The sequence below is a fragment of the Ictidomys tridecemlineatus genome, chromosome 6, assembly GCF_052094955.1.
Source record: "Ictidomys tridecemlineatus isolate mIctTri1 chromosome 6, mIctTri1.hap1, whole genome shotgun sequence".
Lineage (NCBI taxonomy): Eukaryota > Metazoa > Chordata > Mammalia > Rodentia > Sciuridae > Ictidomys > Ictidomys tridecemlineatus.
The window spans coordinates 115,472,228-115,544,316 of record NC_135482.1 but is presented as its reverse complement, the minus strand read 5'-3'; positions in this window follow the sequence as shown (position 1 = coordinate 115,544,316).

The following is a 72,089-nucleotide window of genomic DNA, read 5'->3' as shown; positions in this document are numbered from 1 at the left end:
ATTATTCTGGACATACACATTTACCACTTGATGAAACATACAAAGTTTTGTTGTGGTCATTGAATGTATTGGTAAAAGGTTGTCAATAACATGATGCCATTACTTACATGCTCATAAACATAATGTAACTCTATAAAGAATAAGGAAACTCTTCACCTACTGAAATAGAAATATCTACAGATATATTGTTAAGCGAAAAAAGTTAAAGTCCACAACATTTGTTGTCACCATTTCTGTAGAAGAGGTGAGTGAAAGAAGGTATATACTGATTTTCATATTTCATAGTTTCATTTATATAGAGGCACTCTGGAAGAACATCTAAGAACTAACAACAATTATATCTTTGGTTGAGCATGGAGGAAAAAGTAGGTGACCCAATAATTGGAGCTTAGTTTAGAGTTTGTTACTACAGTTTATTTATATTGGTAGATATTCATACATTGGAAATATCTTATCTATTAAAAGTCATCTATATAATTAACATCTGCAATGAATGGTGTCCTGATATGTGAGCAATGAATTGAAAAATAAATCCCATATTTTTATTTCCATAGAATTGTTTCTTCTTAGATAACCTGGAATGGCAACTTTGCTGTTGATCACCTTTGAGAAAATAAAAATGGTAGCATAGGAACTGGAAGATCGAATTCAAGAAGCTTTGTGTAAGTTAATTTAAATAAGTTATTTTACCTTCTAAGACCTCAGTTTCCTTACCTATATAAAGAAGGGCAATATAAAAGATATTTTCATGATCTTATTGAGCTCCTAGATTCCTTAAGTACTTCACAATTGAGTATTTTTTCTAAGCATCAAGTTTCACCATGTGGAACACGCTTATATATAAAAAGATGTCAGAGTTAATGAATGGTCTTCTAATAAGTTTAGTAAATTCAACCAAGGTTCCTTATGCAAGATTCCATGTGACTAAGTCACATTGATGTCATTTTTACTTTAAAAATGGGATAAAAAATATTTAACATTAATTTTTTTCTTTTAAATTTTTTTTTGTGTGTGCATGTGTGTGCTTGTTTTTGGTATCAGAGATAGAACCCAGGGGTGCGTAACCACTAAGCTACATCTCCAGCATATTTCAAAATTTATTTTGAAACAGTGTCTAGCTAAGTTGCTCACGGCCTCACTGAGTTGCTGAGGTTGACTTTGAACTTGCAATCTCTTGAGCTACTGTAATTACAGATGTGAAATTAAACTAGTTCATGTAGCCTGGCTTTTTTTCCTATTAATCAAAGTATAACATTCTACTTATAATATAAAAATTACTGATAAAGGGAAAGATGAAATTTTCTGTCAGAGATGCTGAATGGATGAATTCAGTATTTTTATTTATACATAGTTTGTGATATTCCACATTTCTCTCTCTTTTCAATTAATTATTTTTATTATATTTCTACTTTATTTCATTGGCTTAATAAATGACGTACTATGCTCTAGTAAAACTCAGTGATTACTGATCTTCCTTTGGGTGTACTCAACATGTAATAATTATCATTCTCTTCTATAATGATTCTTAAAGGCAGTGATTTTGTAATAATATCACTTATATCTTGAAAATGCCACTGAGAGTATATAGTGATATGAGTTTTAATAAGGTGAGTGGTTTAGTGTGCCTTTCATATTTGCCCCTTTGCTACTTAAATCCAGAATTCTTCAGACCAGTGAATCAGAACAAATAAACAGATACCTGTCAGAACTCTTGTGTTGTTTTCATGAATTTGAACTTGTTAGAAAGTTTAACCAAAAAAAAGAAAGAAATATGCTGAAGAAAACGATCAATCTGACAAATAATTCAGTTCAAAAAATGAGGAAAGTATATGGTGATTATAGATCCACATTTGCATGTTAGTGTATCTCAAGATTTTTAGGAACTTTTTGGTTATTAGGAAGCAAATGCTCAATGATTACACGTGCATTGCCTTTCATAACTTATATTTAGATCTGAGTGTTTTTTTGGGCCAGGGCAAGGTCATAGTTATGACCTGAGATTTGGACATCACTACCACCTGCATGTTTGCCACCACCATTTACAAACCAAATGTTTGATCTTAAAAATATTCCTCGTTCCTTACATGTAATATATAGACATTACAATAGGCTAAATAATGTTATAAAAATGACTAAATAATATAATGTAATTTAGGGTCTAGGGTTTTGGCTCAATGGTAGCGTGCTTGCCTAGCATGTGTGAGGCACTGGGTTCAAGTCTCAGTACTACATATAAAATAAATAAAATAAAAGTATTGTGTCTACTACTAAAAAATTAATATATGTATATATAGCAGAGTTTAAATAAGTTTTATAGTTTCTGACATGTGTTAAGTGCATATGAAAATTATTATTTATTTTATATATTGTTTTAAGTTGTAGCTGAATCAACCTTCATCCTGACAAGTTTCATATAGAGCTGAAGCACTTGGAAATATTGCATCAACTCCATCATTTCCATTCTCCTAAGGAATGATAAAAAGTGACATCTGCTATTCAGGGATCATTCTATTTTTTTCTTTGCAGTTTTAAAGCTGTACTGATGAAACATGAGGCTAAGTTTTTTTCTCCTATGAAAGCTGAAATAAGACAGTATACACTAAATGGGAAACTACTGTGACACCATCATTGTGGTAGATTGCATTTGCTGTTGTGTCAGTCATAGGTAGCAGGCACCACCCACATGGTTCCCCAGTCATCTGACAGAATTAATGGATCCATTCATTTTCCTTACTTACTAACCAGTAGTACCTTAGATTCCATGGGAAGAATTCAATTGAGCAGTATCCTTCAGAGTTCCAATAAAGTCTCAAAGCCAGGGTTTTATAAGATAATTCATAAATCACTGGTCTCTAATAATCAGTCATTGTTTAGTGTTAAAAAACACTTATTGTAATTTTGTCTTCAAAATACCTTTTTATAGAGAGAAATTATTTTGAAACTATTAATAACTATGGAAGTAGTAATAAAATTTTCATAAATAAGTTAGACTATGCTTCCAGAATTAGACTGATCTATTTCAATAATTTAAGTTTTTTATATTGTACAAAACATCTCCCTTACTATAAAGTAGACATTGTCTTCACCTGTTAAATGGAGAAACTGAGCTTATAGTTATGTGAGATCTTCCAGCTCATGCAGAAAATTGGTTAACTGAGCTGAACTAGAAAAGTTAATTGCTTATGAAAGTATGGTTCTTGAGTTCCCATTGTGTGCTTTGTTCTCAAAATAGATGAATAAGAAAGTCTCCAACTTTCAAGATAAATTTCTCATAACTGCTTGGCAGAACAAGGTAATGACAGACGAGGTGATCAACTCAGCCCAGACCAACATTGAAACAGTCTGTTCTGGAGAAGGCAGATGAGCTGACACTACTCAATTTGTGTTATTTAGTGACTTGTATGTTGAATATTTGGACACTCGATGTTTGTAATAGCAAAGATGACTAGTTGTAACACCACACTAGAACCACACCTGCTTAAAGATACATGGGAAATTCAAGTTTTGCTTTTTGGAAAATTTCCCCGAAAATATCTTCAGTCTATTGTTGGTTGAATCTACAGATGTGGATCCCAGACTGGATATATGGCGAGTTTTGAAAAAATATTTGGTGTACATATCTGCTTTTTTTTTTTACTTAATTGCAAAACTTGAGATGGATTATAGGATTAAAATTAAGTTACTAAAGAGATTAATGAAAAGTAAAAAATGAATACTATTTTATAAGGCTGTTGCTCAAACTTTATAAAATAGTGAGTTCTTTTGGATTTGATTGATTAGTTCCCTTCCCTCTTATGACATATTTGCCCTAATTTTTAAATCTAAGATGCCACACTTAGAAGTAGCCATTTAATATTACATTTGTATTTAGTTTTATAAATAATGTTTCCTACCATATCTTATGCTTTTATTTTTAAAACCTCCATTGGCCAATCGTGTTGTTTAGTTAGTCAATATATTCTTGATTGTCAGACTTCACTTAATATATGACCACTAGATATTGAGTAGTTCTTAATTCTAAAAACAAAGATGGCTTTTGGATTAGAAAAGTTGATAAAATAAGACTCTTATTGGAGACTAAAATATGTATTTTTTAAAAAAAAATTTCCTGTGGCTTTCTCATTGACATTGCTTGCTTTTCTTTTACCTTGTAATACTGTGATTCTACTTTAGTGATTTGTGTATTGTAATCAAATGAATTAGCAAAGATTTCCTGACACTGATGCATAGAAGAAAAGTATGAAAGTAGATACTTTCTTGGCATGAGAATTTTCCACACAGTGTTGTGGTTTTCTTATTTGACCCAATGAAGTTCTGCCTTTGAGCAATAATGATGTAATAATGAACAATATTGTGTAGGTAACATAAGGCACAGAGAATGAATGTCGTTAGATAAAACTTATAGATTATAGTAAAACAGTGAATCCAGGAGTTTTAAGTTTACAGTAAACACTTGGAGTGAGAGGGATATATAAAGTATCCTAACAGTTTCAAATAATTTCCTCCAAATTCTTACTGTGCCAGGACAAAGGAGTAGAATATAGCAAGTCATTGTTGAGTTGATTCTGGATGCCAGGAGGCCTACTAGACATATTCCTTTGGTGATTCTTCTACATAGCCACCTTACTAGAGGATCAAATGCATGCCTTAGTAAAACTAATTGCTTCCCACCTACTTCCATAATTGCTTAGGAATAGATGAAACTACAGTTAGAATGGCAAGGAAATATTAATTGCCCTTTTACTTTTTTGTATCAAGTTTTTTATTTATTCTTGCCAAGTAACTAAGTACTGAAAAACTCATTTCTTTTGAAGAATTTCACTATTATAAATTCTCAGTACCCTTTTGGATCAACCAAATATTTCACTGTCTTAATTTCTTTTTTAAAAAAAATGTATTAGTGCATTATAGTTGTACATAAAAGTGGGTTTCATTTTGATATTCATAAATGCATATAATATAGTTTATTCCATCTCAATCCTCAGTATTTCCTGTTTTCCTTCCCTCCAACCTCCCCAATTGTGTTCTCTTTATTTATTTTTAATTGGTACATTATAGTTATATAAAATTGGAATGCATTGTAATATATTCATACCTGCAAAAAAAAGATACATGGGAAATAGAAAGCTGTTGAATGATAGAATAAATCATAATCTGTTCTTCACTCAAATGCACTGAGGAGACTCATGGAATCTTAGGGCTGAAGAATAACCTAATTCTAGTTCTTCTCTGGTTTAATCACTTTGGTTAATCCTTGGACCCTTCTCTTACTAGCCTGTCTTCCTTGTTACTAATTTAAATGCCTCTTTTGCAAGATTAAAGAATTTTCACAGCTGGTCTTTTTTTTAACCTATACTCTCTGCTTTGTGTGAAATATAAGCTATTCATCATTTCTAAAATTATTGAGCCTCTAGTTTGTTCAAGGATTCTGGCAGGCTCTGGTTAAAAAAAAACAGGCATAAATTCAATAATTTGCTGACTTCTCCTTCAAGTGAGAAAGAAAGAAGTATGTTGGGAAGGGAAATGCAGGCTTATTCCATGGGAAAATGTTATGAACCAAATTTAATTGATAAGAAAACTAGAGAAAGTATTCCTTAGGTGATTAAAAAACAAATTAGTTCAAATAAATTAGTTAAATTATATTTATATTTAATAGTATATCCTTGAGCTGTCTTTAAAAATATGATGCATTTTGTTGTGTTGATAAAATTTTGTCTATAGATACAGCAAGAGAAAGTTACCTGTGAAGAAATCTGCTGCTGTTCCTTTCTGCCCACTTTGATGCCAATGCTAAAACACCCATATTGTCTTTTTAAGTCAAATTTATTTTTTAACTAATGTATCAAAACATAAAAATTGTACATCCTACTAGATTATAATGGTAATGCTTTGATGTGTGTATACATTTTTCAACATCTATCATTTCTTTATATTGAAAACTTTAGTACTTCCTTCTTCTAGCCTATATAAATGTACAGTAAATTATTGTTTTCTATAGTCACCCCACTGTGCAATAACATCCCAGAACATCTTGCTCCTACCTAAATGTAGCTTTTGGACAGCTCTCCTCGTGTTCTCTCTGGTTTCTGGTTAACCACTATTCTGTTCTCAATTTCTATGAAGTCAGTTTTTCAAGATTTCAACATTTGAGTGATGTCATGGTTTCCTGAAAACTCTTGATGCTGCTCATTGGCATGTAACATCATATGAGCATTGAATGGCTGTATATTTATTCCACCCTTTCTAATTTGGACTTGTTTGTCTCTGTCTATCCAGAATTTCTAAGCTTGCTCTCTATTTTCTTTGAGCCTACAGATTCTCCCACTGTGTAAACACTGAATGGCACTCAAGTCTGTGTTCAATGTGTTGTCACTGTTTCTGCACTCAGGGCAATCTAATCCCAAATTTTCCCTAAACCATAGTTGGTGTATAATTTAGAAAGACATAGGGTATTGCTAAAAGGATAATCCATTCCCACAAGCCTCTTCCTGTGGTCTATGTAGGCCCAGAAACCTTTTCTACATTAGCCATCCTATGGTTAAGAGCTACAAGATTCTTCCCAGCTCTGAACACAATTATGGATCATCTAATGCCAAAACCCTATGCCATACCTATGGCTATCAACAACATCAAGAAGTGTCACAAAATTTGAGCCCAAAACCTGATAAGACCAGAATAGTCAAGGCCCATACTGCTATGGGCAGCCTACTGCTGAGGAAGATATATAGACCAAGCTTCATATGGTGTTGGCCTTAGAAGAGGTGTGATAGACTGAGGCTGTGTGTCTTCTGGTGTGAAAGCTATTCTAGAGGCTCAGTCTTTTGTCAGGCCTGCAATAGGGGCTTTTAGGAACTTCCTAGTATGAGGCTTTCACTGACTGGCCACTAAGTTTCAGGTAACAATCTTGTGATTTCTACCCTATCTTACCTAAACCAAATGAGATCTCACTCCAAGGTATGCTGCCCAAGATTTGAGTAATGTTGGTTAAGGCAGTTCCTTGACAACACAGGCCACTACTAAGCTCAGTTACATCTTAATCTCATAGCCAGAAAGACCTGTACAATTTCAGGGACATGCAAAGGCCCATGCTGCAGCAGGCCTTCATTCTAACAAAGTACAGGTCTCTGACTGGCAACGGGGCACATCTATAGTGCTGTCTGCAAGCATTTGCCCGGTGATAACTATGTTGCTTGAGGTTGGGGATGGAATGAGAAGAAAGTACTTTGGCCAACACGCTAACACTCAACTGGGTCACACATCTCACAGCTGTAGGAATGTGCACAGTATTGTGGTAAGGTAGTGTGCCAGAGGAGCTGGCAATGATGCCGGCCCAAACTTGAGTCTGTCCCATCAGTCACAGGTCTCCTGATGCTTGGGCAGATTAAAGCCTCCATCTGTGAGCTCCTGCCTGAGTAAGGGAATGTCAGTTTCTACTGTGTGCTGGGTCTCACTGCATCAGCCTTGGCATTGAGCTCCAAGACATAGTCCTCTGCTAGCTTTTTTCTCCTGCCCCTCAAAAAGTGAAGTCTTGCTCTCCAATCTGCTGTGAGGGGCTTGAGTGGCAGTGCTGGAGAGTATTCTTGCTGCCCATTCCAACAGCTTGGCCCACAGATGTTGGCCTGTCAGAAGGGATTCTGGAGCTCTGCCCTGCATGAAGCTTCACTGCTATGCACCTGGTACCGGCTGTAAAGTCTAAGGCCTACACTTAATTTTTTCTTCCTCCTTGAAATAGGAGGATTCCTTCTTTATGATGGCCTAGAGTGATATGGGAACTGTTTCTTCCCTGCCATTTTAAATGTATTTATTCTTATTTTTATGCTAAAAAAAGGCATCATTGTCCTTCACTTGACTTCCTTAATTCCTATGAATATAGTCTGGTGCATGAATATCTGTTCAACTTGGTGTGTCTGTGTGGAGACAATCATTGGAGGATCATATTTTTCTGCGTTTTTTATTGTATCTCACTCAAGGTCCATTCAAGTTTTTGTTTCTGTTTAACATGGGAATATTGAGACCTAAATAAAGTGTGAGACTGAAAAGTCTTTCACTTTCTCTGCTAATTTTTATTGAAGTTATGAGGATTCTTAAATGGCATCATTCTTACTAGCAGTGCCTTAAAAGATTACACTGAAATTCATTTGCAAAATATTCTATCTCAATTTTAATGCTTTTCTGGATTTTGAGAGTCTATGACTGTAACTTATAACAATTTTATTAAAATTTGAAAGGAAGTACTAATATTCTTATAGATACTAAACTTTGAAGATCAAAATATATGAAGTATTATTTAAATATCCAATTAAAAGCCCTCATTTCTTCTAGAATCCCTACATTCATTTAAATAATGTATATCTTTTCAAAATGCTTTTCTATAAAATAAATTTTACTGCAGTTGTATACTCATATTTTATCTCACAAGTAGCTTTATTAGACCATCAAGCTTTCAACTAAAACAGCGTTGAAAAAAAAATGCTGAACAGAATATAAAATGGAGACAAAAAACATCTTTTATGACAGCTAAAACACAAGGTTCTCACAAGAACATTTTTGGTATTGATTCTTGAAAGCAAAACTATTTCAACAATGGGGAGATCCTATTGGGTCCTATTTAGCATCTTCTTCTGCTTTTCTTTTTTTCCCATTGCCTGACTCTATCAGAAGAGTGTAATACAAAAGACAGGCTTTCAAGAGAAAAAAATAAATTGAAAAAAACTAAAATTGATTAAACTAGCAATTTTTTAAAATGGTGTTCAATACAGTTAGAAGGATTTTTTTCCTGATTTAATCTCAAATTACATTAGAAGGCATTTGACATTTGCACATTACCTTCATTCAAAGAGATGTTTTAAGTTGTTAAAGAAAAAGACAAGCATGCACAAGTGCTCTGAGACCAGAAATTGTTTTCAAAAATCACTGATACTGCTATTAAACTATAGTAAAGATTGATTATTCTTTATACAAAATGCTTGGAACCAGAAGTGTCTTAGATTTGGGGATTTTTTTAAATTTTAAAACATCTGCATGTACTTAATGAAAAATCTTGGGGATGAGAACTAAGTGTAAACTTGAAATTTATTTATGGTTCATATACTCCTTATAGACATAGACTGACAGTGATTTTACACAATATTTTTAGCTGCCCTGCGTTTTGACTACATTTGGTTATATGAGGCCAAATGGAGAATTTTACAGTTATGAAACGTGTGAGCACTTGGAGCATTTCAGTTTTGGATTTTCAGATTAGAGATGTTTATTTTTATAGTAATATGCACAGAGAATCAGGAGGAAAGCTGATGTGGAGGAAAAAGTCTTCGAAAACTAGCTGAGAAAAAGATGAGGAGAGAATACTGAAGAGAAGGAGAGATGACTATAAGTAGAAACAGAATATTTGAGAAATTGAAGAAGAAGATAGTGATATCAAAGAATTCAAGATTTCTTCCTCGATAAAAATCAGACAGGGTTTGTGCCTTTTATATTTGAAGTTTGAATACTCACTGAAAATATTTCAAAGCTGGTATCTATGCAAATCTATAGAATTTGGGAGGGCTGGGAGAAGTGCTGAGGACAGTGTGGCATTGATATTTATTCTATCTAATGGGAAAATGATGTATTTGTCACCAGATAACAAAAGCAAGAAGCAACAAGAAGAGATTGGAGACCTTCATCACGTTAAGAGGGGGAGAACATGATCATCTAAATGCTGTTACTGACTTCAAAGTTAACATGCAATTACTAGGATTTAATTATTACCAGTATTTGTGAGATATATGAATGACATATGGTTCCCATTTCAGTTAGACAGGAGGCTACAATTTATAATGAGAAACTTTGGGATTACCTTAGTGTGAAAGCTTCACTTTATATTTTGCTTCTCCTGTAAAATTCAGCAAGAGCCAAAGAAAATAACACTTTGGAATAAAATCAATCTAGATAAAAATCTCACTTTTGTGTTCCACTTGTATAAATCATAGACCTCTCAATCTACTCCTGTCTTATATTGAAAAATACATACTTATGAAAACTATTTAATGTAACAAACAATGGAAAAGGGCTAAGAAGATTATCACACAGATTACATGTAGCCATATTTTTCCTCTCCTTTCTATTCCACTCCATGCCCACTGCCTCATTTACATTCTCATATCTCCTTTTGTAGAATATAGAAAATTATCTCCATGCTTATTGGACATGTCAGGACAGTTTTGTAACTATATATACATCTCTAGTACAGGCAATCAATCACATGTATTTCTCAATTCATTAAGTCAATTCACAATCACTTCCTCAATGAGTTAATAACTTTGTAAAGTTTGAGAGGCCTTTTAAAAATGTATTTCTTACATTCCCATCAATTTTTATATTTCAAACTACCATCTCCTATGAATCTTTAGTCAACTCTTTCTCTGTAATTCAAATTGTCATTATCATTTTCCCTTTCATCTCCCTATCATCTCACATTTTCAAAATTCTTTGAGGCATGATTTGAGCTCTTCCTTGAAGCTCTACCAGAAGATACTAGTTCTAATAATTTTCTCTAAGTTGGATCCCATATTTATATGTAGCACCCTAATAATATTTTCTTCATTTAAAAAATTAAATTAATGTGTCACAGAAATTGATGCAAAATTCTCACAGGCTGGGCCCTTTCATACTACTTCTGTATTTATTATAGAGCTTAGCAGAGTTCTGGGTATGTGATAATTAATTAAATAAATATTTTCACATTGATTTCAGATAGATTTTGAAATGTTAAAACTGGACGGCCCTTGAAAGACTGTTCAGCAGAAGATACTGATTAAAATCATTTGCTCATTTACAACAAGGGAAGGTTTCCAGCTGACAGATTTTATTGCCTGTTATTTAGACAATGCAAACACTGTAACAGGGAGCATCTTATAAACAAAATTCGCCTTGACTATTGAGCATAACCAGCTTTAACTGCTACTTTCAATCTCCTTTAAAGGCTCAGGGGGGAACTGAAATGGGAACTGTTTAGCAGGGAGATGGACCAAAAATTAAGTTAGAGCAGAAAATAACCTGGGATAGAAACCGAAAAGTAAAGAAACCATGCCAACAAAAGGAATTCAAACAATACTGTGTCTTTTTGCTTTTTCCATTCATTCATATTTCTATGTCACTCATGTTATATCCTCATTCTTTTTAATACCCACAACTCTAACAGTAGTTGATTACAAATCTTGCATTGAAAGGGGTTTTTACATTTTAATATTCCATCAAAATATCCATACCCAGTTCTTATCATTTTAATTATCTGAGCCAGTCCAAATTCTTCTTTTATTTCATCAAATAGTTAAACCAGAATTTATATAGCTATTTACAGGATTTAAACTTAGCCAAGGAAAAAAATAGGCAGGAATCTATATTAAGTTACTGGCAAGAGTGAATAAGATTCACAAAATGGAAATGTCTCCAAAGATATGAGAGTGTCATCGGTGTTCCAATACATAAACTAAAGTTTTCTTTCTTTTCCAGGTTATAAGAAAAACTAACCAGGCATGGAGAGATGGAGCCATAATAAGGGAACTTGAAGATGCTGCTCAGTGCCTTGAAAACAAGAATATATGTAAAATCTACCATGTGGATCTCCTCAAACTTTAGAATAATAGAATTTCAGGTTCAGAGTAAATATTAAAAATAATCTTCTTGAATCTGGTGCCACCGCACATACCTATAATCTCAGCTATTCAGGAGGCTGAGGCAGGAGAATCATAAGTTTGAGGCCAGCCTCCTTGACTTAGCAAGACTGTGCCACACACACACAAAAAAAAAAAAAAGAAAGAAAATAAAGGGCTGGGGATGTAGCTCAGTAGTAGATTATCCCTGGGTTTAATCTCCAGTACAAAAAAGAAATTTTTATTAAAACTATGAAATAATACTGACAACTTGATTAATTTAATTAGGTAATAGCTTCTACCCCTGTAACATAATTACTCATATATATGAGAATATAATTACTCATGTTTTACTTCTATAAAACATGAATAATTATACTTATTCCTTGATGTTTTTGATGAGCAAATGAGGCAACACGTTTAAAGATAGCTTCTGAATCATAATGTGTTTTATAAATGAATTATTATTTAAAAATATATTTTCTAATATAAATAAGCATAGTTACTATATTATTCATCAATTCTACCCTTAGCAAAGTATGCAAAATGATTGAAAAGAGGTATTTAGATAAAATTTTTATACAAATATTTGTAATCACACTCTACACAATTACCTAAAGGTGGAAACATTCAAATATCTATTAATAGATGAGTGGGTAAACTAAACTTGATATCCAAACAATGGAATATTTCTCATCTACAGAAAAAGAATAAAGTACTACAATGTGTTACAATGTAGTTGTGGATGAACTTCAAAATATTTTCTAAGTATCTAGACTCAAAAGTGTTAAGGCTTGAAAATGAGATGTCCCCCAAAAGCTACTGTATTAATGCAGAAATATTCTGAGTTTAAATATTGAAATTATGAGATGTGTAATCTAAATAGTTCATCCTAGTTTGAATAGACTAACTGAAATGGTAACTGTAGGCAGATGGCATATGGCTGAAGGAGGTAGATCCTGGAAAATTCACTTGCCCTTGGGTCCCTTCCCTTTGCATTTTGTACTTCCTGGCTTCCATGATAGGAGTAGCTCTTCTCTGCCATGCCCTTCTACCTTGATATTCTTCTTCATCTTGGCCCCAGAGCAGTGGAGCTGACTGAACATGAACTGAACCTCTTAAACTGTGAAAACCAAAATCATTTTTTCCCCTAAGCTGTGCTTGTCAGGTATTTTGGTCACAGCAATGTAAAGCAGCTTAGCAGATGATATACTATATTATCTAATATCTTTATATATATATATGAAATGTCCTAAGTAGGTAAATCTGTAGAGAAATAAAGAACATCAGTAATTTCAAGGGTCTGGTGGGAGGTAAGCATGATAACATGTTTAAAGGGCATGCAGATCCATTTGTAGGTGATGGAATATTTTAAAGCTAATTCTTACAGAACAATTTAGTAAGGATTAAAGATAAATGAATGGTTTGCTTTAAAGGGGTTAATTTAATGTCATATACATTTCATCCTGATTTTTCAAAAGAGAAACATCAGAGGTCAAAATGTGTTTTCTGGGTTGCAGCTGACACCGTTACCTGGAACAAATGTTGTAGCACTACTTTTTTTTTTAATGGTCTAACTACTTTAATATTATAACCAATAATTTGTAACAATTTCTATAACATAAATACTGCTCTTATTTTTAATCACTGTCTTGTTAAAATAGTTTACCTAAAATGATAAAAAGTATACATAAATTTAATATAAAGATTATAACTCTCAGGTAGTGGACATTTGAATGTACTAAATGTTGAATTTGAATGTGCTTTGAGGAAAAGCTTACATGCTTCACTTTGTACTCAGCAATATCTACCACTTTAAATTGTTGGAAAGGAATAGCTATTTAGCATTACTCATTCTGAACAATTTATACCATAATGATTGTAATCCAGCCGAAAGGAGAGAGTATTTATATTGCCAAGAATGGGATTAGACTCACATTTATCTTTAATAAAGTAGTATATTCTATTTTTAAAAAGCAGAGACAAATTAAACAGTCAGAGAGAGTCAAATTTGGCAGAATCTGTTATAGTCTAGCATAGGCATCACTTTTCAACCGTTTGAGCAACTAGTGAATCACCTATGACAACTCTAATTAAAATAAGCTCACCTCTGAACAGGGATACTAAGCAGATGGTAGAAATAAAGATGTCCTGAACTAGCCATAAATAATTGAGACAGGAAAAGGTACAGGGGAAGTTTAAGCTAGTCCCAGCAGTTTGTGTGAGTATTCATAGTATTTTGATATGTTAGCATATGCCTTTAGCATTGTATCTTCACAAATACACATTGTGAGATATATGGCATTATTATTGGAAGCCAAGCTTTTTAGATGCCATAAAGATAATCCATAAAATGTAGCTAAGGTTTATGACATAACAATCTATTGATAATATAAGAAGGAAAGCATATGAATAGAATAGACAATTGGAAGGCAACACAATGGTTCATAGTCTCTAAAAGAAGTAAATCAATAGTAATAATTTGATTATATCATTTCTCATCATAATGGCAATGTTCATTGTCATTGTGAAATTTGTTTCCTTTCTTTTTTCTGAGCTTCCCACCAGAATAGAATATGGCTATGATAGGGATTTAAAATATTAAAGCAAAAAATGAGCCTTTATAGTTCTCCTGTCCAAACACACAACAGTCAGAAACACTACACAACATAAGCACATTATATTGTGCTCACATATTATATGTTTCCAAAGTGCCTCTGCCTACACTATTATCCATGACACCCAACCAAGAACAGCATGTTGAGGTTTCCATCAAGAGAATGTGTGAAATAGACCTAGGATCTGATGTGAAAGAAAAAGTTTTCGGGTGCTGGCATGTAAACAAACAAAGCAATAATCCTGATTATCAACTATATTCTTTACTTTCTCAACACATATCTCAAATAATGAAGTTTACATATGAAACTGAAAGAGATTTCATCTGCTCATGGACCTCTGGGCAATGGCTGGTCTCGAGATGATGTTATCTTGGGTGAAAGTATGTGAAAACAGCTATTAGAAAACATGGAATTCCAGAGAAATATTATTTGGTGTTTTCTTCTTTCTTATAATGCTTCCTGAATGAACACATAATGTGATAGGAATAGTTGCAATATGAAGCAATGAAAAAACAAGCTTTAATTGAGTTCCAGGAAAGCAAATCATCTTCAGTATGAAATCCTTACCAACACTACTATTGGGGTCACCTTGACCAAGTTTTCACTTTAAGCCTTTAGTATTATTTCTCATTATCAGCATGCACAACCATAACTAAAAAATCTTGAATAGCTTAAGTTATCAAAGAAATTAAAATTAAAATAAATTATATATTTGCATTCAATTCGCTCATGAACTGACTGCTCACAATGATATTTTTCTTTTAAACAATGTGCAGTTCTTTAATATCTACTGAGCATGAAGGGACTTTTGTAAAAAAAAAGAAGAAAGGGGAAGAGGAGGAGGATGAGGAGGAGGAGGAGGAGGAGGAGGAGGAGGAATAATTTAGGTATTATTTCCACTTTGCTGTACTGTGATATCTGCTATCTGCATTTTTTGCTCTTTCAACTTCTAAAATTTCTTCTTTGAAGCAATAATCACTTGGTCTACCATTTCTTAAAGAATGAATGGTAGTAGGTGTACATATTAATTTGATTACCTTAAAATTTATCAGTAAACACTTTTGTGGAAATATGTTTGATTCTTGGTCTAATTAAAAATAAGTAGAGAACATCTGAGGTTTACTTTGGGACACTGAGCTGATGTCAGGGTGTAATGAGTAGAAGAATGCTACTTAGCTAAAGCCATTTAAGAGTTATCATAGAAAATTGAAAATAAAAGAAACTTCAAAGTTTGAAATACCATGTGCTGCTGCATGAAAGTATAGTCATTAAGGAAATAAACAATGATCACGGAATAAAACAATACTTACAGTAAAATCAAATTCTTTGTAAAATTTTTGCTTTTAAATAACCTTCAAATTACCTACTTAGAACTTTTTAAAGCTGATTTTTGGCTATCTAATTTGACTTTTAAATCCTTTTGGGATTTTGATGCGGCCTTTTGAAAAAAGTGGCCTTAATTTTACTCAGCTGGATATGCTTCTAACATGTGTTTCACTGATTGTAGAATATTTATTTTTCTTTCTAGATAATATAGGTTAAAGAAAGCTGCGAGCCCCTATTTTTCTTTTTAATGAATTCAGCTCTGTTAAACTGGTTAATAGAGAATCTTAAATGGGGCGGAAGGAGGAAACATGGAATAATTGGAAGTCTAAGAAGTTGCTGAAAGTGAAAACAAAAAACAAGGCAATGGTGAGATGTAATTTTGCTTTTATGAAGGCTCATAGAACGCTAGACTTTATGAGGATGATAAAATTAAATTTTACAGGTCGGGAATATAAAGGTCTATAGAGGAAGACTTATCCTTTCTGTTAAGACTAAAAATGATAGCTCTACTTAAATTTCTTTTGGCACTAGAAAAATCTTGGGAAATTGAGTTTCATATTCCATTGACATGTCAAGATATCTTATTCACCCAAGAAACAGTTTCACCTAAATATATGACTTGTTCTGAACCATCACTGGGCTTAATTTAAGAATAGCACTTCTACTTTCAAGGAGCATCATGCTTGTATCAGCACCATCAGGGTTACAAGGCAAGTGGGGAATTGCAGCTATCAATTTTAAGGCCACAGAGTTGAAAAGTCTAGATTTTACAAAGTGATTTAAAACATCTTCTGTGGGCTGTATTTATTCATTTGGTATCACTGCATAATGAAATTTCAGAAACAGTTATTTTAAATCTGACTTTGTGACTAAATGGCTTAAGATTAATTTGCCATTAATTTACAGAAAGGTCTCACATGGGAGTTCGTTATTAGAAAAGACAGAAGTCATTTTAAAATGCAGCTGCAGGTCACTAGTTCCAAGCTTTCTTTTTCATATAATAGGGGATGGTCCATATTTTAAGTAAAAATAAATTTATAAATGAAATTTAAAAAACAAGTAAAAAGCAAGGCTGAAATGAAAAGTAATGCTTTTGTTGTTGTTGTTCAAAACTAAACTAGTTGTTTTAATTGAAATATCACGTCCAAATAAATAAAACTAAAATCCCAAATCACCAATATGTAACCTCTCTGACCCTAAATAAGTATGACACAAATTCACTTTCAGGGAGCATAATCAGTGATTCACTTGGATGATTTGTTTTTGTCTCAAATGTATAGGTGAGAAAATATAGGTAATTATACTTTGACAATTACAGTGGTCTCGGAAATGTTACTGCTTTCTTCAATTTTTAGTACTAATGAATATTCTGAAGGTCATATGAGCAATCAGTGAGATAGTATTCAGGAAAAACTGCTAGTGGATCTTTTGTTGTACAAAAAGTTTCATGGGGCTAATATCTTTTAGATAAAATGTAAAGCATCTATTTTCCTGTTGGTCACCCCTGATTACCAGGCTGGGTTATAGAGTAATATACTATCCTACATACCATAGTGTCCTTTCCATTACTAGTACCCACTCAGTGAAATAGATCTTCTTCTTGAGAAAGATATAACATTCTTTATTCACAGATATTAATTAATTATCTTCTTCTTGAGAAAGATATAACATTCTTTATTCACAGATATTAATTATCTTTATTGTTGGCATTTATTTTACCAACAAATAATAGGCTCAGAAAAGCAAGCTGATTCGGAAAATGTCTTTATGGAAAAGTGTTACTTATGGAATTTAATTTTTAAAAGATAAGAGTTATTTATTTTTATTGGTTAGAACTTTTGTAGTGCCATTTCAACTCATTTACACCCTGGAACATCATTATTAATTTAGTTTTTCTGAACCTGTTTACTTTCTTTCTAGATTTTCTTATAAAGACCAATGGGACACAAACTGACAATGTTGAAACAGAAAAAGTAATATATAGACATTCTCTATTTCACCCTTAAATCTGGATAATGTGTAATCCAGTATTTTAAATGATATTAAGCCATGGGTTAGTAAGCATAATCCACTCATGTTTTTGAACATGTAATAACATGTTTAGGAAAAAGAAATCTGAAAATCCTGTTTACAGACTTTTTCAACCATCTCCTTGTGAGAATCCTTAGTAGTCAGTACAATCCTCTCAGACCAGGCATTTGCTCAAGGTGATAAGGTATAACTGTGACAGTCTGATAAGTTTTGTGCACTCAAATTCGTTAAACACTACAAGAGCAAATGTAGACCCTTAGTCAAAACCAATAATTGTCAGCTACCCATGTGTTTCAAATAACTGCTACAGAACTGTGAGTTTAGAGTTTGATATGTTAGGTACAGTAAGAAGCACACACTATTACTTCAAGAGAAAATTTATTACAAGAAAGATATAATTTGTTTTGGATTGGTGCAACTCTATCAGTATTGAATATTCACAGAAATATTTGGTCAATTTTCATTAAAAATTTGGATATTTTGTTTGGTAATTGTACCATTCTTAAAAAATAATTAAAAAATGGCATTGAGTTTAAGCATGAGTTAGTTCTTTTACATGTTATATGTTAATTGAGAGGCTTTTTAATAACATATTAATCTGAGCTCCTTTAAAAAAAAAGAAAAGAAACAGTTCCCATCTGGAATAGTTCCCATCACTGGACATGGATACCTCAGAACAAAATGTGACTTATCAAAGTGATGTTTTTCTTAGATTAGACACACACCAAACTGAGTCTCATGGTCATAATTGACTTTGCAGGATGAGAATGTCAAATATTTTCAGAGACAAAATACCACAAAAAAAGGAAATTGGAATATGTAATGCATAAAGTTTATGTCTAACTCAGTTGTAAAGTGCTGGAAAGTTAAATATTATACTGTCATGAGATAGTTTACAGCCAATCTTTTATTTACCAGTCCTGAGTAAACATCATTAGGAAGAAATAAAAGTTTATATTTACTTAAAAATCATAATACTTTTACAGAAAACAAGAAAAAGAAAAAGCTAGATGTTATGGTTAGAGGTAAAACTTGGTAAACCTACTTAATACTGTTAAAATAGTGCATCATGAAGTAGTATAATAGTCAGTATATATTTGCAAAGGTGGAAAGCATACTTTCAATTAATTTAATAGTAATAGAAAGATCTGGAAATGATTTATTCATTATTAAAGGTAAATTATAGAACATGTGCTTTATATCTAGTGAATTAAATCTCAGAAGCATTGATGTGACAGCTGGAGTGATGACACTAGATAATATAATTTCAAATTTTTATTTCTTTTACTCCAAAGTTCATACATTTTGTGCATATCTATATGAAGTTAGTCTGATGTATGACCATCTACCTGTTGAGTGATCATGGATGAAATTTGTGCCATACTTGAAAGCTGAAAAAAGTGAAGATGAAGATGAACGAATTCTGGGATGTTTTCAAGGGAGGAAACCTTAATAAGTGATAATAATAATCCATTTCTAGCCTTCTTCTATGCTTCCAGTGAGAAGAAAATGACACTCTAAGTAAGTGTAGCACTATGGTAATAGGACGACAATTTTGCTTACTTTCCTTCTAATTAAATGTAACCCTGCATCATGGTATGTAGCTTGGAAAGATTTAAGTTTGCCCCACCCTCTCAAATAGACAATGTGAGTCATGAAAAGCCATTAAAACAATTATAGGAGACCTCACCACTGAGTATGTTTTCTGGTTTAATTAAAGATAAATCTTGATGAGCTTAGCAAGATCAATTTCCAGAATAGTGTTGAGTATAAGTAGTGCCCACATGTTAATTTCACATTGTATTTCTATTCTCAGTGATAATATAGTGACTAGCTGAGCTTCTAGCTATATCTTCTCAACCTGTGACTCAAGAAATATTCTAGTACTTATTATACTAAGTCATAACTTTCCTTAATATGTCAGTGCATTTGCAAGTATTAGTTATTTGCTTTAACAGCTACCATATCATATTATTTTGGTACAAAAATGCAGCATGAATTTTCATGCTTTCTATAGTAGAAAATAAAATATAGCATAGAGATATTCTGCTGCAGGAAGAGTGATTGACGAATGGCTATGCTTTGCTCTCTGACAATCCATCACAACGTTTATACCAAGACCATGCTTCTCATGGTACAGGTGCAAGATTATTTCTGGAAAATAGGTGTCCTCAGACAAATGACTTTGGTTCATTGACTTTCATTGTCATGGCTAAATTTTTCTTAGAAATGTACTCTAATCTAAATAGTGTTCCTACTACATACTGCCCCTTTTCTATTGTCCTTTCTAGAACTCAGTTTTGCACCACACCTTCTCTGGATCTTCTCCTTTTCCAGTAATATGTGTTTCTCAAAAATTCTCTTTCAGAAATAAGCTCTTCTTAGCACCTTTTGTTCAAGAATCTGAAGTTACATAAATGATACTGAGAGAGACTCTTAAAATGAGATGAAAACATGGGTGTTGAAAACAGGATCAGTTGCCCCCTCTTCAGGAAAAAAGGATGCCATTCTAAGTGATAGGTGAGGTGGAGTCTCAGAAAGGAGATTATAACACAATTACTGATTTATCATTTGCCATCTGGAAACAGGTTCCAATGGAATGACATGCCTCTTGAAGTACAAGGATTCATTCATTTGAAAAATAAGAGCATAAGAAGCAGCATAAAAGAAAAATCATCAGTGGCCTTCTACATTACAATGGTGGTATTCAGAGGAATAATGAGAAAGGGAGGGGTATAAACAATCAGTTAACAGCTAAATGTGAGCACCAGAGGACTCCCTTGGTAACTTGAAAGAGATCCTTAGGTCTTAAAGCAGAAGGAAATACTCAGCAACAAATTGAAGACAAGGTAATAATAGTTTCATAACTCCAGAGACATCTGAAGTCTTCTTCAAGACAGATCTTTTGTGTTGAAACTGACTGGCTGGGAAAACCTGAGGCCCTGAGACATGGGTTGTGGATATTTGTAAGGATGCTCAGGTAGTTGATGACTCTTACAGACGTCTCTCATTGATAAAGATTGAAGAGGTGGTCCACCTTTGCTCAGTAAGATTAGAGTTCTTCCATCCTGTTCTAAGATATTGTATAGACCTCTTCCTTGCAAGTCAACAATTGCTACTTTATGGTGCTGATCCAACTTCTCTTGGCTGCAAGCTGATAATTAGAGTTAAATCTTATTATAGCCTAAGTAATAAGACCTTATAAGAGATGAATGGGATGATACACTTAAGGAATTTCAAGAATTACATAGCATGCAATGACAGGAGCATGCATTGCCATAATGACTGGAATGTGAGAGTAATTTATCAAAAGAATGGCATGTAAGACCAAAAGAACAATAATTCATTCAAATGGTGTATATAACTGAAGTTGGAATATAATATCTTCTCAACTACCCTTAGATATGCAACAAACTCTCTGCTAGGGTTGCTTTCAGAAACCCAGAGAAATTGATAGTTAATATTAAGCAAAATGGAAATGGCTGAGTTGGCAAGAAAGTAGGGAAAATAATAACAAGCCTGAGGCAAGTGGAATGGAATTATTATGTGAGGCTAGAATACCTACTATATGGTTAGTTTCCACAGGAAGACTTAGAGATCACACTATTCATCATATACATCAGGGTGTGCCAGTGAGAGTAGCACATAATCACTGAGAAGTTTGAGGATGGCTGTTTTTGTGAATGCATGGATGACAATGAAAAAGGTTGTCTCAGAGCTAAATATTATAATATCTGTGCAGTTTTAGTGCTCCAAAATAAGAAGTCAAGTTGGTCAGCACTTACTTGAACATCAGAAATCATGACAAAGTCACATAAGGGGACAAAAAATTCATCCCTAAATTTTTCAGCCCATAGAGACAAAGTTAATGGGAAGATAACAAGGGTGATGCTTGACATGCACAGCCTCCCAATTTAATAAACAAATTCATGAAAAAGTCTACAAAATCTCTAGCAATTGGAGAAATGGAAATCAAAACTACTCTAAGATTTCATCTCACTCTAGTCAGAATAGCAATCATCAAGAATACAGGCAACAGTAAATGTTGGTGAGGATGTGGTGAAAAAGGTACACTCATACATTGCTGGTGGGATGGCAAATTTGTGCAACCACTACGGAAAGTGGTATGGAGGTTCCTCAGAAAATTGGGAACAAAACTACCATTCGACCCAGCTATCCCACTCCTTGGTTTATACCCAAAGAACTTAAAATCAGCATACTATGGTGACACATCCATCAATGTTTATAGAAGCTCAATTCACAATAGCTAGACTATGAAACAAACCTAGGTGTCCTTCAATAGATGAATGGATAAAGAAAATGTGGAATATATACTCAATGGAATATTACTCAGCTTTAAAAAAGAGTGAACTTATGGAACTTGCCAGTAAATGGTTGGAGTTGGAGACTATCATGCTAAGTGAAATAAACCAATCCCACAAAACCAAAAGCTGAATGCTTTCTCTAACATGTGAATGCTTATTCACAATAAGGCAGGGGGAACTAGGGAAGAATAGCATTACCTTAGATTAGGTAGACAGAAGTTATGGGAGGAAAAGGAATGGGAGTGGAGATAGGAAAGAAAGTAGAATGAGACAGATATTATTATTATATGTATATATGTGACTACATGACCAATATGATTCTGCAACTTGTACACTCAGAAAAATAAGACATTATATCTAATCTATGTATATTAAAGTGCATAAATGCATTCTATTGTCATGTATAACTAATTAAAACAAATTCTAAAAAATTAAAAATGTGAAGTGAGCACCCTAGTTATGGCTGCTTTGCTAAATGAGGCATCATTAGTAAATTGATAAGATCTCAGGAAATTGGGAAACAGAATTGACCTTGAGAATGTGTTCTATCTATTCAGATAATAGGATAAGAAAAAGTTCCCATTTGTGTTATAATATGATGAAGAATATTCACATAATGTTTTGCTTCAGTAATATGTCATTCTCTTGTCATAACCTCTGATACAAACTTCCAGGAGATTCCACAGAATATTGCACAGATTCATCACATCAACACTATCGTACTGATCAGACAATATGAGCAAAAGGACTGAACGTATTCCTTAGACATGTTTTACATATCATGGGGGGGAATAAAACCTCTCAAAGATTCAGTGATATGCTACTTCAGTGATGTTCTCAGGGCTTAGTGTTCTGGATGTCCAGAGACTCGAAATGAATTCATCCTGCATTGTCTCTGAAAAATAAGAAAGCAGATAACCTCATAAGTCAATTTGTGATCGAAAAGCAACGTGTTCTAGGCTCAGGATGCTGCCCTGGATGATATACTTGATGACATAGTTAGCAGCTAGTTTTGTGGCTGCTCAGAGAGGATACGCATACCTACCAAGCATTTAGTTGCAGGCCATGATTTCCACCATTAGCTAACGTCAGTTCAATTCACTTACATTCTGTTTTCCCCTTCAACAAGGAAGGCCAATGAGAACCAAAGGAGACAAAACTGAATTCAGAAATAGGTCTTTCTGGCACAAGGGGTAGACTGAAGCTGACATAAAAATATTCTTCTCAGGGTTGGAACTTTAGCTAAGTGGCAGAGTGCTTGCCTACTATGCACAAGGCCCTGAGTTTGGCACTCAGCCCTGAAAAAACAAATAAACAAACAAATAGATAAATGTTTTTCTCCAATCTCTTGTTCTGGGGAATGCAAGTGCTTTATTACTGTATTATTATTATTATTATTATTATTATTATTATTAATTTATTTTTCACATCTTCATACATGTATTTTCTTATTCCAGCACCACATTCAGGCAGAGGCCATACTTTCAACTAGTTCCACCAAGCCAATGACTGAGCATGAGGTTGATAGTAAGAAAAGCCAGTTTCTACAAAACGCAGGACACCTTTGAGAGCTAATGTTGACTCAAGGACTCTCTAGGACCTAGCCAAAACTTTATTACAACTGTGCTTTTGCAATCCAGGACTCTTCCTGCTTTTCCTTTCTGTGTCTCTGGTCAAACTTTCACCATGCTTCTATGGTTTCTCCTGACTCCTCCCATTTCCTACATCTTTTTCCTCAAAACCATGTTCTTTTAATTTCAAATTAATCTTTCTCATTTCTATAATTGTTTTGGCATGTGTTTCTTAGAGAATCTATACCAATATTTTTGTTAAATTTATTTTTAATTCAATGTTCTAATTATGCCTCTGAGGTTCAGTTTGATACTTCAAGAAATGTGTACAGTGTACAGTAATTAAATCTAACTTCCTTTACCCTTCCACCAACCCTTCCCACACTTTAATAATCACCATTCTACATTTAGGTTAGTTCTTTTTAACTTCCACATATGAGAGATAAACCATGTTAAAGAAAAAAAAAAGAATATATATATATATATATATATATATATATATATATATATATATAGAGAGAGAGAGAGAGAGAGAGAGAGAGAGAGTAACTTGCGGCTTATTTGGCTTAAATAGTGTCTTTCAATTACATCCATTTTGTTTCAAATGATTAGCAGCAAGATTTTATCCTTCTTTATGTCCAGATAACATTTTATATATATATAATGTATATGTAATACATGGGCACCTAGGTTGAGTCTTTCTATCTTAGCTAATGTGAATACTGCCAAAATAAACCTGAGCATGTAGATATCTACTTAATACGCTGATTTCATTTTCAATGGATATATATTCCGAAATGAAGTACCTGAAACAGTTTTCTGAGAACTCTCCATACTGTTCTCAAAATGACTATACTAATTTACATTACCTTCAAGAGGATATTAGGCTTCCGTTTTCTCCACAAAATAATTTGCATTTGTTGCTGTTAATTTTTGATAATACTCATTCTAACAAAAATAAGAAGATATATCATTGTGGTTTTAATTTGCATTTCCATCATGGCTAAGAATATACAAAATTTTAAAATATATATTTGTTAGCCACTTGCATTTCTTTTGAGAAATATTAGTTCAGATTCATTTGCCCATTTAAAAGTGGATTATATGTTTTTTTGTAAATTTTTTGAGTTTCTACTACATTCTGAAAATCAACCCTTCATCAGGTGAAAAATTGACAACTATTTTCTTCCATTTGATATATTACATTTTCACTTTCTTAATGATATCCTTTGCTATGCAAAGTTTTTTTAGTTTTATGTAATACCATTTATCTACTCTTGCTTTTGTTGCTTGTTCTTTTGGAATCATATCATTGATTATTCTAATAACTTGAAGTGATTCCACAGTGCTTTCTCCTAGTGTTTTTATAGTTTCCGATCATTTAGTTAAGTCTTTGATGTTTTTAGTTGACTTTTACACAGGTTGAGAGATAAGTGCCACATTTCAGACTTCTGCATATGAATAGCCAGTGTTCCCAGTACAATTTAATGAAGAGCCTGGCCTTTCTTCAATGTGTGTTTTGGTGTCTTTGTTGAGTATCAGTTCACTATACATGTGTGTGTTCATTTCTGGGATCTATATTCTGTTCCATTGGTCTTCCTTTCTATATTTTTTTTCTCAGTACCATACTGTTTTGAATACTATGGTTCTGTAGTTTGAAATCAGGTATTGTTATGCGAAGGCATTAATCTTTTTATTCAAGATTTCTTGGGCTACCTGCAGTGTGTTATGCTTTCACATAAATTTTAATATTATATTTTCTATTCGTGTATTAGATATTTTCTCTTTCTATTTGTATATTATATATTTTCTCTTATGCATTCATTCCTACAAATACATAACTCTGACACTGTTCCTGAAACCCAATCTCTAGGTAGTCACAGTCTTCTTGGACTGGTATATTAAAAAATACATCTAAAAATTGTATCAAATAAAATTTATTCTTCATGTATTTACATAATTAAAATTGATGAACATTGATTATATATTCTTAAAAAATAATCAAGTTTCAGCCAGGCACAGTGGCAAATGCTTATAATCCCAGCAATCACTGGCAATTGAGGCAGGAGAATTGCAATTTCAAAGCCAGGCTTAGGAACTTAGCAAGGCCCTAAGCAACTTAGTGAGACCCTATCTCAAGATAGATGAATAAATAAAAAGGTCTGAGGATGTGGCTTGGCAATAAAGTCTCACTATTTAAATCCCCATTACTAATGAAAAATAATCAAATTTCAAAGTTCCTTTCAGATGGCAAATAAGTCTTTTTACATACCCATGCCCTCAACTATTATTATACTTTTGTGTCCATTCTCCTCATATACAAATAAATATGTACATTCATATTTTTCATATAGGGTTAAATATCCCTCAGTATTTCCAAGTGAAAAAGAGTGAATGTGTATACAACAAAAATTGGAGAATATATGTATAATTTTGTATTCCCTAGGATCTAACTACCCTTATGAATAAAACCATTTTAACAGTGCTATCTCACATCTCAATAAAATATAAACTTTAGAATCTTTTCTCCCAGGAATTGCTGTACTTCCAGCATCACAAATTTGGTATTATATTCAGTGTGGCGCAGGCACTTCAATAATTGGGAAATAGGAGTGAACCTTTTTTTTTTTTGTCAAAATAGATTTGTCTTTGTTGTTTATTTCTCTTCATTATTAGTCCATACAAAGAACAAAAGAGGCCTCTCAAAAAAGCTGAAGCTGAGCCAGGTCAAGCTAACTGCATCTATGTGTATGAAAACTGTAGTAACTCTTCACATAAAGTATAACAACATGTAGCATATGCACATTTCCTCACATACATGAGCATCATTTTTACCCAGAAGATTAGTTATTAATATTATTTTGTGCGTTGTGCATGTATAGATTGTTCACTCTCAAACTATATATACTTATTTTCTGCTACTACATATATCATGATCTTTTATTCTAAAAGATATCTAATAAGTTGATGCACCACAACTAGGCAGAAGCTTCTCCTAGAAATATCCATATCTTAATCTCTGAGTCTTGTGAATTTATTGCATTACATAGCAAAAGGAACTTTGTAGATGCAAGTAAAACTGTGAATTTTAAAAGGCAGAGAGAATTCAGGATTCTTTGAGTAAGTCTAATCTACTTGCATGTACCTTTTTAAAGTAGAAACTTTCTATATAAGGACCAGAAAGGCATCTGTTGTAGAAATGAGAACTTCAATTCTATAAACTCAAAGAACTGGACTTTGTCAACAGTCTGAATTAATATGAAAGAAAATCTTCCAAGAGGCTCCTGATAAGAGACCAACCACTCACTACATTAATTGTTTTGTTAAAGCAGGAGCAGAGAATCCAGCCAGGTCCACAGATTGCTGCCATATGCATTTGTATTATTTTAAAACACTTGAGTTTGTAATAATAGGTAGAGCAGGAATAAAAAAGTAACATATAGACCTATCATACTCATCTTCTTTTGCCTAACCTAGGTGAAAATAATCTTCTGCTGTTTTATGCAACCTATGTATGATATACACACACATTATTTTATTAGACTTTATAACTTTAGAAAAATGGCCTCCATCCTTCTTAACTTCTATCTGTGAGGTTCATGAGGGTCTCATAAATTTATATTTAAATTTTGTGTGTCTTGAATGGTAGTAAACTTTTGAAATAAATAAAGGCCATGGTATTTAGCATTTAAACAAGTGGTATATTTCACCTGTAAATAAAGTGTTTAGCTATATCATAAAAAATAAGGGTGTAAATAATTTTCTCAATTTACATATTGCAAAATATTTTGTCTTCACTTAAGTCAGTCAATGATGTTGTTTTAATCTAAATGGTATTGGCTTTCCTATATAAACCCCAAAGAGCTCAGAAAATCTTTTTTTAGAAATCTGTTTAGATATTTCTTAGAAAAAAATGTACTATGAATCCTTAGAATATTTTTTGCCTCTATACTTCTCTTTATACTGGTGAAAGTATGGTTCTCTATAGAGTAGTCATATTTCATAATTTAACAAAGGTTTGATAGTATCACTTGGATGGTTTTTAATAATTCATTATGGCCTCCACAGCTGATAACATAATATTATAATATAGACTGAATATTATGATTAATTATAAATGAAATCTCAAAACAAATAAATACTTCCATCTTTTATTGTCAAGGAGTCATATTTTTTTTTAAGTTTCTTGCTCTCAATTTTCTGCTTTTGATATGATACCTGGAGTTAGCTATCATATGCAATGTATATAATCAAGGTAATATGATTCTTATTAGTTACTCACAAAATATGTAGTCCCATGCCTGGAAAAACCAAATATTCAATAAAAAGAAGCAAATATTTTTGTGGCTTCAATAACTGATAATTAATAATGCTTTGGGAATTTTATGTAACACCTTTATAGGCAGTGTTTTCTCTGGATATTTGACTGAGGAGTGAAACACCTGAAATCATTTTGATATATGTTTTTATGTATTTATTACTGTAAAAAAACTCTTTCAAAAGATAGTGACTCAAAGGTACAATATGCTTAATATAGTCACTTACTTGTAGGACAGAGTTCTGGCAGTAGTTGGGTGGAATACTCTCCTGTTCCATGTGGTTTTATGTGGAATCACTTTGTGGTATTCAGCTGACAGAAGCTACTCTGCAACATTCAAGATGGCCTTACTGACATATCTGGTGCTTTGGCAGAACAGCTGGAAGTTTGGTCTTAGCTGACGTGTTTTCTTGAATACCAATAGAATACTTCTTCAATATGGCTGTCAGAAGAAGTCAGCTTTTTTAGGATTTAGCTCACAACTCTGGTACCAAAAATTCTAGTAAACAAGGAAGAAATTGCATGGCTTTTTGAAATAAAATTTGGAATTCTCTTGGCATACATCTATTGTACTTGACTGGTTGATATAGTCACAGGTTCACCAGATTCAAGAGAAGGGGGTATTGAATAGGAGGAGTATCAAAGAATTAAGATACTACTTAAGACTTACATGGTTATGTACTGGGGTAGGGAGGGGGTCACTACTATACTTGGTGAACTATCTATTGCTAAAATTAAACCAGGAACTGTGCAGTGTCTATAGTGAAAAATAAAAAGTGAAACTTCTTTTTATCATTTGAAGTATTTTATTTGTAATTCTAAAATATAATTGAAACACTTCATGTATTCACATGTCATTTTATGGCATTTTATATTTCTAATTTCTTTCAAAATATGCTATTAGAATACACAGTATAATTCTATCATTGTAAACAATGTTTTTCTCCCATCTGAGTTAAGATTATTTTTTATATATACATGAACTAAAAAAAATGATATTATACATGACAATATTTCTTTAATATAAGTTTACTTACTTTTCATCTTAATGGGAAGAGTAGCAATAAGTTCACATGATAAACAATTGTATGCTACAAAAGTCAGGCTCTAGTTTTTTTTTTCTGAGAAAAAAATGATTGAAAATATTTTTTCATATAAATTTTAAAAGGTAGAGTGAATGGCACCAATGTTTTTTAAAATAATTGTTTTGTAAATAGTATAAAACAAAGTTTGGAGTTAGAATTCACATTATGTATTTTCAAGCAATGTTAAATCCATGGATACAGAAGCTGTAGATATGGAGGGCTAACTGTGTATAGTGAAATGTTCATAATGACCTATTGTTCAATGACACACCACATATATGAAGATGGTCCCAGAAGAATATATTGCTTAGTGATGTTATAGACATCCTAGTTTGAGTAAATGTATGATGTTCACACAATGATGAAATTTTGTCTGGATACATTTCTCTGAAAAAACTCCTCTTAAGCAATAGATGACTGACTCTCTCTCTCTCTCTCTCTCTCTCTCTCTCTCTCTCTCTCTCTCTCTCTTCTCTCTCTATCTCTCTTTCTCTCCACTAACATTTCTCCAAAGTAGAGAGTAGAGATAATTATTTAAACTGCTGTGCTGTGGACTAATCAATATAATCAATAAGTCATAGACATAGGTTATAGGTTATAGATTATAGGAATAAGGTAAGATAACATAGATAAGCAATAGTAACATAGAAGTTCGTAGATAAGTTTATCAAGAGTAGGCCTAAGTAATAGCAATAAAATGATGTAACCATAAGACATAGGATTTAAGCCACAAAAAAAAGATATGGAACAGTGAAAGGTGATACGTCAGTATGCCACTATAGTTATGGATAAATATAGGCTGATAGGCTAATACAGATATAAACAAGGTTGAATTACTATAGTTGTGAACAATTGTATTAGCTTGATCATGTAAACATAAAGCTTATAGATATCAGTAGTAAAATGATGAGTAAATGAGATAACTGTAAGCATCAAATAAATCACTAGTACTGGAATAGAACAAATGGAGTCATTGTGGCTATATGAACAAAAAGTGTGGCCATAGGAACTCCATCTTAGCTCTTCTAGACTCCACATTAGTTTTCTGTAACTACTCCTATGAAAGAGGGAACTGTATGACCCATTTCTGAGAAACAGAAATGAAGGCTGACTTTTTTTAAAATATTTATTTCTTAGGTTTTTTTAGGTGTACACAATATCTCTATTTTACATTTATGTGGTCCTGAGGATCGAGCCCAGTGCCTCATGCATGCTAAATGAGTGTTCTACCTCTTGAGCCACAACCCCAGCCCCTGAAGGCTGTCTTTTTAAAATCTTTTTGTCCTGTACTTTGTAATGTACAGAATATACCCAACAGAATGTACCCAGCTCAGGATATATTTGTGGTCATGGTGAGCTACATCCTGGGCTTGAGTTCATTTATGGTCTACATGACTTTAAAAGAGATTATTGCCCCTACTCAGCTGAAACTCAGGATACAGTTGTCTAACACTTGTTTGGACCGAGGAGGGGTTAAACTAACAGCTTTTTTTAGCTTCTCTAACTTGCTTGCTTGCATGAAGTTGAGGAAAGCCCCTGAGTTGTGGTTTTCATCCTTAAATTCCCAAGATACAGACTGGGAAATTGCTGTTCTCCCACAGAGCTTCAGTGTCTATGGGTGGACGACAGTCCCTGGCCAGATTAATAAAGCTCTCTTTGATTTGAATTCAGACTTACAGTGTTTTCTGAAGTGGCTCCTCATAACAAAACTTTCACAGCTATGAAGCACCTGCACCCTACAATCTTGTATTCTTTCCAGAATGTAAAATGTGTGTATATAAATACAATTTAGTTAATTTATTATAAATTTGAAAACATACCCTAAAAATTGGAAAAGGGACATAAAATCCAAATAAATCAAACCAATAAGAAACATGACATATGTATAATTAATGTATAATTAATGAGAAATTAAATGAATACTCAAACATTTTCTTCTTAAAAAATAGAAGACATTACACTTCATGAATCTGGTTATATTTTTCTTATAAATAATCTAGTGAATTTAAAAAAAAACAAACACAAAGGCATACAGATTGGAATAAAATATTATCAAATAATTAACACAAAAGATAAAAATCAAAATTTGAAGCTTCTTTTCAGATAAAATGTTGAAACCTGGTCATCTCAAGTAGTTGTACATTAGTTGTATACATTTTGTTCTTCTTCAGTTTCAAAATTGAAACATTGATGATATATTATTATCCTATTTAGTAGCTTAGAAAATGAAATTTATAATTTTGATTTATCCTTTTTATAAATTCTTACCTATATTAAGCAAGATTATACCTTGCTTATGATCAATTTTATGTCATATTTTAGAATACAAATTAGTGTTTTCTATGATGTAAGGAAATGTGATATTAATTAACTCAAACTCTTTTCTATCTATCCTCTGCAGACAAACCCAAATTTGAATCTTCTCCTACAGATAATGGTTTTGGATAATCCATTTAGCTTTTATGACTCTTATTTTTCACTTTCCAAAGCAAATAATATAAAACATATGAAAATATTGTTTTAAGGTTTTATGAAGTGCATACAATTGTTAATGTACAATGCACTTAAGCTATCTGAGACAAAATAACTGAACTTTGAGATTCAGAAATGCTGGACTGTCTCCAGAGGAATCTACTACAAGAATTTACTTAACATTGTTATAATCTATCTGGTACCATGAGTATCCTTGAATTCTAATTCTTTTCTGTATCTAATCAGAATCTGGGGGAAAACAAAACTTCACTCTTCTTCGGAAGTGACTCTATGTAATTGAACTCAGACAGAGATACCAAAGCATATTTTGTTATAAAGATTGACTCAGCAAGATTCCAATGAGCAAAGTTTTATTGAAAAAGAGTTAGCAGGTTTTAGTCATAGATTTGCTATGTCCATCACCTCTTCTATCACAGTATAGTAAATTTCATAGAACTAATTTCTCAGGTTGAAGTTCATCCATACTTTGCTTTTAATAAGGCAATATTTCTTACAATTGTGGCTTCTGTGATCCATCAGACACATAATATTTGTGTAACATAGTATAGGACAAAATTGCTGAGCCTATGATAATCTGGGTTTATGTAAACCAAATATTAAGATTTTGTTTGAAATGTGTAGAAAACACTAATAATTTTTTGTTGTTGTTGTTGTTTTTATATCCCACTGGGCAGTGACCCAGGAAAGAGTGGAGATTGCGATATTGGTAATTCTTGCATATTCTTAATTTCCATATTTCTAGTTTTCTAGGAGAAATAGGGGAAACTTTTATAAGAATACCTAAGCTAACCTTGCTGAACCACCATATTGCAAGAGGAAAAACATCTAAACCAGTAGAATGATAAAAACAGGAAGTGTCCCAATGGGAAGAAATTAAGTTAGAAAAACTCTCTGAAACTTAGAAAAGGGCAGAAGATTTTATTCAATGCCCTTCCATTTTGGTTCTGACCTTGAACCTTTAATGTAGTTTCTATTGACTGGGCTATTTCAGATTTCCACTGTACAGTTTAACTTGTAGATTTTTGTTCAGAAGAGAGGGAAGTAACACTTTTAGATGGAGAAGATAACTCAAGGGCAAATATTAAGAAGTTTTGTATCTAATTCAACATTTTTATGTTAGCATTCCTTTATTAAATTGCCTATAAATACTAAGTTCCTCAAGTGTTTGTGTATGTGCATATGCATTTAATATATCTTTTTGGTTCTCTTATTATTTAATGAGTTGAATAAAATAAGGTGTTTAGTTTATAAGTCTATGAGCAACAATATTCCCATCTTAAAAAATTTATGCTTTAATTATGTCTGCATTGGCAACTTACAAAAAAAAAGAAGAAGAAAAAGAAGAACTACCACCACTGCCACCACCAACAACAAAAATCTAACCACACAACTACAGAAAACTAAAATTGTCAAATAAATATTCAACAAAGAGAGAGAGAAAAAAAGGGTATTTTATTTGTTAATCAGCCCCTGGGCTCTTCAGTATTATGATGGGTCTGGATAGAAGCAAGAGGGGATAAATTGGTACACATTTCAAAGAGTTGAGGAGTTGAGCCAGAGTGCTGTCAGGCCAGTTGGGGAGACCTTCATAAGCTGCATTCTATATACTTTGTATAAGAGTTATTGAGGTGAATTGGGAGTCCTAATAAGAAGACGGAAATATAAACATTGACATTAATATCGAAGAGATTGTTAAAAAAATGATGAAAATATAGCTTTTTATAATTTTGTAAAAAGCTAACCAAAGAAAAATCTCATGTAAGATTTTTACTTTCTGTGATTTCTTTGAACATATTAAAGAAAATTCTCATAATATTTGGAAGCATATGTCTAAAGTTTTATTTTAAGTATACCATAGGAAATTAATGCATCTAAGAAAGCAATTTCAAATATTTATATTTGATATAACATTTTATAAGGAAAAAGTTACCAGTTAACATTGTTAATAGAGAAATAAAAAGGAAAGAATTTGCTAAAGATTATTAGAGTAGTAAGTAGACTTGTTAAAAGAGCTTTCTGTTGGGCTGTGGCTGTGGCTCAGTGGTAGAGTGCTCACCTAGCATGGAAGAGGCACTGGGTTCAATCCTCAGTACCACATAAATGTAAGATATAGTGTTCGCCTAAAACTTAAGAATAAATGTTAAAAAAAAGCTTACTGTTATAAGGTAAGGCTAGGGCTTTGCAGGAAACTGAGGCAGTATAAGAATCCCCTCCCCACTTCGAACCCTTATTCTTGCTAACACATCAAAAAGATTTCAGACACATCACTCAGGCTTTATTGAAGGAACAGGAAGAAGAAAAGGGGACACCTTCAAGGAAGAGAGAGTGGGTGTTCTCAGTGAGAATAGGGGCAGCATGCTTCTCCTGTAGTCCAGTTTTATTGGGCATTTCAGAGAATTTTCCAGAGAGTTTCATCCATTTCTACCTCTTGATTTTTGACTGACAGCAGAATGACATCAGACTTTCAAGTCCTCACTACCACGACAACTCTAGATCACTTTGACGCATGTTGACTAGTTGCAATTAGATTGTAAACCACAAATTCTCACAGATTTTATAGTTAAGAAGAATTATTCTTATCTCCCCGAGTTCTGGGATTTGTTCTGTGAAAAGTGTTATAAAAGTCTTCCCCTTCAGAGTAATTTCCTCTTATTGACAATATTGTCTGCCTGCATTTCTTTTGCAGATAACAAGTAGTTTGCTAAGGAATTTGACATATACTATCCACTTAAGCCAGGCAGGGCTACAGGTAAATTGCTTCTTGAAAAAGAAAGTATGTGTAGTTCAGCAGAGTGGGCCCATTATATAGAATTATTCCCTTAACCTCTTGTTCCCACCACTCACATCTCTCTGTCCCTCATCATCATCTTTAAATAAGTGGATTGATGTTGTGGGGCTGGGCACAAACATAATAGTGCCTCTCTTATTACCTGAAAAAAAATTTTCATCACTTCTAACAATAAAGTTGGCCCCTGATTATCTTTAGAAAATCCATGCAAACTTTTTTTTAAATGATTGATAGCATAATATTGTTTTGTTTACAGGTTTGAGAAAATACATTTTTCATGTGATAAGTTGTTGAACTTCATACATGTCAAATGTAGACAGAGTGATTAATAGCCTGCCTGACACTCAACATTTCAAAAGCAAACAAATAAACAAAATGGCCCAAATGTAGATCTTTGCCAACATAATTTGTGTGAATATGAACAAGAACAAAATTCTCCAAATATAAGCAACAGTAATAAACATTCAGACACAAACGCAAACAAAATGTATTTTATAATCAACCTTTCATCAGTAGCAATAAAGTCAAATGACCATCTGTAAGATGGAAGGTAAATCAATTAATTCCTCTTCTATGCATTTCAGAAGTACACTGGAGAGCAGACTGTATTTATTTCTTAACACAATATCTTCTGAGAAGTTGTTCTAAGCTGAATCCTACATTGTTAGGTATTATATGCCTCTACCCACAGACTTCTAGCTTACTGTTTCTCAATTCCCAATTTCTTTATGGTTTTCAACACCTATTTCACATAGCAGAGTCTCTGTTAAGTGCTCTATGACCCTCTAGCCTTAGGCAATTTCTCTTTCCTAGGTTTCCTGGCACCTTTTTTATACCTCTCTTAAGCAAGAATCACTTGCTATAATCTATTAAGTGTATTCACATCTTTTCTTCCCTGTTGGACCAGAGCCTTCTGTTATACGAGAGCATTTAATTCTCCCAACAAGTGTGCTTTAATTTTGCTTTGTTGTCAGAATCAATATGCCACATCCATGAGGTATGATTAAGATTTTGCAGAACACGAAAAGTCATCAGACTGCCTCTGTAGTTTGCTAAAGACGTTGTGTGGTGTTGCTCATTCTTCTCAGAAGTGGCAGTTATGTGTCTGTTCTTTCTGGGTTACCAGAGAATACAACCCTGAAAAGCTGAAGGTGACAGTGGAAGGATGGTAGCAGTTAGAAGTAACCTATAGTTCTAAAAACTCTTGATAGGATCTCATTCCCCCCAGGTCAGAGGGCTGAGAGTTAATTCCCTTTTACAATCACATGCCCCAGAAGCAACCACAACTTTTCAAGCAAGCAGCAGTATTTTTTCTTGCTGACAGACACCCTCTGCAAAGAGTTTCAAACACTCAGGCCAGAAGCACTATCTATGCCTCATTACCATTTAAATAGGCTGATCAATGAGAATTAGCATGTAATTTGAATTACAACACCTATCTCCTGCTTCTTAGAAACCTTGGTTTTCTAGCCTCTGTAAGTGATGCTACATTTTCCAGTGAGGATTCCCTTCTCTCCTCTTCAAATCTGAAAGCAGGTGTATTCCTTTTTTTAGTACAAGAATTTAAATGGAGCCATTTCTCCAAGTTCTTACTATACTTCATCTACATTCAGTATAATCTATTGTCCTGCTGAAACACCAAGTGAAATAGCATCCAACTCACTACAATTAATTTTTTTTTAAATTTAATGTCACCATTAGCTTTAAGTCCATAGCTTCATCATGTTGATTTAGCCATAAATAATAAATAATCATAAATAATGTTAGCAGTATAGGTCAGTGAGCATACTATGCTGACCAAGATATTAAAGAATATTATATGAAGGCTATTGAGCTATAAAAATCTTGAATAGTTTTTTTTTGGCGGGGGAGAGAAAATATAATACCTATTCACTAAAATTCATTTAATCTAAGTATAAATTATTTATTTTCATTTTTCCTATCTTTTAAGTCATAAATTTATGTCATAAATTTCGTGAAAATTAGATATGTGTGAAAAGACTACATACATGATACTGCATTGTAAAAATGTAGGTATATATTGCCTTTTTTAAAAAAATATTTTTTGGAGACAGTTTCTAGCTATGTTACCCTAGTTGGACTCAAATTCCTAGTTTAACAGTGGTTCACTTCACCTGTTAAAATATAGATAGCTTTTGTTGTTTATTTTAAAATGGACATGTTTTTCCTTTCCTCTTCTCCTTCTCTCCCTCCCTAACATGGGAGCAGAAAGCAAGATTATCTTGAGTTATCAGTCCTTGAGCACACACCTACCACTAGAAGGAGATGTCATGTGAAGATCTAGGAAATGACTGTCTCCCAAATTAACAAGTAAATTTCAACACACCATCCTGGCACACCTGGGACCCCCTCTCAAGGCACACCTGGAATGTAGCCTTTAAAGAACATCTTTTAAAGCCCTCTGTTCTTCTGATGGGCAGAACCACAGCCTCTGGGACAGAAGTGCCCTGTATTTCTTCTTGGCTAACAAAGCAACAAACCTTGTTTCTTTTTTTCAAAAATGTGTCCTCAATATTAAATTGACATGAATTGGCATCTGGGACAAGGACCACACTTTGGATAACACTGGGATCAAGTGATGCAGCATTCTCAGCTTCCTGAGTATCTAAAACTACAGGTGCACATGACAGCACCTTCTCTATAATGTCATTACTTCAAATACAGATATATTTATATAATTAATTAACACTTTTATTGGTTTATTTTACATTTGATAGATTTTGTCATCATTACTTATATAGACCCTAACTTCAACAAGTTATTCAGTTTATATAGTTAGGATATTAAAGAAGTAGTTTCTTGGATCCAGATGTGATTGCAAATCACTGGTATGTACTATGGAACTATAATTTCCAGCTGAGAGCTCACAGATTATTATTTAATGTTAAGATAATATAAAATTTTCTCTCCCTACTAAACAGTAATTTTTTTTGTCCTCAAGTAACTTTCCAACTCTAGGGATATATAATTTCAATGTGGTTGGAAATAGAATGATAATATTATGCAGTAATATAAAATTCTCTAGGATCTAGGGTTCATAAAATATTTCTATACCTGTATACCAATACTGTATTTTTGGTCTCATCACATTATTTTCATTTACAAGTGCAATTGGTTATTCAATTTTCTCTTTCCCTCAAATATTCTATGTATCTCTGAAGACATAGATCTCATCTTTTATATTTCTTATTTTATTTCAGTGTACTCACAGTTCCTTAATCTCAGATTCACTGTATGTATTGAATAAATGAAAAATGGTGGCCCTGAGGGTAATTTGAGTAGGCTTTAATTCACTACTGAAGTTCATTCGTTACCTAGGCTACTCAAAGTAAACATAGTATACACATAAATTTTGATGTTAATTTGAATATATACCCTCAGAAAAAGTTACATAGTCTACTTTTTCATCCAAATTGTTACTTGCAAACTTTTCCTAAATATAAGCAAATGAATAAAAGTAACAATGCATGAAAACTTTATGACCAGGAGATAAATCAGAGAAACTTCTAATGTCTAAATGTGGTATAATGCTGCTTACATCCAGTTTCAATGATAATAAGGCATTGGAATCTATTCTTTATGAACAGAAATCAAGGAATAAAAAATGGGTAAGCGAGAAATGAAAGAGGGAGATCAGGCAGAGATATACAGAAGAGTTTTTTTTTTTTTTTTTTTTTTTTTTTTTTTTTTGTCAGAGTTAACAAATAAAGGCCATCTCTGTATAGTGGAGAAAGGCAAAACAGGCTTAGGTTCCTTCCCCAGTCTGGCTGGGCACCAAATAACCAGGAGGTCATGAGCCACTTGTCGATTCAAACAGGAACTACTTTATTCCGCAACCCATGCGAACTCAACGGGAACTCCAGGAGAACTCAAAAGTAGCGGGCACCTGAGGTAGCAGGAGCCACCCTATTGCTGGACAGCAGAGGTCCATATACACAACTGAATACACAGCCTGCTTCAATTTAGTGTCATCCAATTACAGCAATCAGTCATTATCTTAATAATTATACACAGCTTAAATTAATTATCATCATCTTAATGGCTCCTTTGTGTTACTTCTCAACCACGCCTTCTGGCAAAATGCCAGGCACCATCCTGATTTGGTTGTGGCTCTCAACAGGTTCCGGGACTTTTAAAGGGCAGGCTCAGGAATCAGAGCTGGGACTCCTAATGCTGGGTGGGGGAATGGGGGTTAGGGGTTGGGCTAGTATGAGTGAGTGGTGAGCCTCTCTCAGAAATGCCTTTGAACAGGAAAGTGTAACTCTTTCCTTAAAATGGCGGTTGCCACTTAAGATGGCCGTCCAGATGCTAAGCAAGGACCTTATACATTATCTATTTAAAAATGTAGGTTGAAGACTTTGTCCTTAAGTAGATATCTACTGAGAATGCTTTTATTTTTTTAATTTTGAAATATACACACAGGAAAAAAAATAAAGGAATATCATATAAAAGTTTATTTGTCATTATTTTGCTTATTTTTTTTCTTATTAAGAAAATGGTGAACCATTTAGCCTTTGTTTTAATCTTGTGATTGCAAGAGATTGGAAGAGCAGTGCTTATAGAATCATTCAAGAAGGCAAATAAATGATAATATCCAAACAACAAGTATTAAGAACATCTCTTTGAATTTCTCTGCTAAACTCACTTTGTTGTGGTGATATAGCAATGTATTTAGTGAAATAAGAATACGAGCTACATTTTTTAGTTTTATTTACCCATTATTCTGTGTGTACATTCTTATGTAAAACTGAACTATTCATTATTTTGTACATATGACCTTAGGTTCATGACATGGTTTCTTGTTGAGACTGAAATCACTGTCAAAAACACTTTCTTTAGTGTTTCATTTAAATTTTAAATTCTTGCCTTAGAAAGCTGATTATTTAAGCATCCTATGCTCAACATGGTTTTTCCTAATCTCATTAGCTTAATAAACTTTCTTGCTCCTCTAAAACCCCCCTTTTGAACATGCATACTCTTTTGAGGGCAAAGATAACTCTGTAGAAGGCTTATTTATCAGCATCATCATCTCCCCTTTTGGACCATAATCTCCCTGAAGGCAGGATGCATCAGTTAGAAATCAGCATTTTTGAAATAGTTATTGAGAACTTAAATTATGTCCCAAAATATCTAACTTGGTTTTCTAACAGGCATGACTATGCCTCTGACTTTGCCCAATTTAAATATTTCATATTGTGTTGTCCTGGAAATAGAATCCATGCCAGCAAGTTCAAATTTTATATTATTTGAAATAATTGTTATATTAAGAAACTACTACATATAAGGTCAGAATGGTAAAATTATTTTTGTTAGAAATGACATTTAAATTAAAGTCATTTATTATGGGTGTCGCCTGTACTCTGGAAATGCTGAATATAGTACTTAGTCAGCTGGAGTTCTAACCAAATTTATTTCTTCACCAGTAATCACTCTGAAAGTAGCAGAATATCTGGGGACTCATTGTCTGAACAAATAATAAACTTTGTTGCTTTTTTTAAAAACACAATCCTAAAACACAATATTCATAGTTCTTATTATCTCTATATATTTCTACAGCACAAAGAAAATTTTACTATAAATCATTAACTAACAATATATAATAAATTATTAACCTAAAAAAGTGAAAAATTAACCAGCAATAGGTATTGAAAGAAAATTCATGGAGGACAAGTTGATATAGACAAAGGGTTTATGTCTTTTTCTCTTCTAAACCATTTTTATGATAGCTATTATTAAAGCTGAAAAAGAATGACATTTGCAATTTAATTATATTAAAACAAACTGTTATTAGAGGTCTTCATTTTTTTTTTTTTAGGTTAAGTAGACTTTCAATAATTTTGGAAGGTTTAATCAAAGTAAATATCTACTGTTCCCTTGTTAAAACATGATGTTTACAGAATGATTTAATTGATTTAACACTGAGAATTTTGATTAATTCATGTAAAATCTAGTATACTTAGAGACAGGTTGTGATTTATTTAAGGCCCATATAAAATTTAAAATCACTGGAGAGGTCAGAAAAATGGAAAGAAAATGTGTTAAAACAAGACTAAGAGAAATAAATTCATAAAAATATTACTCTCATTTACAAAATGTATGAGGTCAAAATGAAAAAAATTTAATAGGCTGTAGCTTCTTTTCCTCTTTAAGTATTTTAGGGTCTCTATTATTCAGGAAGTAATTTAACTAATTTAACCACACAATAGTATGTAGACAGTATTCTATGATTGATCACATGACTTTAATTTTTAGTCAATGTTTAAAAAAACAGTAAAAAAAATAACAGCAGAACAAAAAACTAAATGACTATATGTATATGTATTATACATTTTTTTCTCTACATTTAAAACACTTAGAAGAAAAAAAAATGACCAAAACTATCATATTACATTGCTTCTGGGAGTTAAATTTTTAAAACAGGTAAAAATGCCTTAGTAAACTTGCTGTTTCTCATATCTGCATGAAAGAGGAAGCTTTATCTTCTGATTTTATTAATTTTCAGTGTGCCCTGATTTTTGAAAGATAAGCAGCTCTTTATATTCTTCAGGACACGAACAGAATTATTTGAATCCTCTTAGTATTGACTAGCTCAAGTTCTCACACATGGAAAGCAGTCAGTAAATTAATTCAAATATGTAAAATTCTTCCTAAATAAATATTTTATTACAATAAATTTGAACACTTTTTTTTATTCAAACAATCTATATTTATTATAAAAATAAGAAAATTAAGAGACTTAATTAAAAATAATTCATTTTTCCTGGGATGATTTCTGTTAAAATTTTGTTAGTAATTTCTGTGAATTTTTCAAAGACATTTAGAAAAATGATACTGGATATACTCCTCTAATCTCAATTTTCACTCTTCCTCATTTACATTTGGCTATACATTATTATCTTAAAGACTTCATCATTTTTGTTTTGAGAAGTTTGATACTTTTAGTAACAAGGTTCGCCTATAGTTGTCGGTATTTATTCAATTATTTCTTTATGATATATTGAGTAATAATATATTATATATGTACTAAAAACAGATACATATATACTGATATACATATCTTGAAAGTCATCACTTATTTAGTCATCACAGAAAAAATAGAATAAATTAGAAATTAACATACTTAAATTATCAAAGAATTGAGTTCACAGAGCAAACTGCAGTGCTCACTGACATGGAGAGGCAGGTATGAAGAATCATTGCACAATTGAGCATGGTGGCACATGCCCAGCAGCTTGGGAGGCTGAGACAGGAAAATAGCTAGTTCAAAGCCAGCGTCAGCTAGGGCAAGACACTAAGCAACTCAGTGAGACCCTGTCTCTAAATAAAATACAAAATAGGGCTGGGGATGTGGTTCAGTTGTTGAGTGCCCCTGAGTTCAATCCCTGGTATCCCCCAACCCCAAAGAAAAAATAATCATTGCACATTTTCTCAGAAGAGAGGTCCAGGAAGAGAAATCACAGCTAGAGTAAAACCGGGGTATGAAAAAGTTAATAACTATTGGAGCCTCAGTATAGATAAAAAGAGGAAAAAAAGACTGTAGGAAGGCCTCATATTTAAAAAGGTTTATATTTTTGTGTATTTTGCCTGCAAGAGCTCTGTTAGGTTCTAACAACAAAGATAAAAAAATATTTACCATGTTGCTGGTAGGGGCAGGAGGAAAATGGACATATAAAAAATTTATTTATTTATTTATTTATTTATTCCTATTAGGTCTATATAACACAGATAACATTTTGATTCATTGTACACAATTGCACACAAGTTTTCATTTCTCTTGTTGTACCATAACGTCACACCCTATGTGTAGTCCTACATGCACCTAGGGTAATGATGTCCATCTCATTATACCTTCTTTCCTTTCCCCATACCCCCACTCCTCTTCTCTCCCTCTCCTTTGCCTAATCAAAGTTTCTCCATTTTTTCTCATGCCTCTGCCACCCCCATTATGGATCAGTATCCAGTTATCAGAGAAAAAAATTAGACCTTTGTTTGTGGGGATTGGCTTACTTCATTTAGCATTATATTCTTCAACTCCATCCATTTGTCTGCAAATGCCATGATTTTATTCTCTTTTAATGCTGAGTAATATTCCATTGTGTATATATAACACAGTTTCTTTATTCATTCATCTATTGAAAGGCAACTGGGTTTGTTCTACAGTTTATCTATTTTGAATTGTGCTGCTATCCATATTGATGTGGCTGCGAATATTTCAGGAGGAGAAATTAGAAAAATGAACATTTTGAAATGAACTCAGAGCTTTTGTTTTCCTTAACAATATCTGTATTTAAGAAAAATGATTTTAGCAGATACTTCGTGAGTGAGATCAGGAAAATACATAAACCCTACCCACTCTATACATTCATGTGGGAAAAGAATAAGCCTAATTTTGTCCATTGTAAATTTCTTGTTCCAAGTAATTTTGGGGGTTGCCTACAAATACAAAAAAAAAATATACAAAATGTAAAAAACTGAGAATCATGTACGAGGGTTCTGCCTTTAGGATCCAATCATCCTGAAGTACTGATAGGCATAAAGGATGATTCACTTTACCCCACCTCTTGCAACAATATCTATATGTCCTTTTTATAATAATAGGAGTTTAGAGTTGAAAAAACTACAAGTCTTAGAAGTCATTTAATAAGAAGTTTCTGTAGGGTTGCAAAGATAAAAGCAAGACAGTAACGGTGGCACTAGTAGAAATTTTATGCTTTGACACCTTTACCGGAAGCAGATACTAAATACACACTAACTTCTACCAGAAAATCATAAAGTACCTCATTAAGGGCAGTCTATCTCAGTTCCATTTTCCATGCACAATAGGTCCTATTTCAACAACAACCAACAAAATCCAAACACTTTCTAAAAGAAACAAAAGAAACACAGTTTGAAACAGAGAGAACATAAGAACCTGGTTCAAAAATGTGGGGGACATGTAATACTGGAAATTTAGTGCAATTATGACTAATCTGCTACAGGCTCTAATAAAAAAAGGGTAAAATGCATAGTAACAGACAGGTAGTATAAGCAAGAGAAGGCTGTCTTAACCCATTTTCTGTTGTTACAATTGAATGCCAAAATTTGGTGTTTTAGTCATTTTTTTTTTCCTGTGACTAAAGGATTTTACCAGCACACTGTAGGAGAGGAAACATTTATTTGAGGGCTCAGGGTTTCAGAGGTCTTAGTCCAGAGTAAGCTGCTCCATTCCTTGGGGCTCAAGTTGAGACTGAATATCATGGCAGGAGAGGGTGACAGAGGAAAGCAGCTCACATCATGGTGATCAAGAAGTAGAGAGACTCCAGCTCCAGATACAAAATCTATACCCCATAACCACGCCCCCAGTTAATCACTTCCTCCAGCCACACCCCACCTGCCTCTAGTTAGCACACAATTAATTCCATCAGGGATTAATTCACTGATTTGGTTGAGACTTTCACAAACCAGTCATTTCTCCTCTGAAACTTCTTGCATTGTCTCACACGTGAGCTTTTGAGGAGTACCTCATATCTAAACCATATGACTTGGTAATTTATAAAGACAAGAACTTTCTATAATTCACAGTTCTAGAAGCTGGAAAATTGAAGTGAATTGCTGTGATGAATGGTGAGGGCCTTTATGTTGCATGATGATATGGGAGAAAGTGAAAGAAAGGACAAAGAAATATATGCAAAAAAAAAAAAAAGCATGAGGGGCAGATTCAATTTTAAACCACTCTTACCATACCTAACTCACTGACACAATAACTGCATTAATAATTTCTTGAAGGTTTTGCCTTTGGGACCCAATCATCCTTCATTGAGGCCTCACCTCTCAATACTATTACATTAGAAAATAAGCTTCTAATACATGAATGTAATAAAAAAATGAAAAAAAGTAGCATGTGGAAACTAAAAAATTCAGAAGTGTTACAGTGGAAACCAATCTACAGGGATGAAGAGGGATCAAAAGCCACTAGCCTTGTGATCTCGGTCTCCCAAAGATTCCAGACTAGTTGCGTATATTAGCAGGCAGGAGTTCACTTGGGAAAGTAAGAATAAGAGGGATACACATGCAGTGCATATACTGCATGTGTATCTCTCTTATTTCACTTTCTGTACTCTCTCTGAAGGGAAGAGCATCTACCATTGAACCCTACAGAATTTTTTCCTCTTCCCCCAGGCTGGGACAGAACTTAATTTTAATTTTTCTTTAAAACTGCCTTGCTAGGCAGTAAATTTTTTGTCAATTTTTTTCCTTTTATATATATAAATGTTTCATTCCTTTCTCTTAAGTAAGAAGTTGCAACAAATATATAGAGGTTTTGTCCAGAGTTTTTGTATTAATCAGGGTACATTTACATATATGCTGTGTTTACAAAATAGATCCTGAAATCCCAGTGACATAACACAATTAAGGAATGTTTCTTACTTAAGGTCCAATGCTGATGGCTTGATTTCCTGTAACTAATGTCTCAAAAATCATCTTGTCGGATCAGGAGCTTCTCAGCAGAGGAAGATTGTTTATGAGTTTTTTGCAAAGACTTTTCTCATGTTATTTCTGCTCATATGGCTTTGTCAGAATTAGCCCAAATCTCACAATAAAGGATTGGAAAATATGGTGATCTTTGATAAGCAATAAAATACCTATGCTATATTCTCCCTTCTAGTTACAAAACTTCACTTTCTCCCACCCACAGGTTTGTCTCCATTATGCTCTGACAATATTCAACTCCTCTCTGAGGGAGGCATCTGTCCCCTAAATTAGAAGCATTAAAAGGAAAGCAGGTCCTACCTCTGACCATAATCAAATCAGTGCTACTGTACTTACTCTTTCAGGTAACAACTGAAAAATTACTAACAAAATCAAAACAAAACAAAACAACCACAACGAAAACCCTATGTAGACACCTCAGGGATACACTGGGGAATCAACAATAGAGGCTGAGTGCCCTTGCAAGAAGGGAAGCAAATTAAGTATGCCATTAGGGTGCACCCTGGATTTATCTTTGATAGCAATATCAAAATCACAGGGAAGGTATACAGAACTCAAAAGAAAAGTGTGAAAATAAACAACATCATACCTTTTTGCTGCCCTGCTGGCTTGGGTTTCAGGAACAAGATGATAAGAAGGAAAGCACTAAAGGAAGGTGCCACAAGAAAATATATAAAACTCTTTCTGCTCACCTCTCAATAAGCAGAGCTCAAGGATACCAAGCAGAGAACAGCAGAAGAGAACAACGGGAGAGTTGAGTAGAGATATAATAGTTCAAGGTCAGTCTAACATAAGGTACATAATGAAGATCAGGCTTTTGGTTAAGAAATCAGAAAGGTCATGGTGCAGATAGGACTAGATCCTAGAATAAAGATCTACGTGGTAGGAGTAGGCCCCTGAGAATTAGAAAGCAACATCAACCAAGGTCTCTAAAAAGTGCCATCATCAATATGTCACATAAAATGCCAAATTACTATCAAAATGAATAACCAAGAACAAGTCATCAATAATAAATATATAAATCTTTCTCATAAGAACAGGCCCAGAATGATACAATTATTGTATTGTTGACTTTTCCAAATTCTGAAAAAATGGTTGTTCATATTTTCTCATTATATACAAAGGTAAAGGTATGTATATCTCAACTCTTACAAGTGGGCTGGATTTTTCATATTGTAGTCCATGCCTTAAATTCAGAGTCATTTTTGTATCTCTGTTTTTATTGCCTGTCATTTGTCAAATTGTGTCACCTCAAAAAATAATGTCAAAATCTTAATCCATATTGCCTTAGAATATAATTTGTTTGGAAGCTAAGGCAATACAGATAAAATCAATTAAGTTAAGATGAGAACACAGGAGTAGTGCTCTTAGAAAAAGAGGAATAAATGTTTAGAAAGCTATAGAGACAGTGATTAGAGTGATGCAGCTATAAGCCAAGTGATACAGAGGGCTCACCACTGCCATCAGAAATGAGGCACAGAGACAAGGAAGTGTTTTACTCAAAGGGGCCATGGGCCTACTGACACCTAGATTTCACATTTTTGCATCTAGAACTGTTAAAATATAAATTGCACTTGTTTTAAGCAATTGGGTTTGTCCATTTAGGAAAAAAGTACCTCGTTTTCATTATTAACAGTTTCCTTTGTTTTTAATTTGTAATCCTTCATTGTATAGTACATATTTCAATGGGAATTCTTTAATCACTTTTTTTCTTACAAATTGAGAAAGAATACCTTCGTCTTTCCCTTCATCATCCATTCTACAGCATATAAATTTAAGATGTGGTTCAAGCTTCCAGGTGACTTACTATCGTATAGATATCCTAAGACTCATTGCATATTGTTAATGAGAAACATCAGACACTTAAATTTTAAATTACTTCAGCAAACCATACCTCTATAAGACGCTGTTAGGCAAGGTAAATAATAAACATATAAAGTTTAAATCATGATTTAAGCTGAAGCTCAAAGAACGCACAGGAAGGATTTCAGCAGATGAAGGAGAGATTTCTGGAACAATGTAAATTGAGCTGTATTATGAAGATAGGGAAATACTGGATGCATCAAAGTCATGAAAACAATTCTAAAGAAAGGTCTATATTTCTTGAACATTAGTAGAATGAAAGAATCTCAAGGAGAGTAATCTAGAGATTTTGTGCCAAATTAATTAGAGATAGAAAAAAAGAAATCACAGAAGATAGTAAAGGGAAGAGTGTTAAAGTTATTTTAGAAAACTGATTATACAAGGCTGGGGTTGTGGCTCAGTAGTAAAGCACTCACTTAGCACATGTGAGGCCCTGGGTTTGATCCTCAGCACCACACATAATTTTTTTTAAAGGGTATTGTGTCCAACTACAACTAAAAAAAATAAATATTAAAAAAAAGAAAGAAAACTGGTTATAGAATACAAATCTCTGTTTTTAGGGCTCTAAATAAATGCTACTGAACTAAGAGCATCTGCTAAGTTTTCTGCACTTCTTTTAAAATCCTGATTTCTCTATTGCAGTTTAATTTATCTCTTTCATCTCAGTTGGATTGGAGCCCTTGATGTCTCTTTCAGGTATCTTTTCACTGATAATGAAAGATTTCTAACCTTGGAAAACTTTGAGTAAACTTTGATTGCCAAAAGCACTTATCATTCATGCATATGAGTGTATTTATAATTGTCACTACTAAAACTTACATTAAGGGAATGCCAACCTTGAAATTTACAGATATTAATTTCCTGGATGTGATAATTTTTCAGACTGTAGTGGCATCCTCACCATTTTCTCTTTTCTTGAGAGTAGTCTAGCTAATAGTGATGAGATAGGTAAATTTTCCTCTTTCTTGATATTTTTGTCCATTGAATTTTACTTTTATTGTCCAAACTTTCCCTTTTAGGAAATGTACCTCTTTTTCTACAGATTTCAAGGGTACTTCTGATAGGGTAATTGATTTTGAGGATTCCATGTTTGGGGGTTTGTTGCTTGTTAATTAAAAAATCATTCAACTTTTAATCATAATTTAATCAGATTCTATAATTAATGTTATATTTGTGTGTTACAAATTTTAATGCTTTTGAGGGTTTTGGCAATTTAAAGAGATAGGTGAATCATCTCTTCCATTTTACTAACCTAAATATTGAGGCTCAGAAATTTGAGAAAGAACAATAGTTGTAATTTTGGGGGGAATGGTATCCTCAAATCATTGTTTCAACACCTATTTAACCTTAGTGTTTTTTCCTAAGGAGAGTTTGTTTGTTTGTTTGTTAATTTTGTCAATTTTCCTAGCATATGACAGTGTATTATTCATATTAGAGTTAATATATTGTTTAAAATAAGGTATTGTTGAAGTAGTTAAAATAATTGAGTTTTCCACAGGATTTATCTTTTAATTAATTTTCCTATTAACATTAGCAATTGGTGTTATTTATAACAGTGATTTTCTAGATATCTTAGAAAAACAATGTAATCTAATCAAAAGTGTTTAGAAGAGATATAAGTTACTGTAAAGTAGGATGAGGGTATGTGAAGGCCCACTGATGAGCATCTCCTATGCTGGGCGCACCTCTGGCACCAGATATCCAGTAGAAGACCAGATAGCCAAGGTCTTGGCCTTCAAAATAAAATCTAAACGGAGAATGTATAATATACTGGAAAGCAGGTAGTGAAAATACAATTTTATATTTGGAAAAATGCTAAGAAAATTATGTTTTGGATAGTAGCTATTTCAGATATGACACACAGAGAACAGTTCTCTATGGAGATGGAAAAGATGAACACAGAGAAGTAAGGAAAAAACAAATGATGGAAGGATTTGTTGATTCACTTGTTGTTTGAGCAGAGATAAATCCATTCATGTTTTTCTTTCTTTCTTTTTTTTTTTAAAGATGATTCTGCCTATTGTATGGTGAGTAGAGTGTGTATGAGTTTGGATTGTGCTAGGAATGTGCAAGTTCAAGAACCAGGCAAGAGGCTCTTGTGGTCTCTGCTGAAAAAAAGATACTAGCTGGAATGAAGGAAAAAGTGATGTATTAGTAATAATTTATTAGATTCTGATTTTGCTAAATGGTCCTGAATCAATTAGATCTGACACAAAGGTGGAGACAGGGATCAACCATAACTCCTATAGTTTCCTGATGTCAATTGGATAAATGGCGGTATATTTTATTAAGATGTAGAAACCTATTTAAAAGTAGGTATCACTGGAGTACACACAAATAAAATTGTGTTTTTGAATGATGAATTTAGAAAATTTGCTAGTTAAAGTGTTGAATGAGAATCTGGAGATTGAATGAAGTGTTAGGGCTTGAGATCCAACTTTCTGGGGTAGGTAGCCATTGTGGGTTGGTATTTAAATCCAGAGGATGAACTCACCCAGAGAATATCTGACATAGAGAGAAAATGTACTCCTATTCAAATTTAGAATTTACATACTCACATTCCATAAAAATATTATAACACACCATTGAGGTTGTTATGTTTTGTTTTGATAAGTAGATGAATTAGGTCAGGAATCTAAAAAAGTGTGCTGACTGTGCATTTTATAGTTATGAGAGTAGTAATGGGAAGTTCATTGATTTTCATCTGCCATAACTTGAAGTAGGTATTAGGTAGGAAACACTTAGGCACCTCAAGGAAATGGATTTAATCATTTTTTGATGACAACAACAAAAAATACTACATGTAATAGGTATTTTAAAAATGAGTTGAATTCTTCCCATCCATAATTTGCAGGGTATTGTGCAAGGAAGAAAAACTTAGGAGGGTAGACAGTCCTCTCACTCAATTCGATGTGGGAAAAAAAAACACACACACAAACTTTGTCGAGAAGTCAATAACTGAGCTAAAGCCTAAAGCCAGATCAGGGGTCAGGAACAAAAACAAAAAATGGTGAACAAAAACGCTAAGATGAGGAAGGAATTCCAGGCCCTCAAACTGTAAGGGCAAAGACGCAGGTAAAAGCATCACAGAGAATTCACTTACTTAAAACAGCTTTCTAATTAAAACAAAACACAAACAGAAGGTGTGGTGTACTGCCAGGGAAGGATAGAATGTAAGGTAATTGGCAGGTCATAAGAAAAACTTAATTAGAAGATAAAGGATTAAAAACATTACATTGCAGAAAAATAATTTCTTACTGTTTTTAACAGATAATGGTTAACTCTTTAAAAAAAACTCACTTTGGCTTCATTGTAAAAAATGTATTTGAAAGACTACAAGACTGAAGTCACAGAGTAATTAAAAATGTTGAACTGAATTTGGCAAAGTTTAGGATGGCACCATATGGTGGTTTGCGTAGATCTTTACAATAGGATTCAGTGAGTTTTGGCAAATACATGCTCAGGGCAAATCATGCCCTAATCAAGACAAAGACAGTTTCTATCACCAGAGATGTTTTTTGTAACTAGTACCAATTTCCTTTCCCAGTCATCTTGAAGTGACCTATGTTCAGATTTCTAATACCATAAATTTGTTTGACCTGTTGTTGATCTTCTTATAAATGGATTTACACAGTCTGTGCTCTTAAGAAACAGGCTTCTTTATTGGACATGATGGTTTTGCAGTCTCTCAGTGTTGCTTGAACCACTTTCTTCTTTTCTATTGTTGAGTAGTAGTTTAGCATATGGATATATCAGTTTGTTTTTTCTTTATTCTGTGATGGGAATTTGGAATTGTTCCCATTAGTAGCTATTATTTATATATACACACATAAATGTGTTGCATAATGATTTTGTGAAAATATGTTTTCATTTTTATAAGGTAAAACTATAGTCATATAATTACTGTGCCATATTGTAAATGTATAATTATAAGAAAGCAAAACAAATTTACAAAGTAGTTGTATTATTCCACATTTTCACAAGCAAATGATGAAAAATGCAATCACTGTAATCTTGCAATATTTTTTTTCAATCTTTTAAATTTTTGACATTCTAGTTAGCCTAAAATGGGACTGCTATTTATTTATTTATTTATTTATTTATTTATTTATTTATTTATTTATTTATTTATTGTAACTAAGGATGCTGAGTGTGTCTTCATGTGTTAAAGACTATTCCAATGTCCAACTGTTCCAGTGGTTACTCTACTCACCTTAAATTGCTGTGTTCTGTTGGGTTTTTCATTTTTGATTTTTGGCCTCTTGATTACTGTGCTGTAGGAGTTCTGTGTGCATATTCTCATATGCAAATATATTCCAAAAATATTCTCCTATATTAAAAAATTACTTTAAAAAATTTTAAGAGCTATACCAAAACACAAAAATTCTATGTAATAATGGTACCACACACTTTTTGATATGTTCAATCAGGTTAACCATACCTGTTTCCTTATTTATCACATAAGTATCTCTGTTTTGGCTGTTACCTTATAAATTATATTCTTTCTAATTTTATTTTTCATTCATACCAAAGTGACAATTTTTATTGTTTCATCTTCTACATATTATTTTTTTCTGGTTATGTTTCTTTGTTTTGGTTAGCAACTTGAGCTGGTTTCTTTTTAATTATTTATCTGAATAAAGTGAATTTTGGAGTGAAACTATACTTTGGATCATATCTGTATGGATAATTTTTTATCTTTGTTTCCAGGTAGCATATTTGGTTCTGTTTATTTTAGTTTTTAATGTTTAATTCTCCCCTTCAATATATGTAACTCAATGTTAATGACTTAAATGTTTCTTTGTTCCTGTTACGAGTTTAGCCACATGGTTGTTTTTATTAATGTTAATGCAATCTGTCTGAATGATTTCCTCATTCATCTCCTCCATTTCTATTATCTCTGTATTTTTGTGTTCCAGGAAATTAATCAATGCTACAAGTAAGAATTTAGAATGTCCCCCATCTTGGTTTAATTTCTTTTTATCAGATTTTATTCTGAAAACTGCAGCCAAAACTATTCTTTGTCTCTATTTAAACCATTACCCTTGGGAACTTTTCTATCAATGTGGTTATTGGTAACTTATTTCTTTGAAGGAAGACTTAGGTTTCTATATCTTCTACTCTTTCCTGTTATATAGTTATTCCCGATATAAACAGGAGAAAATGTTAACTGTAAGCTTTTAATTTAGTATCAGGTATTAAACTATGATCTCTGTGCTCTAAGCGCTTCTATATAGTTTTGTAATGCTATGTCATTGCTAGGACTCTAATTTTCTTCTGCCAGACAGCTTCCTATTAAGTTGTGCAATTTAGGAGTACTAGAGATTGTCTCATAAGAATGGAAAGAAAAGACTCATTCCTTTCTTGGTGTTCCCTTGTTTCCATTTGCCATTACTCTCAGGAACAGGTCTGCATTTTTAGCAAAAGGAGAACATTCCCATTTTTACCTCTCATGGCCATATTAACTGCATTCTCTCCTTACAAATCTAAATTCTCTAGAATTATTATTGGTCTCTTCTGAGTTCCTTGATTGCCCCATAGCTGCCCACTGACCTCTTTTTAGAGACTGGACAGTTGTTCCAAATGAGTCACTCTCTATATTTGTACCATCTGATTATGCTAAACTTTTCCATTGTTATAGTAACTACAGATCTTTTTGTCTTCTTCTAGAATTTTTTATTGTGGTATCATATCAATATTTTTGTTTGCTTCATTTTGTCTTGAGACTCTTCAGCAATGCTTTAAATTAGCTTTCCTGTTTAAATACCTAGCATGATTTCTAATTCCTGAGAAGAACTGATTGATGCATATGTCTGTACTTGGTTTAAAGAAGCAGAACAGATGTTTACCTTTGCCATTAAAGGAAAGGTAAACAATGGTGGAGGTAAGTACAAGAATTTCTTGGTCTCTAGATCATCCAGAAGCTTACATTTCCTGATAGTTATAAAAAGGACCTTCTCCTTTATAGATTAAAATACACAAAATTAAATAAAAGGCACAGAATCTTCACTTAGTGTTTCACACATGATAACGATCTAACATTTCATATGTGATCCTTCCCTTTGGTCAATATTGTATTAGAAAGAGGACAGTGCAGGCTGTAGAACTCTCTGAATCATATCAGTTCATTTTTATAAGAAGAAAAATGATAACACTAAACTGTTAATAATCCAATGATATAATTCACCTAATTTCCTGTTATCTAAGTACTGCCAACACAATTTCCTTGTTTCAGTTTTCTAATTTAAGCTTACACATGGTTCTCAGGCTATCTTTAATTCTATTTTATAATTTCAAGTATGGTATACAGTGGCTTCTCAGCCAGATATATTTTGCATGGTTTTTCATAAATTTACAAATAAATTATCAACCAGTATTTATCTAATAAATCTTAATTTTGAAAACTTAGATTACTGATTACCTATGTGCCTGGTGCTTTTATATGCACTGGAGGATATAACAGCAAACAGAAATAAATAAACCCAAAGCCTCATGAATTGCATAGCCATGATGGAATGAGATGCAGCAAAGTTAAGCCAATTACCATGCATGTGATATTCCATAGAATTGAAAATCACTGAACTAACTAATGAGATGACTACCTAATTTTTGATGTCTCCATCCAGGCAAGTGGATTCAACCCATCTATCTTGATAGTTCAGTATAATAATGTTCAAATATTGGATTACACTGACAAATTCTACATTTCCTGACCCAAATATAAACTGTTAGAGGAAGTTGGTTGTCTGATATGTTTAAAAAGTCTGAAAAGCATTGCACAATATTTGTTTTCAACAGTAAGATTAAATTATGCTATGATTATAAGTAGAGCCACTTTAATGCAAATTTTAACATCAGATATGGTCTTACTGTAATATCATATTTTATAAAAGAGTAAGTAGGGAAAAAAAGGTTCCTAATATTACAGAAATGATTACTAAAATAATCATTAAGAAATAGTAAAACAAAATAATAAATTTAATTTTTAAAGGCTATAAAAATGAATTTTTAAACGATTATGGCAAAACAAAAAGAAATGGTGATTTTAAAAAAATTTAATGGCTATTTAAAATTCTACTTTACATATAAATTGCTTTATGTTGGATTACCTTTAAATATTGGGTTGCAGATAAATAAAAACTTTAAATAATATTTACAGTACACCATCTTCCCATCTCATTTCTTGCCAGGAATACCATCAGAAAATTCACTATGACTTGGCAGTTAACCACTGACTGCAAGTTCAGATTTAAGAGGAAGTAACAATCCAGCTCTGTTTGTTTACCTTTCATTCAGTAGTGGGTTCCTGTGGTGATTTTCACATGGCATGCATTCAGGAAAGTCAAGATCATCTTTGTTCAGGGATTTGGAATCTAAGTTATATATTAGAAAAAACAAATCCAGGTCCTTAAAGAAATATGGCCCACACCATTATTTGGAAGATGTCGTCTCAAACTAACCAACTTACTCTGGGGGTGATGGGGAATGGGAAGATTCATTAATTATGGTGGGGAATACAGATAAGGAATAGAATCTTGCCTAGAAGGTTACCTAGAGGTGTCACAGTCATGGGTATTTAATAAAATCTGGAAAATCAGGAAGACACTGTACTTCCAAGAAGTATTTTAAAAGAAGTGTAATCATTGCATTATTATAAAAAAATAAAGAAATAAATATGTGAGTGTCTGTGGATTTGATGAATTTATTTTACATGGAAACTTGAATATGTGCTACATAGATTATGGGTCAAATATACTTGAGACAGAAAGCTTACCCATAGCATCTGAACCATCTGACAGGCTTTCAATATCTCTGGGTTGCCAGTTGTATTTGGGACTTGCCAAGGAGCCAGATGCTCTTGTGGTTTTCCATCATATTGTAATTGCTCTCCAAAGAACAAAAATCTATAAATATGAGAATAACATTATCTTTGCTGTGTATTTTAAGTATTTTTTATTTCTTCTATTCTGTTAAAAATAAATATAAATGCCAAATACAATATATTTTTCTGATTAAACTTACACAGTCTAGAAAATGAAATTTTTATGTAAATGGGAAAAGTAAATGTATTAAGGTCCACAAATGTTCTTTGTGTCTACATTCTTGATGGTTGTAAGTGTGTCTGAGAAGTGGCTAAATGTTATCATAGTTGATGGATCATGTATTTATTTTCTGAATGAATATAACTTAAGAGACACATAAATATAATTAGGAGAACAATGATTTCTACCATAGAAATAATCCTTAGGATTGGATTCTTTGTTTATCTATTTATTTTGTGGTGCTGGGGAATGAAACCAGGCCCTTGCACATACTAGGCAAGAGCTCTACCACTAGGCTGAATCACAAGCCCTGAAAGGAACATTAGAATGGGAACTGGGACTTTAATATTTTCACAATATTAAAGTATTTAAGTTAGATTTGGGTGTAGGAAAGTGGGTAAGGAAATTAGGGCCAGGTGGGGCATCCTGGAAGAATCTAAGTGCTGTATAAAAGAGGCATTTTGTTGCTATTGACCAGCTGACCAATCCATTTCCTGAAGATTTCATGCAACAGCTAGTTCTCCAAATACATTACATTTTAACTTTTGTTAATGCACAATAGTCTGCCTATCTCTTACACACACACACACACACACACACACACACACATACACACACACACACTTCTGTCAAACTACTCAGCTTAATCCATTCTCAGGTTTAGAACTGTACAGTCCAGTTTCAGACAGAAGTTACAGATGTAAGAAGTGTTATAAATTAGTGAACTAAGTTGACAATGTCTTCAGACCAAATCACTCATTGTCATCATTACCACTATCATCAGGAAAAATACAGCAACTTAAATAAAATATTTGGTGTAGTTTGTGGGCTAATTTAAAAGACAATAGAGATACCCCATATATTTTGAACCAGATAAGAATCATATATCTTTAGGGTAACAGAAAGGAGGGGAAGGTATTCTCAAAGCATAATCTAATTTGAATTTCTTGCCAATGTGTCAGATGGATGGCTCAGTGTAAATTAAAGAGAGTTGCAAAGGTAGGGGGTAAGGCAACCATGTAAGAATGAATGATCAGTATATATGCATCTATGTTAATATCAGAATATCCATTTCTTCTTGTTTCTTAGTGACACTTTTATACTTGCATTTTGATACTGTTGCCATTTTTCAATCAGATTTTAGCTGAGGCACAAGAAAAAATGTTGTTTATAGTTGAGCTTTTGAGTCACTTTGTGATGAGCTAGATTTTATGTATATTTTAAGAGCAATGCAAAATTATAAAGGTGAAAATATTTTCACTGAGAGCTACCAATTACTCAGGGTAAAGTGTCTGGATTACAGCAATTGCCCATAAATATTAGATGCTATATTTAATTTTTTTATTAGAGACATCATGTTATTTCAGAAAGGCCTATAACCTATACTGAAACAACCTAATTTCTGACTCTGGCCATGGAAGATTTAAAAATATCTCTGAGTCTCATTTTCATCTATAAGTAAAATATAAATAATAATACTTAACTATGATGAAATTTAAAAAATACATCTTAATATATTTTAGAAATAAAATGCAGTATAAAACACTATTTACAACTGAGAAAGAACAGCTTCTATTTTCTAATTTTATCCTTTTTTTTCCATTTTATTTATTTTTATGTGGTGCTGAGCTTCAAATCCAGAGCCTCACATGTGCTAGGTGAGCACTCTGCCACTAAGCCACAAATCCAACCTCAACTCTTCTTTATATAAAGCAGATTTTTAAAACTCCTAATCTCATTATATGACTTGCATTTTCATTCTTACAAAATAAATGTTTATATTTTTCTCAAGCATTAAAAAAACCACATATTTTTGAAAAATATTAGTAATGTGGCAACGCATAATAAAGAAATAAAAAAAACATATTTATACTGTCCAGAACTAACTGCTATGCTATTTGATAAATATATTTTAAATCTCTCTCTCTGACTGGTAGATTGAGTCATTTTTTCTTGGTAGTTCCTTCACTTCCTTGCTAAGTCAGTTTGCTGTGTCCCTTGTAGCTTCTGTCCCAAAGTATGCTTTGTTGTCTCATCAACATTTTGCCCATGTGCCTTGCTTTGGCCAGCGGTGCAAGAATTGACTTTATGCTTTGGTGAAAACTATTAAAACATGGTGTATTTTTTTTCCTGCTTTCTTGCTCTTTTCCCCTATTAAACTAGAATAGACTATATCGAATAGGAACTCTCTTCAGCCCAGCTCCCAGAGTCTTGGAATGAGAAGAAATGGAACAAAAGCCTTGCCATGTAAACATGGCCTTTTTAACATGGGGCTACTCCCACAATTATGAAAAGATTTTGAAGACCTAATGAAGGTATCTAATCAATTGGCTATCAGACAGGGTGATTATCGAGATGGGTCTGATTTAGCAGTGTGAGTCCTTTAAGAGCATAACACTTAATTTTTTTTCCCTAAATCAGTGTTAATCCAGTTTCAGGAAGAAGTTAGTAATTGATTTAAGAAGAGAAATGCAACTAAAGAAATGTTCTCCTCAATGGCAGTGGAGCAAGCCACAGCAAAATGACAATATAAGCATCATGAGGACCTTAGGTTGGTCCTCTACTGACAGCCATCCAGCCAGAGGAAGCTTCAGCCCTATACCTCTAAGGAACCAAATTCTAGCAAGAATCAGAATGAATATGGAAACAGATTCTTTTGCTGAGCCCCTAGCATACAACTTGGTCATGCCCCCTGGAAATTCCCACTTATGGAACTATGAGGTGTGTTTTAAGCCAATACATTGGTGGTATTTGGTATACAGTATGAGAAATGTAATACATAAATACAGCAACCAGCTCACAGTCACCAATACATAATAAATAAGACATGGATAGTACACTCAGCCACTGACATGTGAGGAGTATTTTTTAACCTCAAAGATCTAGGAAACACACAGCATCTTCTCACATACACATGCACCCATGAAAGATTTCTTTCCATTAAATAAATATCATCACATTAATATGACTTTTTGTATTTTACTTAATAGTTGCATTTTCACTTATAGGTATACTTGCTTTTCATTAATTCAGTGTAGAAAGCTTTAATGCCACTGAAAATAGACACACAATATCACTTTCAATGACTTTATAGTTTTTTTCTTTTTATTGTTTGGGTGCACAATGCAATGCTTTATGTAAACATAGAGTAATTTAAACACTATTTATTTATTTATTATTGTCTTTGGGGCTGGGGATTGAACCCAGGGCTTTACACCTGCACTGTACTCTTGAGCTATATGGCCAACCCCCCAAATCTTTTTTTTTTTAATTTATTCTATTTTTTTTATGTTGTAGATTGACATAATCACTTTATTTTATTTATTCATTTTTATGTGGTATTGTGGATCAAACCCAGTACCTCATACCTTTTAGGTGATTACTGTACCACTGAGCTAAAACCAAGCCCCTGAAAAATTTTATTTAGACACCTATAGAAATTTTATGTTACACAGCTCTTGATTTAAAAAAATCAATACTGTTTTTAGGAATAAATAATATTTTCACACTTGTGACTTTCAGACATAATTTAGAGCTATTTTATTTTTGTAGTTTAATAATTTATAATTCCATTACTTACAATTGTAACTATTTGCTTATTTTCATTTTTATTGCAGTTATATATACACAAAAGACACTGTTTTATGAAGTTTTAAATGTTATGAAGCTAAATGTCTCCAGACAATTTTTATTTTGTTTCCTGAATTTCATGTCCATTCCCTTAATTTATAATGAAAAAAATAAATTAATTTCAGTTAAAAATTATGATCTTTAAGTAATTATTTTTCCTGTACCTTCCACATTTTCTGCTGGTATTTCAAACAGCACTTGGAAAGTCCAAATTTTAAAGCCAGAGCAGCTGTCCAGCAAATGTTCGCACAAGCCAACCAGCTAGTATGCTCTCAACAGGTTTGCCTAACAAATAACTGCAAAGTTGTTTTTGCAGAAATGAGAAGTCCATGGCCAACTACAAAGTTTGCATATGTAATTTAGGTTTAACACCAGGAAATATCTTTCAGAATGGGCATACCTAGTGTACATAGGAGGTAAAGAGATGATACCTATGGACAGATTGGAGAGTTGAGAACATTTTTCATCTGGGTAACTTAAAGTATTGGATTGAGTTCAGCATCATTAATTGTCATTTTTCTCAGTAAATTCTTTACAATTCCTTGGAGGCAAATATTATTTTCTCTTTTCTAAACATTGGATCTTGCTTAGAGTGAATGCTTTAATGTCTTTTATTCTGTTCCATAATGTGTTATTGTGATGTTCTGTATATCATAATAGTTGTATAATGTGTTTTGAATTTTTTTCAGAATGAAAGATATTGTTAGTCTAAAGAATTAAAAGAGACATTATGTTAAATAACTAATTTCCTTTTTGTCTGACTGGTTTTATTTAAATTAATAATTTACTATTACTAGTAAGAATATTGAAGCATTTTTATTGGAAAAAACAAACAAAAACTACTTTAGAAAAACCTAATCTCTAAAAGATGTAACATACATGCAATATTTGTGTTTTTGGACAAACTAAGTAGCTCTAGTTTCATTTTCTGTTATTGGAAATAAATACCTTTGCCAAGAAAAGACTAATAATTTAGGTAATTATTGTAAACTAGGTGTTCTGCTTTGTCTGCTGAATGGTTTTTATCAGTACAGTTTGAAAAGAAAGACAATAAATGGAATTATGAAATTTGTACCTCATTAAAAGAACAAAATGATACATTAGAATTTAATTCAATTACATATTTTATTTTTGTTGTTGTGGCTAAGTTAAAATATTTCACAACTATAAAATTTATGATCCTTGCCTGTAAAACATTTTAATGCCCAAGTTCATGAATTTTTGGCTATGAAATCCAAACACACCAAGACCTCAACTTACAGTAATTCAATCTTATAGCAATCAAAATTCATCAATCATATTATTTCTTATGACACTATAGGCAACTAAAACATATCACTCAGCTAATTCTGAGGAAGTTGCAAAGGAGAAATAATATATGAGCAGTTGATTACCTCATTGTAAAAAGTCAGGTGGCCATAAGTCTCTACAAACCCCCCCTCAGAGCTGCTTATGGAAGCCTTGCCAAGGGGAGCTTCAGAATTCTGTGACTATGATGATAGTGCTCACCATTTTATCATCCTGTGATTTGCTCTAGAAAATAAAGATATAATTTTAAAATGATATTAACATGAAGTGTGGTGAGCTGGTGTTTTATTCAGCTCTTTCACTGCTGTGACTGAAATACCTGTCCAAAACAGTTGTAGAGGAGGGAGAGTTTATTTGAGGACTCATGGTTTCAGAGGTCTCCATCTACAGATAGCAAGCTCCATTCCTTGGGGCTCAAGGAATGGTGGAAGAATGTGGCAGAAGGAAACAGCTCACATGAGGATCAAGAAACAGACAGAGAGGGCTCTGCTTGCCAGATATAAATATGTACCCCAAAGTCACACTCACAATGAAATATTTCTTACAGCCACACCCAACCTGCCTCCAGTTACCACTCAATTAATCCCACAAGGGGTCAATTCATTGATATGATTAAGGCTATAAACTAATCAATTGTTATCAATACAAAATCCAATAACATAACTGTACTTATCTTCCAAACTTTTTTGTATTGTCTCACATGTGAGTTCACGTGTAAAAAATAATATGATATTAAGTATCATATGATCTGAAAGTTGACAGTAGTCTCTCTTATGAGGAAGAGAGAGTGAGAACTATGTCATGGATAGTGTAGAAATATAGACAATATTAACAATACCTAGTTTCTTATGTTTTGTTGTCTACCTTTGACACAACAGTGCCTGTGGGTCCTTAAAATTACATTTTATTTTCCTTTCCTTTTTTTTTTCCACCAGTGATTGAACCCTGCCACAGTCCAGCTGCAGCAAAATAACCAAGGGTGACGAACAACTTGTGTAGATTGATACAGCAGGAGTGGGAGCCGTTTATTGTAGGACAGGAGGGGTATATATACATTACACACAGCTTATCCTAATTAATATAAACTAGATACAGCAGTCAACCAATAAGGAATCTCCACACTTAATGGCTCCATGGTGTTACTTCACAAACCACTCCCTCTGGCAAAATGTCAGGTGTCATCTTGACTTGTTTACAGACCCTAACAGAACCCCAGGTTGCTTAACCACTGAGCCACATTCCCAGCTCTTTTTATTTTGAGACAAGATCTCACTAGGTTGCTTATGGCCTTGATAAGTTGCTAATACTGGCTTGAATCTGCAATCCTCCTGCCTCAGTCTCCAGAGCCAGTGGGATTACAGGTGTGCACTACCACACCCAGTGAAATTACATTTTTCAAAGATGATTAGCCGTCTAAATCTATCTTGGTAAAACTAGATAAATAATGTGTGGAAACTAATTATATAAATAATAAAAGCATCTGTTCATCTTGTAAAGTTTGGAAATAAGATACTTGTTATCAATACTGAATCCAATAACATAACTGTACTTAGGTATTAAATCTAGTTTTGACTTTGAATACTGTAGATTATCTTGCACTCTGTCTCATATATGAAGAAGGTTTCTTCCCCTTGTAAAATATTGCAAAGAAAACACCATCAACAAAATCTGCCAGTTATTATTTTTTGAGAGAGAGAGAGAGAGAGAGAGAGAGAGAGAGAGAGAGAGAGAGAGAATTTTTTAATATTTATTTTTTAGTTTTCGATGGACACAATATCTTTATTTTATTTTTATGCGGTGTTGAGGATTGAACCTAGATCCAGAGCATGCCAGGCGAGCGTTACTGCTTGAGACACATCCCCAGTCCCCAGTTACTTTTTAATAATAAACTCCATGCCAAGTAGTATAGGAAAAACTTGTAGCTTCAAAAAATATATTCAAATGGTGTTCATTGAGTGTCTATTATGTGTCAGGCATAGAGGTAATTCACAGAGAACAAATAATGAACAAAAAGTTGACTCTTTTAAGAACGTTTACTATCTAATTGCAAATTAAAAAATTGCAATGCAATTTCAAACTGTAGCAATAGTGTAGGTTGTGATAAGTATATAGTACTATGATTACCCAAACCAGGGCACTAAACCCTGATGGGAATAGCAGTCAGTGAAATAATTAGAAAGTAAGATAGATATACACTGTTTTGAATGATAAATTTAAAATAGATAGAAGAAAGGAACAGAGAATAGTACAGAGAAAAAATGGGGGTCAAGGATGTTTAAAAAAAAAAAAACAATGGCAAGTATGCTCAGGTCTGGAGAGTCTAGAGAATCGGGGGATTGAAATTTTCTTCCAACTGCCTTACTATTTTCTGATATTATGTCTTTTAAAAAAATTATTATTATTATTTTTTAATTTTTAGCCAGGGTCTCCATAAGTGGATGAGGCTGGGCTCCAAATTACACTTCTTTTTCTGTCTTAGCCCCCCAAGTTACTGTGCCTCCACACATGTTTTAAAACTAAGTTTTCATTGCTTTATGGATTACATTATATATATAATTTATTTTGTGTTATGATGTTCCCATTGTAACTATTTTCTGACCTACTTCAAACCCAGAAAATATATAAAGGATAGTGGAAAGATAGACATTATGTAATTATGAATTCTAAAAATCCTGATGCTTTTTTAAAATAAAAATAATGTAATGAGCAGATAATATTATTGAGAGTATTTATACTGAATTCTGTTAAAGAGATGCTGATTTATTGGAATATGTTTTTTCATAAGCAACAAAATTAAATAGAGAATTAAAAAATTTGCTAGAATTTGAGGTTTTTACAGTTGTAAGGAAGTTACCTTTGAGTCTCAGAAAAACTAAAAAAGTAACCTGAATTAATAGTGCTTATTTCCTAACTTATATTAAGGCACACAATGATTCTATATCTGTTAAACATAGGACCTTGAATATTAAAAAAATAAATTCTCAATAAATGTTGATGGCTTGACTAAATATTAATTCTAGAAATAATTTAGGAGCTTATTATAAATGTCTTCTATACTTACTCAGGAGGCAGAATTCATTTTATTTGATTGAGGATTTTTTTTTGGAGGGTACTGGGGATTGAACTCAAGGACACTTAATCACTGAGTCGTATCCCAGTCCTACTTTTCATTTTTTAATTTCAGGCATAATCTCTCTAAATTGTGTAGGGCCTCACTAAATTGCTGAGGATGATCTCAGACTTTCAAAACTTTTTCCTCAACTTTCTGAGTCACTGGGACTATAAGATGTGTGCCACCATGACTGGCTCTAGATGCAGAGTTAAAAATTTCAAAACCTATAGTAATTTTTGTGATACACATATATTTATTTGATATTAAAAAAAACAAGCTGATGTAACAACATTGTAAATTATTGAAAATGAATAATATTGTTCCACAATATTTCCATGCCTAGCATAGAAGAGCTTTATTAAATACAGGTGTAGAAGTAATTATGATCAATGTAAATTTCCAAGCACAGATTATGCAAGCTGCTGGTGCTGGCAGTGTTCTTTTCATATTTGGTTGTCTATGTGCCAAATGTTGTATCTATTAGCCCAGAGACATCAGCAGGATTGGACATCAGCTGAACAGGGTATACTGGAAAGTAAGAAAAACTCAGCACTTAACTCAAATGCAAAATCAATATGAAAACAAAATGTTTGAGAATGAAAAAGAAGGATTGATGACATGTGTGTAAATTTAAACTTTTAAAATTTAAACTGTCTTAAAATTTAAAATCATTATCTATAACTTATAAACTTGTTCAATTTTTATTCTTGCTTCATAAAAATGCCATAGCATTGGGGAAATCATATAATCTGGAATAATGTATGAAAGGATTACAAGGGCAAAACTAAAACAATAAACATGAAAATTTAGTACACAAAACATATAAAACATGGGAAACACACAGAGAAATATACACATATGTTTAATAATGAAACAAAAGCCTTTGAACCCATGCACCAACATATAATATCCAACATTACAAATACCATTCAAGCTATCTTTGCTCTGCCACAATCCAAGGTATGTTCTGAGTGTAAATTCCTTGGCTACAGTAGTTGGAAAACACCTATAAATTGTAGTTTGTTTTTTACATTTGTTTATTGTTGTTAGAGACGAACATAGTATTTTATTTAGTTAATAATTTTATTTATAGTTCATATTTATTTTTTCTGTCCAATAAAAGAATTTCTTGCCCAACATTAAGATATTATTTTCTCCTGTATTTCTAAAAATGTCTCTTTTTTTCACATAGATATATTTAGTCTGAATTGAATCAATTATATTTAATGGTTAATATTCAAATTATATTTCAAATTCTTGATCCATATGCATATCCAATTATGTCAGCATTGTTATTATAAATTTGCTTTTAAAATTCTACTGGCTTTGATATAAATGTATTAATTTAATGGATCAATAAATGATATTCAATATGTATGATATTAAATAAAACCTATCTTTGAGATATTTTCTCATTTATTTTAATCATTTATATTCTTCAGAATATTTCATATTTTTTTATCATTCAACTTTAATTGTGTTTATTTTCCCACTTGACATTCTTTTTTTTTTTATTGATTGTTCAAAACATTACAGAGCTCAAGATATATCATCTTTCATACATTTGACACAATTGGGTTTTGAACTCCCCAAATACATAATGCAGACTCACTTCTGTTACATACTCACATTTTTACATAATGGCATATTAGTGACTGTTGTATTCTGCTACCTTTCCTATCCCCTACTATCCCACCTCCCCCCCTCCCCTCCCATATTCCCTCTCTACCTCCTCTGCTGTTGTTCAATTCTCTCCCCTTTTTCCCCCCTCCCCCTTGCCCCTCATAACCTCTTATAATTTTGTGTATCACTGAAGGTCTCCTACCATTTCCATATGTTTTTCCTTCTCTCTTCCTTTCTCTCCCCCCATTCGTCTTAGTTTACTGTTAGTCTTTTACTCATGCTCTTCCTTCCTGTTCTATTCTTAGTGGCTCTCTTTATATCAAAAAAGACATTTGACATTTGTTTTTTAGGGCTTGGCTAGCTTCACTTAGCATAATCTGCTCTAATGCTATCCATTTCCCTGCAAATTCTATGATTTTGTCATTTCTTAGTGCTGCATAATACTCCATTATGTATAGCTGCCACAATTTTTTTATCCACTCATCTATTGAAGGGCATCTAGGTTGGTTTCACAGTCTAGCTATTGTGAATTGTGCTTCTATAATCATTGATGTGGCCGTATCCGTATAGTGCGCTCTTTTAAGGTCCTCAGGGAATAGTCCAAGAAGGGCAATAGCTGGGTCAAATGGTGGATCCATTCCCAGCTTTCCCAGAAATCTCCATACTGCTTTCTAAATTGGCCTCACCATTTTGCAGTCCCACCAGCAGTGTACAAGTGTGCCCTATTCCCCACATCCTCGCCAACACTTATTGTTGTTTGACTTTGTAATGGCTGCCAATCTTACAGGAGTGAAATGGTATCTTAGGGTGGTTTTGATTTGCATTTCTCTGATTGCTAGAGATGGTGAGCATTTTCTCATGTGCTTGTGGATTGATTGTATGTCCTCCTCTGAGAAGTGTCTGTTCAGGTCCTTGGCCCATTTGTTGATTGGATTATTTGTTATCTTATTGTTTAATTTTTTGAGTTCTTTGTACATTCTGGATATTAGGGCTCTATCTGAGGTGTGAGGGGTAAAAATTTGTTCCCAGGATGTAGGCTCTCTATTTACCTCTTTTACTGTTTCTCTTGCTGAGAAAAAACTTTTTAGTTTAAGTAGGTCCCATTTGTTTATTCTTGTTATTAACTCTTGGGCTACGGGCGTTCTATAAGGAATTTGGAGCCCGACCCCACAATATGTAGATAATAGCCAACTTTTCCTTCTATCAGACGCAGTGTCTCTGTTTTTATATCTAGCTCCTTGATCCATTTTGAGTTAACTTTTGTGGCTGGCGAGAGAAAGGGATTCAATTTCATTTTGTTGCATATGGATTTCCAATTTTCCCAACACCATTTGTTGAAGATGCTATGCTTCTTCCATTGCATGTTTTTAGCCACTTTATCAAATATAAGATAGTTGTAACTTTGTGGATTAGTCTCTGTGTCCTCTATTCTGTACCATTGGTCCACCTGCCTGTTTTGGTACCAGTACCATGCTGATTTTGTTACTATTGCTTTGTAGTACAGTTTGAGCTCTGGTATCGCTATACCTCCAGATTCACACTTCCTGCTTAGAATTGCTTTTGCTATTCTGGGTCTTTTGTTTTTCCATATGAATTTCATGATTGCTTTATCTATTTCTACAAGAAATGCTTTTGGGATTCTGATTGGCATCACATTAAACCTGTAGAGAACTTTGGGTAATATCGCCATTTTGATGATGTTAGTTCTGCCTATCCATGAACAGGGTACATTTTTCCATCTTCTGAGATCTTCTTCTATCTCTCTCTTTAGGGTTCTGTAGTTTTCATTGTATAAATCTTTCACCTCTTTTGTTAGGTTGATTCCCAAGTATCTTATTTTTTTTGAGGATATTGTGAATGGAGTGGTTTTCCTTATTTCCATTTCAGAGGTTTTGTTGCTGATATACAGGAATGCCTTTGATTTGTGCGTGTTAATTTTATATCCTGCCACTTTGCTGAATTCATTTATTAACTCTAGTAGCTTCTTTGTAGATCCTTTGGGGTCTGTTAAGTAAATTATCATGTCATCCGCAAATAGCGATAATTTAATTTCTTCTTTTCCTATTGTTATGCCTTTAATTTCTTTTGTCTGTCTAATTGCTCTGGCTAGTACTTCAAGAACAAAATTGAATAGAAGTGGTGATAGAGACATCCTTGTCTTGTTCCAGATTTTAGAAAGAATATCTTCAGTTTTTCTCCGTTTAGGATGATGCTAGCCTGAGGTTTAGCATATATAGCTTTTACAATGTTGAGGTAAGTTCCTGTTATCCCTAGTTTTTCTAATGTTTTGAACATAAAGGGATGCTGTATTTTGTCAAATGCTTTTTCTGCATCTATCGAGATGATCATATGGTTCTTGTCTTTAAGCCTATTGATGTGGTGAATAACATTTATTGATTTCCGTATATTGAACCAGCCTTGCATCTCAGGGATGAATCCTACTTGATCATGGTGCACAAGTTTTCTGATATGTTTTTGTATTTGATTCGCCAGAATTTTATTGAGAATTTTTGCATCCAAGTTCATTAGAGATATTGGTCTGTAGTTTTCTTTCTTTGAAGTGTCTTTGTCTGGTTTTGGGATCAGAGTGATGTTGGCCTCATAGAATGAATTTGGAAGAGCTCCTTCTTTTTCTATTTCTTGAAATAGTTTGAAAAGTATTGGTATTAATTCTTCTTTGAAGGTTTTGTAGAACTCCACTGTATACCCATCTGGTCCAGGGCTTTTCTTGGTTGGTAGTCTTTTGATGGCTTCTTCAATTTCTTTCTTTGTTATTGGTCTGTTTAAATTGTGTGTGTCTTCCTGTCTCAATCTGGGCAAATCATATGCCTTAAGAAATTTATCGATATCTTCGCTATCTTCTATTTTATTAGAATATAGGGTTTCAAAATACTTTCTAATTATCTTCTGTATTTCTGTAGTGTCTGTTGTAATATTGCCTTTTTCATCCCGTATATTAGTAATTTGAGTTCTGTCTCTTCTTCTTTTTGTTAGTATAGCTAAGGGTTTGTCTAATTTATTTTTTCAAAGAACCAACTTTTAGTTTTATCAATTTTTTCAATGTTTTGTTTTGTTTCAATTTCATTTATTTCTGCTCTAATTTTAGTTATTTCTTGTCTTCTACTACAATTGCTATTGTTTTGTTCTTCCTTTTCTAGGTTTTTGAGGTGTAGTGTGAGTTCATTTATTTGTTGGTTTTTTTTTTTTATGAAAGAACTCCAGGAAATGAATTTCCCTCTTAAAACTGCTTTCATTGTTTCCCATAGATTCCAGTATGTTGTGTCTGTATTATCATTTGACTCTAAAAATTTTTTTATCTCTTCCTTTATGTCTTCTGTAACCCATTGTTCATTCAATAACATATTGTTCATTTTTCATGTGGTGTAGGATTTTTCCTTCCTTTTTTTATCATTGATTTCCAATTTCATACCATTATGGTCAGATATGGTGCATGGTATTATCTCCACACCTTTATATTTACTAAGATTTGCCTTATGGCATAATATATGGTCTATCTTTGAGTAGGATCCATGTGCTGCTGAGAAGAATGTGTATCCACTTGATGATGGTTGGTATATTCTATATATGTCAGTTAGGTCTAGGTTATTGATTGTGCTGTTGAGTTCTATAGTTTCTTTATTCAGTTTTTGTCTAGAGGATCTGTCTAATGGCGAGAGCGGTGTGTTGACATCACCAGTAATTATTGTGTTATGGTCTATTTGACTCTTGAACTTGAGGAGCGTTTGTTTTATGTAGATTGCAGCTCCATTGTTTGGTGCATACAAATTTATAATTGTTATATCTTGTTGGTGGATGGTCCCTTTTAACAGTATATAGTGTCCTTCTTTATCCTTCTTAATTAACTTAGGTTTGAAGTTGATTTTATTTGATATGAGTATGGCTACTCTTGCTTGCTTCCGAGGGCCATGTGAGTGGTATGATTTTTCCCAACCTTTTACCTTCAGCCTGTGTATGTCTTTTCCTATCATATGAGTCTCCTGAAGGCAGCATATTGTTGGTTTTGTTTTTTTGATCCAGGTTGCTAGCCTATGTCTCTTGATTGGTGAGTTTAGGCCATTAACATTTAAAGTTACAATTGAGATATGATTTGTACTTCCAGTCATGCTTCTTTATTTATTTATTTTAGTTTGGCTAGTTTTACTTTTTTGGTTATTTTCCTCCTCGTTTACTGAGATACCTCTTGTTGTTAGTTTTGGGCACTATTTTTCAATTCCTCTTCTTGTAGTATATTGCTCAGAATGCTTTGCAGTGCTGGTTTTCTTGCTGCAGATTCTTTTAGCTTTTGTTTATCGTGAAAGATTTTAATTTTGTTGTCAAATCTGAAGCTCAATTTTGCTGGATACAGTATTCTTGGTTAAAATCCATTATTTTTCAGCGTTTGAAATACATTGTTCCAGGATCTTCTCGCTTTCAAAGTCTATGCTGAGAAATCAGTCGTTACCCTAATTGGTTTACCCCTGAATGTAATCTGCCTTTTTTCTCTCGTAGCTTTTAATATTCTCTCCTTGTCCTGTATGTTGGCTATCTTCATAATTATGTGTCTTGGAGTTGGTCTATTATAGTTTTGAATGTTTGGGGTCCTGTAGGCTTCCAGGATTTGGCAATCCATTCGATCTTTCATCTCTGGGAAGTTTTCTACAATTATTTCATTTAATATGCTGTCCATTTCTTTGGTTTGAATCTCTATGCCTTCTTCTATCCCTATGACTCTCAAATTTGGTTTTTTAATGACATCCCATATCTCTTGAATAGATTGCTCATGGGATTTAAGCATCTTTTCTGTGTTGACTATACTCTTTTCAAGTTGATAAACCTTGTCTTCATTATCTGATGTTCTGACTTCAACTTGATCAAGTCTATTTGTAATATTCTCGTTTGAGTTTTTAATTTGGTTTATAGTTTCCTAAAATTCTAGGATTATAGTTTGATTCTTTTTTAAGATCTCTATCTCCTGGTTGAGCTCGTTCTTTGCCATTTGAATTTGTTTGTTTAATTCATTTTCCAAATATATTTTTATTGCTTGGACTTGCTGTCTCATGTCTTCTCTAATATTCCTTTCCATTTGAGTTAGGTATGCCTTGAGTTCTTTCCCTATCCCTGCTTCTGATGTTTCTATGTCCTCTTGTAGAATTAAGTTGTCTTGCATTGTTTGTACTCCTTTTTTCCCTTGTTTTCTCATGTTGTCCCCGTTGCTTTCCAGCTCTTTTTGATTGTCGTTTTTCTGCTCTCTTCTATAGGTTTGTTTTGGTTCTATATTACTCTGATGCCTCTCCTGTGTGTTGTTAAACTATGCCTGCTAACATGGATTCCACTGTGAAGGAAGATCCGTCGTCCGAGCTCCAGTTACGACACTACTTTGCTATGACCGGCCCCAGTTCCTTGCCGGGGTGTCCTGATGAGGTGGTGTGACTGGACTGTCTCTGTTTGGTTTCAGCTCCCAGTCGCGGCAGGCAGGCGGTCTCCAGCCGCCCAGTATCACAGGCTGCGGGCGGGTGATCGGTCGCCTTCGCCTGTGGGTGGGTGTTCTCCTACCGCCCAGCTATGCGGGCAGTGGGTGAACTGTCGCCGGCGGGCCTGCGGTTTCCAGCTGCCCAGTCTCGAGGGCCTTGCCTCTAGCCTCCTGGTTTCTCCTGCTAGTCTTGGTTTCTCCTGCTAGACCAGATTTCCCCTGAGTGATGGTTCTCGGCAGTTCAAACTGTACTCTGGGCCCGTAGTTTGTTGGGTGTGGAGGGTGACTATTGGGAACCCCGGCCCTCTATTGTTTTGTTTCCGTTGTGGGTGATAGAACTGTACCGCTCCCTTCCTTTATGCAGACTCACTCTGATACTCCCTCCCACGCCTTTTGTAGCCGCAGGGCAGGCCCCGCGAATCAGTCGGCCTGGATCTCCGTGGTCCCACAGTTGGCAATTGGTATCCCAGGCACTCTGTTCTTTTGATTTTTCCTGCTTGCCCCTTCCTTAGCGCTAGCTAGACAGGTTTTGTTTTGGCTGCAGATGGGGAGGGGGGGTTGCAGGTCAGGTGCCTCTAGTTCCCCCCTAGTCTTTATGCAGGCTCACTCTAATTCTCCCTCCCCCGGCAAGCCTAGGAGAGATTTTATGCGAGTTCCCGATGTATGGGGGATGGGCTGAGTGCCACACACCTGTTTTGTTGTTGAGATCTGTCAGAGAATGGAGGTGGATATTTCAGCTGTTCAAGATGCTGACTGCTGATTGCCTTGGTGGAGTGTCCGCTGTGGGGGATGGGACTGTACCACTTCCTTCCCCGTCTAAAATCCCGTAATATTTCATATTTTATCTTTGAAATTCCCATGTATTTTAGAAACTATGTTCTTTTAATCATAATTTGATACTTTTATTATCCCTATTAAGTATTGTTTTCAAAATGTTTTAAATTAACTTTGTTAATAAGTGGGATTATGATTCACTGTTCATTTCAAAATGAACAACCTCAGTAAATTCTTCAATAATTCTAATTATTATAATTTATCTACAGAAATACTTGAGACTTTTACATAAATATTCATGTGATTGATTAATAGCATGAGTATGTTTTTTTATTTCACATGCTCCTTTTTTTTGTACTCCTTAACATTTTCAGTGTATTTTATGTAAAACTTATTAATGATAGTTTCTTTAACCTGATGATGATTTAAAGTAAATACTTCTGGTGAAGTATTGGAGGAAATTATATTTACTGAATGGTTTTGATGTATACCACTAATTTTCTAGCAGTTTGAGTGGGCTATAAAATTTTATATTTTTTTCTATATATCTTGAAATATTGTTATAGGTTTATCTTATATAAACTTTTGATGAAAAGAATTATATTTTGATAATTTAAAACTGAATATATAATGAAACAACTCTTGATGCATTTTTATATTATGTAACCACCATTAATTTCCTAAATATATCAGATAAGATTACATGTAGCTGGCCATATTTTCTTTTAGATTTTAGTATGACTTTATTGTACCTACTTGGTTTTGGTATTAAGGTAATATAGGTCTTATTAATTTATTTGGTTTGTGTTTATGTACTTCTTATTTTATTTTGCTTATGCCTTGCTTAAGAGTGTAATTATAAAGTACTTGAAGTGACCTTAAACTCTCCTGTATCTGAGCCAGTTATCTTCTTTGTAAATAAATTCTAGTCATAGTTTTAATTTATAAAGAAAAATATGTTTTCTCTTAATTCTGCAAATAATTTTATTAAATTAATATTTCAATTTATTTAAGTATATTTAAGTATAATGTTTTAATCTTTTATCTATCGAGATTTTCATTATACTTATTAACTTTCTAATCCATGCTGTATTTTTAGCACATTTTCTTTTTAAATTTTCAATATTATATATTTTTTGTTGTATTTCTTTACTTTTGTATCAGTCTTTCAAGAAGTTTTACTTTTTCATTAGTCTTTTTCATCAGGGACAACTTTTTGATTGTGTTGAACCTCTCTGTTTTCATCTTTAAGAAACCAGAATAAGGTGATTTTCTTCTCCAGAAGATTTGGGGTTTCTTCTTCAGGACCCAGGGAAGCTACCAACCTGAACTCCCATTAACTATCCTCAATGTTATAGACTCATGGGATACTTCCAGGACCACCTCTTCACTAGGTATTGTGGAAATTTTCTGAATTAGTTTCTGCATTTCAAATCTAACCTGGTTATTTTTTTTTATTTATTTATTTACAGAGAGCAACTAGTTTCCAAGTGACAGTTTCACCTCACTGTTGCATTTTTTTTATTTGTCCTTGGACACTTCCTTTGCTTACAACAGTGCTTTAAAAGTGTATTTGCTGTAAATTATC